Source organism: Saccostrea echinata, unplaced genomic scaffold (assembly GCF_033153115.1).
Source record: "Saccostrea echinata isolate AGI-Se365-2 ecotype Australia unplaced genomic scaffold, CSIRO_AGI_Sech_v1 ptg000045l, whole genome shotgun sequence".
NCBI lineage: Eukaryota > Metazoa > Mollusca > Bivalvia > Ostreida > Ostreidae > Saccostrea > Saccostrea echinata.
In genome coordinates this window covers 4,444,254-4,516,342 of record NW_026889794.1, presented here as the reverse complement: position 1 = coordinate 4,516,342, position 72,089 = coordinate 4,444,254, and the positions used below count along the sequence as shown (strand labels likewise).

The 72,089-nt window shown below is 31.6% G+C and overlaps 3 protein-coding genes across 3 annotated transcripts in view; all 3 read left to right on the top strand.

Moving 5' to 3' along the window:
* Positions 1–20,786: 20,786 nt before the first annotated feature.
* LOC133201767 (uncharacterized) lies at positions 20,787–32,378 on the top strand. The gene is made up of 6 exons (XM_061337566.1): positions 20,787–20,868; positions 23,855–23,996; positions 24,295–24,422; positions 24,705–24,846; positions 25,058–25,191; positions 32,265–32,378. Exons 1-6 carry the CDS (start codon positions 20,829–20,831, stop codon positions 32,354–32,356), a joined length of 678 nt encoding a protein of 225 aa, XP_061193550.1. The 5' UTR covers positions 20,787–20,828; the 3' UTR covers positions 32,357–32,378.
* Positions 32,379–59,158: 26,780 nt separating this feature from the next.
* Positions 59,159–64,485, top strand: LOC133201857 (uncharacterized). Its single transcript, XM_061337656.1, has 4 exons — positions 59,159–59,228; positions 59,526–59,667; positions 62,464–62,597; positions 64,341–64,485. The coding sequence occupies exons 1-4, from the start codon at positions 59,183–59,185 to the stop codon at positions 64,424–64,426; spliced, it is 408 nt and encodes a 135-aa protein (XP_061193640.1). The 5' UTR covers positions 59,159–59,182; the 3' UTR covers positions 64,427–64,485.
* Positions 64,486–67,893: 3,408 nt separating this feature from the next.
* LOC133201811 (uncharacterized) overlaps positions 67,894–72,089 on the top strand; it is a 5,991-nt gene continuing 1,795 nt past the window's right edge. Inside the window, exons 1-5 of the mRNA XM_061337613.1 lie at positions 67,894–67,920; positions 68,060–68,204; positions 68,586–68,713; positions 69,010–69,151; positions 71,899–72,032. Coding sequence (XP_061193597.1) covers positions 68,620–68,713; positions 69,010–69,151; positions 71,899–72,032 — 370 coding nt within the window. The 5' untranslated portion in view covers positions 67,894–67,920; positions 68,060–68,204; positions 68,586–68,619. The remainder of the gene's footprint in view (positions 67,921–68,059; positions 68,205–68,585; positions 68,714–69,009; positions 69,152–71,898; positions 72,033–72,089) is intronic.

Here is a 72,089-nt window from a genome sequence, read left to right as displayed (position 1 = left end):
CCCTAGAAATGTTAACGAAGTTAGAAGCTTCTTAGATCTTTGTTCACACTATAGAAAATTTATATACAAGTTCTCAGATATGGCCAGACCATTACATAATCTTTACAGAAGCAAACAGGAAGTTTATATGGGATAATGATTGCCACGTAGCATTTGACAAGCTAAGACGAGTATTAACTAGTTCTCTCTTTCTTTCATATCCTAATGAAGAAGGCTTATTTATTTTAGATACAGATGCCTCTAACATAGGTTTGGGAGCCGTTTGATAGAAAGGTCAAATAGAACAATTGAAAATATGCTTTCAGCATTTATTAGCAAAAATCAAAAAGATTGGGACGACCTGATACCCTTACTCATGTTGGCATATCGATCATCTTGTCATGAGGCCACGGAGATAAGCCCATGTGAAGTGGTGTTTGGGTGATCGGTCACACTCCCAGTAGATTTAGTGCTTGATAGGGTTGATCCTGAAAAATATGAATCAAAATTAAGTTCTGAATATGCCGAAAATCTATCAGAAAAATTCAATAAAATAGATGAATTTGCCCGAAATAAACTAAGCATATCTTTTGATGCTATGTTACGGGATTACAATGCAAAAATTCACCAAAATCAATATAACCCAGGAGATGCTGTATGGGTCTTTTTTCCTAATCAAAATATGGGACTCCACAAAAAGTTATCCCTTAAATCGAAGGGACTATTCATTGTTTTACAAAGAATAAATGATGTTCTTTACAAAAAAGGGAAAAATGCGAAACATACGGGGGATATTATCCACCACAATAGATTAAAACCATATCTGGGAGTAAATAAGCCCACGTGGTTCAAATCTCATGCATAGACTCCCATTTTCAAATAATTTATGGGATATTTATACGATACAAATAGATAATTCCCATGCTAAAAAATTCTTACGGATAAAGCCATGATCCTTAGATGAATCTGGACTGTATACCATACAAGAAGAAAAGCCAAAAGCTGATGTACAAGGCCTCCTATGTATAGATTGTTCCAATAGTCTGGAATAGACATTGCCGAAAAGTTTGTGAATTGAAGGAAGTGATATTACATACATGTATGATGAGGACATACTTATGTACATATCTAAATACTTGTTTTAATCTGTGGATATATTTATTGTAAATCTTGTTAATGATTTTGTATATTGATAATTTATCTGTTTGATCATATATGTGGTTAATTGTTGAATGTTAGGGATGATGTACATATACTTATCAATTAATTGTCAATTATAGTATGCACTTTTAATATAAGTCGTTTTTGAGCCAACAACTAAGGGATAAATAGACAACTTGTACCCACCTTTTAATTCCCTGAACTGAAGTATAAAACCATTCGAGGACGAATGTTCTTCACATGGGAGGGGGGCGTGTTACGGTTCCCTATTTTATTCCCTTTACTTTGGGAAACACTTTCTGTGGAAATATACAGTACAAGTTAAATAGCACTCCATGTAGCATACTGGACTATAAAATGACAATTAGTATGTTTTATTAATCGTGTATTTTATTTAATCAATCAGCATATTTGCCATATTTAGTATTGGGACGAGGTCGGTAATTAGTGTTATCCCGAAATTCCTCGACATCTCACATTCCCAAGTCACGCTTTAACTGTTTACGATTATTTTTGTCTATCCTTACATGTACGAAGTTTATTAGCAATAAGTCCCAAACGTGTCCATCAGTAATTTTACGCGCCTTAGGATGCGTGAATCCTTTCGTCGGTCCGATCGGCATGGCAGCATATCAAAGCTTCTTTACTATGACAAAGATGGCGGGTATTTTCACTTTGTCGTGACGTCACGACAATCGAGCCCGATGCCAATATAAGCCAGCGCAGATCGATCGACTAGTCAGTTTTGTCAGTTGACTTTTACAACTCATATCGCTAGAATGTCTGGGAGTGAAAGTCGTTGGGTAATTACCATTGAAATTTAATTAATTTATGGGAGATGATGAATTTAACTTTTATTTTTAATAATTATAGTGAATTGTTTTGTGGGAGAAAGTTAGTGGGAGATGAAATAACACTCCCATAACTATAGTTGACTTTGATATGATATTGCAAGGAACTCCCAGTATTTTGGGAAATACTTTTATATTTTTGTAAATTTATTTATAATTCCCTTAAACTTAATACTCCTATTTGAAAATATTTTATTCCCATTTCTAATTGGGAGAGAAATAATATTTCTACGGAGCATGAAATAGGGATAATTATTCAAAGAGATTGTGCAAATTAAATACAACAAGCAATAATAATTTTTATTCATTTTAATCCTGACTTAGAGTTCTTTTGTCCAATATACAGAATTGGGACACCCACAGGTTATTCAAGGGAGAAAACCCTTGAACGGCAACATATCTTTGAAAATAATTGGATGTTATAGGAGATTTCAATGACCTTATATAAAGTCAGCATTTCGTATATTCTATGGTCATATTTTGACTGACATATTTCATACATGTGTATGTATCAATTGTTTTTAAACTTAATTTGAATATACCTTAATTGCGTATTATAAGATAGGGCTCACGGTGGGTGTGATCGGTCGACAGGGGGTGCTTTCTCCGCGAAGGCACCAGATACCTCTTCAGGAATTTCCAGGAATCCTTTTTTAATGCCCCGTTTATAGATTTTTAAACTTTGTAAAGTTTTTTTTCGGATAGATCACCGTTTTCGTTTCTCATAGATAAGTAGAACACAACAATTTGAATAATTATACAAGGCTAAGTCCTCCAATAAATTCTGATATTCTTTACCCCTGATTAACGATTCGGACTCTTTTGAGGCTGAGTTGATTTTATGTTGGAAGAACATAGCATCTTTGTTTTGAAGAACTGCATTACTCCTTTCCATGTAGTGGGGAACTATTTTTCATAATTGTGCAGGTATCCCTCACCAAAATAATAAAATATATTTTTCCATTCCTATGACCCAGGATTTGGTAATTTGGACATAAATTGGAATTAATTTTTCAGTTTCAACCTTTTAATCCTGACCCTGAAATACACAATACATAAACTTGAAAACTGATAATATTATAAACCTCTTATCAAACTAATTTCTTGTCACATAAAAATCAGATATCCAATTCAGCTGGGGCTTATGTGATCAAATTTTGTGAAACTCATAATACAATCATGTATTCATGTCTTCGTTAAGTCCCATGTTCCTCTTGACACAATTACAATGAGACAAGTTATAAATGAAACAATTTTATATGTAGAATATTCCATTTTAGCCTGATGTTGACGTCGACGAAAAATATCTTTTACTTTGTCATACATGCAAGGATTTAAGGGTTATCTAAAGGAAGTCACATTCAATGACTGAATTACATCTAACTGTGTTTACAGCAAGTTTATGTAACAATACCATTTTATTTGAAATTATAATCTATGATATCATTGTTTTATTTGATTGTTATTAATTTAAAGATGGCTGAAGCAAAGTATTGGACATAGGCTGGAGAATACTATAGGTTTGATATTTAAGAGAAATATGAAGAAAACAGATAGTAATCAAGCTCAAAAAAAGCATTGAAACAATACAAATTTGGAGACAGTAATCACGGACCTCTGAAAACGTCAGAGGTGGGATAAGGTGCCAAAGAGGAGTAAGCATCTCATGTCGACTGGTCACTCCCGCCATGTACTCCTTGTCATGATCGGCCAAACGGAAATATCCTAAGACGATTCAGTGAAAATAATGGCGTGATAATTTGTATGAAAAACGTCAGTCAAAATTCGTTTTAATGATGCATTATATTTGTGTATCATACATAATTGATGTGCTTTCACTGAAAGAAGAAAGAATATGGATTTGCTTTTTGAATGTATTTCCTCTCAGTTAATATCTTACAACAGATGTGACAGATGGAAAGAGGAAGAGATCATTGATTCTATAGGAGTGGTTGAAGTGTTGAGGAAGTAATGTTTTTTTACGAATATTTGGACATATTCCAAAGATCATTTGGACTCTATTAATTGATATATTTACCTTGAATGCTCTGTTTATAATTGTTTTAATTGTTAATTGCTATATTCTTTTCGCTGTTTGTCGTTTATCAAAAGACCCACTTGTTGCAATAAGAGCAAACATTTCATCTACTTATTACTAGTATATTATATTTCTTTTTACTGAACTATTTTGCTAGGGCTACAAGGACATACAATAATAGCCATTAATTATTTTTTTTTTTTTAAACAGTGTCCTTGCACTTCTTCGTAGAAATTTAGGCCACTGTCCTTCTAATGTCTCGATAAAAGGCAAATTTAAGTCCTTGCACGTTCTCCTTCAAAGCAAAGTTTTGCTTCGACATTTTGAATTTAACAATCATTGCTTCTTAAGCCTTCCAATTTCCGGTGCTGAGGTGAAGCTGTCCTGAATCTCATATGCCATTTATAAAATTATATCTATATTAACATTGCAGCTTGTTACGTCATTTCTTTATTTTATTCTTGTCACTAATCTTGATGGTGAGGTATTACAATACAATATTATATAACATCCTGATGCTCCGGGGACACGTTAGACGAGGTCATTTGCAGAAATATCGATTCAAAGTATGCTTTGAAAATTGCGTCACCACCCCCTCTCTCTCAGATGCCATTTACGTGTAAATTTGATATATTATGCTTGTTTGTTTTATAATCTAATTGATATAAATTGAATTTGATGTTTTATATATTTTCAGAGAAACTTATGCAATTGCAATAGTAAAATACGTAAATTATCCTGGATTGTGAGCGTGCTCCGACAGAGCATAGCGGCTTTCTTATGATATTATTACTCTGAAAGTTTATTTTTTATTTAAGAATTCACTATTTTCAGGAATAATAGTCATACAAAATTTGGTTAGTATTGGTTGAGTGTTTACATAAGGTATAAACCTTGTATACGACTTTTTGGGACAACCCTCGTATTTATTTATCTTCATTTGTGAAAAAAAAATTTTAAAAAGACCTAAACTCTCTTTTTAAATCGTCACATCCACTCAAACACGTAGGTGGGGAGGAGTAATAACAACTTGAAAATTTTTTTTTTCTTTTCAGAGAAAGGGATACTCAATAAAGAATGATCAGGTAACAGCAGTAATATTTTTCATCAACCATGTCGACAACACTTCCAGAAAAAAAGCATTAGATAGATAAAAAAAATGTGTATTTCTTGCTTTTTCTTTCCATCTTTGAAATTAAAGAATGTCTGACACTACAGTTCACATTCGTTTAGAATAATTTGGACAGAAGGCCTCCTTGTCACCTTGAATTAGACATGTTCTTGTTTAATTCATATTTCCTTTTATATGTAAATCTTTTATAGTGGTCTAAATGCAAGCTTATTATCAATCTACGTTGTTTTATATTTTTGTAATGATTGATATTGCACATGGTGTTAATTTTTCCCCATTGATTTCAGAAGCAAAGGCACATTCTGTTCATGATCAATTTTTAAACCGAAGTATGCTATTGACAAAGAAGTTGATGTAACAAGGGCATCAACAATTTCTTTTATAATCAACACTTTGCAAATTCTTTTGTCGAAACAATGACAGTGTTTCCAAATACAACCTGTCATTATGTCGATTGTTGACTAATTTTTAAAACTTGAATACATACATGTAATTTTCATACTGCTTTTTAATATATATGGATTAATCCGTTTACCCAGCAAAGACAAAGGACCCATGTAAGGTGTGACCAGTCAACAAATGATGTTCATTCCCCCCAAGATACTTGATCCTAACTATGATTTTTTTCAGGGTTCTGTGTTTGTTCTTCTCACTGTAATATTGAAAGTGAAATGCTCCTCTGATAAGAACGATAACTTTCCAAGGAAATTATTTCAAGCAATTAAATGAGTCATACCAGAGTTTGATAACGAGAACCTTCATATAGTCAATTCAATCAAATCTGAATTACATGTATGTTGCAAATATTGATTACTATTTTCTTTAGCCAATATGTTTTATAGTTACTTATAATAGTTTACCAAAAACATTTGCACTTATTTCTTTTAAACTGTTGAAATTGTAATATTTTCTATCTCTCAAAAAACTTTTTTTTAATTGTTACAGGAATTTATCATGTATCAAATGCAGAATTTTCATAATGAATTAATTTTTTTTCCTTTAAAAATATTTTGAAGAAAGATAACTCCTGTAGATGGAAAGATAACTTTTGTAGATGGATGCATCTTTACAAGCACAGAAAACAATGTGATATTCTGATTTAAAGGGGCCTGGACACAGTTGCAAGGTTTACTATTTAAATTTCTATACTTATTCAAAAATAAAACCAGTTAAATAAATTAATTTTACAATCAACTTACATGAATATTCTAAGAATTCAATGTCAATGGCATACTTTTTAACAGAACGTCAAACATTTGTTTTTGTAAAAATGGCACGAGCTCTGTTATTGTTAATGTTACGTTTCACCGGGTTTGTTCAATTTGTTAAACTCTGAACACACATCACTGTGCACGGACTGACAATATACAAGTGAGTTGTTTGTGCATTCTCGCATTTCTATTCTTGGTTTTCTATATTAAAGTATTAATAGACAACAAAGTTTCTACTTTTCTGAAGTATTAAGGATCAAGTTTACATCGTGAAAGTGCTAGTATAATCAAACGCGTCACGAAATTCGCAGTTTAAATTATTTCCAGATAAAAGAAGTTTCTTCACACGCTTTTATTATATTTTTGTGTGAAATGCTATAGCAACATATAAGCGATGATATTATACAGAAAAATTGAGAAAATATTAACTTCAAATCTGTGTCCCAGCCCCTTTAAAAAGCAACGTTTGATTATGTTTACTAATAGAGATTGTTCTTTTTGACGTATCCGTATAAGTATCCGTATCCGCATACGTATCGAGGTGAGAGAGGCATCTCCATCCCGATGTCTAAGCTATTTACTATAATTTCCATCGTTATTTGTTTGGTTTTAAAGCAACCCCATTTACTTAATAATAGCATATGGTATTTTTTCTAATAAAAAATGTATTAACCTTCTTTAAACGTCTATCATTTCGCTGGAAAAAATTTAAAAAATAGATAATGAAATTAAATAAATTTGTATTTATTTTCATTATATTGTTTAAAACTTTGATTGCAATTTTGTTTAAAAACATTTATCGGGATCCCCCTCTCTCCCTCTTAACACCAGGACATTTTATTGATTGATTCTGTAATTAACATTAGATGATAAAAAAAGTTACCCCCCCCCCCTCCACTCACACACACACACACACTAAAATGCAAAAGACGTTGATATCCACACAATCAACAAAACCTTGTAGCCGTTTTCTAAAGAGAATTTGCTTCCAGACCCTTACTAGTATATGCTTAAAAATGCCAGTTCACCCCCCCCCCCCCCGCCCCCCCCCCCCCCCCCCGGGAACACACACAAATTTTCATAGCGTCTGTTGACTTTCTTCATTCTTTTTTCAATGAACTATTTGACAAATACCTGTATGTCTTCCCTTCCCCTCCCCAGTTGAAATTGCTACTTTCGTGCCTATTCTCATACGGCTTGGTTTTGCTTTATATTTTGTCCTTTCGGCAGTATTAAGTTGAAAAGACTTCATGGCGACAAAAAATACATTAATGAAATGAAAATCAATTGTTAAATTTGATTTTTCCTTTTAGTTCTCTTGTTGTCGTACATGCGTATTATATATAATTCATGGTTTGATATAGAAACTGTTTCATAATATGGTATTCATTATCTTAACTCTCTTTTTATAAGAAAGAAAGGACATTAGGCTAAAAAATTCCAAAACAATAGATTTATCTATTTCTTCTATGCTACCTTGTCCATCCAGCTGGTTTTTATTTATTTATTTATTTTTTAATTTTATTTATTTATTTATGCATTTTGGCCCAGATCGGGACAAGTGTGAGTGAATTCAACACGCACTTTATGGAATTGAAGAGAAGAGGCTGCTTCAACGTAGCAGAGAAATAAAAAACACAGAATAAAGGATAAAATTTATACAAAACATTTCATTGATAAAATATCAGCATTTTTAAAGAGTTTTGATCCCGCTTGTACACAAAGAATTACAGTAGTCTTAATTTCAATAAATAAATCATTAAGTAAACTTTAGGCAACATGTATATAAAGTAATGTATAAGACATAAATAAAAAATTTTCTCCGTTTATCTCTCCTTTTATCGACAATTGTTAATTCATCCCCGATAAAAACTTCGTGTAATTGCATCACTTTCGGAAATGGCAGTCCTTTCTCAAGCTCTCTGGAATATTGGATACGGTTATCACCTAACAATTTAGGGAATTTAGAGTCTTCAAACCATCCCAATTGCCAGCTTTCCAAAGCTTTTCTGGAGAACTATGTCCATCATATATAATCAAATGATATACAGAATGTTAATAATGATAAAAAAGAAAATGAGGATGGAAATTTTCAGTGACCCACACACACACACACAAACATTCACACAGAGTATGCAGTATGGTCAAATTAATCTTTCACAGTTAATGTATCCGTAATTATTTTTGTGGAAAAGAGGAACTCAAAACTTAATATCCATATCCATATCCAATCCTTTAGAGTCTTCAAACCATCCCAATTGCCAGCTTTCCAAAGCTTTTCTGGAGAACTATGTCCATCATATATAATCAAATGATATACAGAATGTTAATAATGATAAAAAAAGAAAATGAGGATGGAAATTTTCAGTGACCCACACACACACACACAAACATTCACACAGAGTATGCAGTATGGTCAAATTAATCTTTCACAGTTAATGTATCCGTAATTATTTTTGTGGAAAAGAGGAACTCAAAACTTAATATCCATACCCCACCCCCACCCCCACAAACATACATACTCAGTAATAGGTTTTTTAAGAGTTTGATTAATTTCTACACATTTTTATTGTCAAAGTTTTGCTAAGGTGACTTGTCATTTTTTGGTTTCTCCCTGCCTCGGCCCAGCTTCCCCCTTCTCCACTTTGTTAATCAATTTTAAGTGTCTGCTTGATGTATACAAACTTATACTCATCTAGAATGTTTGACCTCTGACACCTCGTACAGTTAAACTTTGTTAACTCAAATCCTTGAATATCGAAGTTTTAATTGGTCCAATCAAGTTGCATGAGATAACGAGCGTTGACTGTATGCATTATGGGGAATATGTCTTGTACTGGTAAAGGTTACTTCGAGAATGAAACGATAATATATCCTGATATTGTGTGTGTGTGTGTGTGTGTGTGTGTGTGTGTGTGTGTGTATGAGAGAGAGAGAGAGAGAAGGGGGAAGTCCCTTTTTTAACTTTTTTTTAATTTTTAAAAAAATTAATAAAAATATACATACTTTTTTTACTAATTTTATTTTTTTTTAAATCCCTCCAAAAATGATAGGCTTGAACAGCAACTTGATACATTTTATTAGAAATATTACTATATATCTTATTTTCCAATGAATGAGGTTAAAATCAAACAAGAAACGATGGAAATGGTACCCACGGTTAAATCATCGGGATCGAGATGCCTCTCATACCTCGATACGTATACGGATACGGATACGTATACGGATACGTCAGAAAGAACAATCTCTAATATGAACTAAATATGTATAACAATAAACATTATTTTCATATATACCTCATATTGATAATTTTATGTTGAGATAAAAAAAACAATTATTGTTTTTTTCTATCCACTGTCTCAAAATTTCTTCATATCATGATTAGACATAATATTCATTTCTGAAACAGTAAGCAAAGTTCTATAATTCAAACTATTTTCCATTTGAATCTAATGCTATTGTTGTTAATGAAAATCGACGTTGGGAATTTTTTTTAAAAAATGTGAAATTTAGAGCAGAGGGATTTTTCGCCTAAATTGGATTTTCGAGCATTTTTGATGTAGGTTATCAAAATAACATACACCTACATATTCATAGAAATGAAAGTATTCACTTCTCATTCAGTTATATACTTTTATATAATTAGGGTTTCCGTATGTTCTGTAAACCCCTAATATGTTTCCCTTTCTATCCCCCTATAAATTGAGCTAAAGAAAATGATAACACATTTATCTGAATATATGTATTATATTAGAACAGCAGATTAATAAAAATATTTATTGGTTTAGGAAAATGAGTTTTCTGTTGTTTTGTTTTTATTATAAGTAGAACCAGTTTATCCAAAAAGTGTTAAGAATTCGGGTTATTTTGTAAGTATTTTCGCTATTTGCTTGTGTGTTTAGAGCCAAATACATTGAGTCCCTTGATTGATTTGCCCGTTTCTTATGCACAAAAAAGATGTCTTGCTCTTGCGAGTGTCCTTTACTCATTGCCTGAATATGTGACCTTAACTCGTTGCCTGAATGTGTGACCTTAACTCATTTCCTAAATGCAGACCTTTTGGTAATGGTAATGTGTAATATTAATGCATTGTAATCTTTACATTTTTCAAAGTAAAGTGGATGTAATGTGTAATGGATCCATTTTTCAATTACAAGTAATTGTAATGTAATGCATTACTTTAAAAAATGTCAGTAATGACCATTACTTTTCAATAACATTTCAATTACATTTTGTTTTTTAATCTCCTTTTATTATTGAATTGGAAACAAATCAAGGCCACTGAGAGGATATTTTTTTATTTATAATGTCACAGTCTTAAAATTTAAATCTTATATCTTACATTTTTCTAAAAATGCTTATTCAATGGTGATTGATAGACACACTAAAGAAATGTTTCTAAAAACTTCTTGACAAGACAGTTATAAAATCAATTGAAGAGAAACCAAAAAAATTTAAAAGAAATCATTAGGTTTCAAAGATAGCCACAAAACAATTGACATTAATACATGGTGCTGTGACTCCCAATTAATAAACAAACCTGATTTTTTTTCTTCACGATGTTCATTCTGGTAAAATGGAATTGGTAAGCAAGATATGAAGTCAGTATGATCTACTTGAAGACACAAAGGGGAACTAAGGCCAAATATAAATACTGATATTGTCCATCATTAATTTTTGGTAGCTTGAGAGTCACCTCTAACTTTAAACCCTATATCTAGATACCGGTAATTATCACCTTTAATTGTGTTAAATTTATATTTTGATTGATCATGCCTGCTAAGCTAATTACAAGTGCTAATTCATTAAATTATAAATACATACTCGTTTCACATTTATGGCATTATCAGTTAATTAAATATCACTTTACATAAACTTATGATGAACTATGAAATGTTTATCATTTGTATGAAAAAAAAAATAAAACAAAGGAACGAACATCAAAGACTGAACAAAACTGTAGACTGGTAAACTACATGAACACAATAATTTTTAAATACCACTCTGACTTATAGCTATAGACTTGAGGGAAAGTATATTGACAAAGCACAAAGTACATGTATGAGAAAGATAATTTATAGATAAATTATGTGGTCATAAAATTTGTGTTTTTCTCTTTAAAAAATGCATTGAAATTCATTACTTTAACAAAGTAATTGTAATTTAATTAAATACATTTCTGTATGAGAGTAATGGTAATGGTAAATGTAATGGTATAAATTCCAAAGTAATTGCAATTTAATGCATTACATTTCAAAGTAACTTACCCCAGGTCTGCCTGAGTGTGACCTTAACTCATTGTCTGAATGTGTGACATTAACTCATTGCCTGAATGTGGGAATTTACTCATTGCCTGAATGTATGGACGAAAAAGATTAGCGATATTGTGATCAATTTTCAATCAAGTAACGTACTTACAACTCTTGATGCTCAATACGGCGTACACGAAAATTGCAAGTAAGTTCATAATATAATTCTACTTCTCAATGCTAGTAACAAAAGAATGAATTAAATTTAAGATAAAATTGTCAAACTTATTAAAGGAACAAAATCCACAAGAAAATGAAGATCAACATTGTAGGTAAGTGCAGATCTTTTTTTATTTATTGATTTTACTTCACAAATGTGCACATTTAAAATAATTGATATCCTTTTGAAAATGTTATTGCAGAAATTGAAGTATGCAAAATACTCTTGTGAAATCTTTTTTAGTTAGCTAATGCTCCAACAAAGTTTCTCAGGAAAAGCACTCCTATATTTAAATTGATTTATTTTTGTGAAGTTTGGGATAAACAAACAGGTGCGTCATTGAAATATTTATCATAGAGATGCCCCTGAAACTGACGTTTTTCTTTTTACTTGTCATGGAAAAGGTTCCAGGGGAAACCAATGCCATGTCTTCAGGATTTCAAAAAGATCATGTGTATCTACAAACAGCCTTTCATTAACCTTGGACATGTTGATTTCTGTTGTGAAATACCTGTGTACAGAAGGAAAGCGGGGTACTTAGATTCATGCAAAGTGCGATTCTTCATAACATTTAAACAGAAACCATTCAAATTAGTGTTACTATTACTTGTATGTTCAAATATAATTAAAAAAGTTATAGATGAATATATCGCAAAACATTTTTACTACACATCTTAACGTTATGATATATACCTTAATCTTTTCAAAACATTACTTATAGATATCTAATTTTACCTTTATCACTCAAGTAATAAAAATCAGAGATAGAAGAAATAAATATTACAGATAAAAGGTTAAAAATGATGAAATATTCATCTTTGTTCAACAGGATTCATTGAAAACTTTCATTGTATGATGAACAAGTTTGTGGTGGATCAAACCAATCTTCTGTCTTATAAGAAATTCTTTCCATAACTTATCGAAATAGAAAACTACAAAACTAGTTCTGATGTTTCTAGTGAAAAATGGAGGTAATTTTTATTCTAATATAAAATCATCAGGATCTTTAAAGAAAAACATGATCTGCTGCATTAATATTCATGTATAGCTTTCTGTGACACAATATATTGAAATAGATGTATTATCTTACCTGAAATGAGTAAAATAGAAGCAGAGTACATCTTTTTAAATAAGAAAACCATTTTAAAAAATATATGTTGGGGCCCAATGACACCCAATTCATATTATATACGTTGTTTTCTTGAAAATGATCAGATTTGGATTCTTAAAACTTATATACTTTATTAAGTTTAAAATGATTTTTATGGCAGGGGATGCTCACTCTTCCATGGCACCTGGTCGCACCTCTGATGTTTTGGAGGTCCGTGTTTGCTCTGCTCCTATTTTGTATTGTTAAATGGACTTTTCAGCTTGAATACTATTTGTTATTTACACAATGAATTGTCGACGGATTTTTCCGTTATTTCTCGATCATGACAAGGAGCACACGGCGGGTGTGACCTCTCGGCAAGGGATGCTCACTCCTCCATCGCACCTGATCCCACCTCTGATGTTTTGGAGGTCCGTGTTTGCTCTGCTCCTATTTTGTATTGTTTAATGGACTTTTGAGCTTGAATACTGTTCGTTATCTCCATATATTTCATTTTATAAAATTCACAGAGTATTAGAGATCATTATGACCTGTATTGATGACAAAGTCCAAAATCTGTGTGGTGCCAAAGCAGCAACGTATATCCATTCTTACATGTATATGAAAGCCTCGATCAAACCACTGACGAAGGGCGTAACATGTGACAAAAGTATCTATCTTTGCCTTACGAATTATTTTAAGTTGATGCCTGAATTTTAATTTTAAAAAAAAATTAGAAATGAACTCGTTGCATTGAGGTTAATTCCGGTTTCCTTCTTCTCTGAATGGATAAATAATACAAATTTTTGTCTTTCAAAATTCAAATATCTTTGTTTTTAACATGTGCTTTTCCCATGAAAAAAAGTTATATCTGCTAGGATAAACCGCTTAAGTTTATGTTTGACCAAGATGAAAATACGAATTTTACGCATCTAAACATGTTTTTTTATTTTCTATTAAGGGTTAAACAGACCGGTTGTTGAACTTATCAAAAAGAGATTCCGTAAGCAAAAAGGCATTTAGAGCTGAAAATACCTCATCATTAAGAGTTATTAAAATCAACTTTCCAGATGACTTTATATCATAAAATTCGTATTTCATTGTAATATTTATCTTTTAAGATCTAAATCTTACATGTTATTACAATCAATTTTTTTACTTTGTCCCAAAATGAGTAACATTTGAAATGTTCAAAATTTTAGGTTATTCTCCAAGAAAATATCTCAAAAAAGTTAATACTTACCAGAATGGTGAAAGTTCAGGGTACCATGACCACTTCTAATCTGGGAAACATTTGCATTTTCATACTCTACCAAACTTTCATATGGGCATTTTTAACTTATTTATTACAATTGATATTTCATTAGAGTAAATTTAATATTAAAAAGATCAAAATTATTTGCTTGAATTGTTTTGTTTTTATCAGTAAAGATGGTCATGAAGACCATGAATTCAAGTAAGTATAAGTTTTACGTGAAAAAAAAATGATAACGAACAGTAATCGATCTCAAAAAATCTACAATCAATACAAATCTATAAAAAAAAAAAAAAAGGTATAAAATACGACCCCAGGAAATTCCAGAGATGAGATCAGGTGCCTCGGAGGAGTACGTCTCCCCTGTTGACCGGTAACACCCACCGAGAGAGGTAAACAGAATATTCCGCAAGTCAAATTTAGTTTTTAAAAAAGACCTAACAATTGGTATGACAAACGTCAGTCAAAATACGACCCAATGATAGGCTATATTTGTTAACAAGTTCATTATAAATAGACCATAATATTTACGAAATGCTGACTTTAATGAGGAGGGTGAAGATAACGAATAGTGATCAATCTCAAGAAAAATCTACAAACAATGAAAATCTTTGAAAGGGCATAAAAACCGACACCCCCACCCCACCCCACCCCACCCCCATCCCCCCACCCCGGAATTTCAAGAGGTAGGTGCCTAAGACGAGTCAGCATCCCATTTTGACCGGTCACGTCCGCCTGAGCTCTATGTATTGGCCAGATAAACAGAACATTCCATAGTCAAATTAAGTCGAATTTACAAAAAATTTACTGTAAACGAAGATGTTGAAATCCCTGTAATATTACTTATCTGTCAGTAGCCTACCTAGTTCAAAATTTCATCCTACTCGGAGCATGCTCTTGGGTATCGAATAAGTTGAGAGATGTAAATAACATATTTAGGTTCGGATTATTCCTACATAAATAAGGAAAGTTGGAAAAGCTGAAGTCTTCTCGTTTGTCTTACAGTTTAGTCGTCAGCTGGCCATTATCGTCTATAGTCAGTAAAACATCAAAATATGAAACAGATGTGAAAGACCCTGTAGTGTCTTTTATATCAGGTTCATTTGGATATATCGAGTCGACAAATGAATGGAAGTAATTATTGTTTATTGGTAAAACGTCGTCGAAATATCCGAATGTCCATTGAAGATCATTGAAGTCCACAGCTAGTGTTTTCTTCTTCTCTTGCAGAAGTTTTTGAATAAATTCTGTTTCATAGCAATATAAAAAAAGGTCGGATAAAAGAGCACAATTATTGCCAATGATATCGAAATTTCGACAGTTTGTTGGAAAACCTGGTCTACGAAGACTAAATAAATTTGTCAATTTGAAATAATTCGCAATTTTTTTCCTAGGAGGCACTTTTGATTCAAATGCACAATAATTACTATTTAGTAAATTAAGAATATTGTATCAAAATATGCACCATTGCCTGTTTGTCAGTTGTATGTGTCCTTATCATAGCCTAGTCAGAAAGTATGCTAGAATCACATCTTAAACGTTAAGATTACTGTAGGCTTTGACTCGGAAATGAGCAAAAAATATCTCTGTTTAAAGTTGCAATGTACTGTAAAATGATTTTTATTCTAACTGACAAAACGCGAATAAAAGGTGTTGCGAATAATTGTTTTACACTATTGAAAAAAAAAACATAAATAATGATAAATATCTTATGTCAATGGTCAAATGGAAAACATTTATTTTACATCCAGGAGTCAGAAATGAATATATAGATCTTAAACTGAAGGGAAAAAACTTCGAATAACAAAATATGCGATAATATTAAATTAGCTTATCGAGAATCTATGCATTGAGACGTTACGTTATTTACCCCAATTCCCAATTGAAAAAATACAGGACCCGTACCATAATAAGTCAATTAAGCCCTGTTTGATTAATTTATCTTGAACAAGCACCCACCCCAGTCCCTCTAAGCAGTTTTATATAATCTATTCTGGAGAGAGGGGAGTCAAAGATGGGTAATAAACAACGAGGGTTTATCACTAGATTAAAGGTTGAATTTATGTAAAATAAATGAAGGCAAGAATAGATAATTTTTTTAAGCGAACAAATGCCTGGGAAACTCATTTCTTTGAAATGCATAGTACACTACCCTGTGTCATTTATAAATACCCAGTTAGTTTTGTTTTGTTTTTGTTTTTTGTTTTGTTTTTTTTTATTTCGGCTGATTTGCACTGCTGGGTATTGTTTCACTTTCTGTAAATCAGAACCAAATTAGTGTATAGAAAAGCTAATGATTTGAGAAAAGTTTCAACGATATCATAACCTTAATAAATCGTAATATAGATAAGAAAGAAGATTAAGCTAAGTGCGAAATTGTTCTGATAATGATTAATTATACAAATATATGTAAAGTATAAGATAAAAGGGTGTTATTCCTTCAATTACATTCATGTGAGTTTTGTTTAAGGGAGCCGACTGGGGTTTTATTGTGTGAAAACTATTATAGAGAAACTCCTTAATTTTATACCATATGTACCTTACATTGACTCCAGTATATATGCCAAGTTTAGTGAAAATCTACCGTCTGCTTATTTTTTAGGGACCTTCTCAAAATACAGGTACATTAACTATAGGATTATATAGGAAAATACCATTTTTTCGCACTTCAGAACAAATTATACAAATGCTACTATAGACTTTTTGCTCAAATTATACTATTTGATGAGTAATACTACATTGTACATTTTATGCAAGAAACACATAATTCTACAGTCTGGCTGAGGGGGCATCTCAAAATGTCAATATTCATGATATGTCATTCATTGTCATTGCTTTAAAAGAATAAATACGCTTTATTTTACTATGCTGCGCGAAGTATTCCGCAATGAAAATCTCAGTCGGCCCCCTTAAGTGTTCCAACACGGTTCTAAATTCAATTTTCTGAGATTTATTATAAATATACAAGTTTATTTCGCGTGTAAGTCGAATCTTTCCAATATATATATATATATATATATATATATATATATATATATATATATATATATATATAAATCCAAAATTAACTAATATCTTAAGAAAACAGAATTTGTGAATTGAAACCTTTAAATTTGGATCATCTAATAAAATTTTCTGGCATTATTAAGACGCACCTGTCTCTTTAGTCTTTGAGGATTTCAGAGATAAGAGTCGATTGTATTGTAGTTGACTAAGCCCAAATCCTGAACTGCTAAGAATTTCTTAGCATGATGCAACCCTCGATGAGAAGGCCTTTTCGTTCTTGGCAAACCAAGAAATAGATGGGAGGGACTAAAACTTCGCGAACTTTCTTAGAAAGACGTGGAAACAGCTAGCAATGTCAGTTTCACTCGGAGAGCATAGTCGAATAACCGAGGGCTTTAGTTGAGCGATAGTCGAGTACTCACTAATATATTTTTTTCTAATGTCAGTTTTACCTTGTCCTGTTCAGACTGTTTGTGCTTCTGTCATTCTTCAGTACAAGTATTTACTTTAAAAATGCCTTTTCAAAATGTATCTGAATTTAAAAAAAAATTACTGCATATTTATTTTAAATACACTTTCAGATACTTTGGCTGTCATTTCTTGTAATTGATATAGATCACTCGAGGCCATTTAGACGTTTCTCCATCTCAATTGTCAGCCCATGCCTAATAGAGTTAATTAAAACATAAAAAGCGTGCGATGTCTTAATTATGCAATTTTGTTCAGAGAAGAAATCGAATTGCGAAATTAATTTTTAGACATCAAAAGAATTGTCAAATTATACACACCTACTTCCACAATTACAATAATGCTTAAGCATGTAATCATTCTTGTTTAAATCATTGATCCACAAAATTAGAGGAGTGTCTTAGCTTTAACATCAATAGACAAGCTGAAAAAATTTCACAATTTATTAACTTGAAGTTAAAATTAACATTAAAAAGGAAAATTTTAAAGAGTAACCGAGTAAAAAATATTTAGTCGATAGTCAGTATGACCGAGCGATGGTCGAGTACTAAAATACTCGTCGTCATCCTAAGAAACAGCTGCAGAGATTAATAGCAATAAAAAGAATTAAAAAAAAACTATGGGACGTGAAGGTGAAATAGTTAATTAAATATTTAATGATAACTTATGATTATTTATTTTATTTTTATAATTGAAAGAGGAACTCAATATCAAAAGAACTGCAACAAAAAGATTTCTTTGTCTCTTTCAATTTTTCCCGATCCCTTTTTGGAGTCGCTTAGTATATTACTTTAATGGATTTACTTACTCATGATCTTTTCTCCACCAAACAAATCGCGGGCTGAAAAGAGAGAGAGGGGGAGGGGGGTTCCTACATTAAATAACAATTTAGACCTGCCATACACGTACTGATAACACAGCTTGGTGTAATATCGTTGTAAATTGCAAAAGTCTTTCATTTATTTAACAAGAATCTGTTTAAGTTGTCTTCCTTGATCATTAAATGTAAGGTATGGCATATTTCAATCTGTCTTCATCAGACTTGGGAGTTTGTGCCATGTATTAAATTGACTCGACACCTAAGTGTATTAATGGCGAATGGATAGATTTGCACGGGGGTCTATGTGTATTTTTATTCGGTTTCACATTCATCAAATTAATCGTAATGCACGTGTGATAAAAAAAATAAATAATTACGTTACGATTTTCATGAACTCCAAATTGTATTCTGATTTTAATAGTGCAAGTTGATTGATCAATTAATTCGGACAAAGTAGCCATCATACAAATTCTGTAACAAATGATCATTTATTTGCATCATTAAATGATGATATATTACAGTGTTATAATTCTTGACAGAGGTAAATTCTTGAAGAATTTAATTTCAGTACTTCTTGAAAACGACTGTGGACATTTTAAAAGTATGAAATTAGAATTCAAAATGGAAACAAAGAATGTCTGTAAAAATATATAATAATCAGGATATGAAATGTATAAAACTGTGTTGGCTGATTGAACAGTAGAGAAGGGCGTCTTCTCTCAATAATTCGATTAATGATGGGCCAATTACTAGTGTATCATATAGATGCAAAAAATGAACAACACAAAAAATAATTCTAGAATGATAACAATTCGTGTGTATGCACGCATTTATTATTCTCCCCTGGACAAGAAGTGAAATGCGTCCTCTGTCCTCTGATTCCTAAAATTAGGACCGTCGCTGTAGCTCATTCGGTAGAGTGTTCGCTCCGTGATCGGAAGGTCGTGGGTTCGAGCCCCGGTCGCGACAGACCTAAGTCGATAGAAAAAAAGATAGGAACTGTTCCTTCGCCAAGCGCTTTGAAGTGAAAGTCGCGGGTCCTTCGGATGAGACCTTAAAAACCGAGGCCCCATTTCACGGAAGGCGTTGGCACGATAAAGATCCCTCCCTGCTCAATGGCCCTTAGTGTCGAGTAAAGGTGTAAATTTGAAGCCCTTCATCGGTTTATGGTGACGTCTCTATATGAGTGAAAAATTCTCGAATGAGACGTAAAACAACATATAATCAATCTGTCAATCCTAGATCCAGGTCAAGTTTGATTTACTTAATTTTTTACTTAATTTTTGGTAGGCAAAAATTAGGCAGTATTTCAGAGATCCTATTGAAATCAGTAAGCATGAAATATGTTTTCTGCTTATATTCTTGGCAATTCTGTCGAGTAAACATCACAATTTTTATGTTTATCAATATTATTCAGTTGTAAACTTTTGCTCGTCCATTTATTGTAAGAAGTATAGTTTCAATATGCGGACTCACACAGAGTGCACAATTGTTTGGACTACGTGCTCGTCAGTGTAATGAATCAGCATCCAATTTTACAAATGGCAAAAGATCTGTGCTTAGTTCATTTTTTAAAAAAATGAAGAAAAAAAAATAAGGCAAACTTGACAAAGATTTGGAAACACTGACCGATTTCAATGATTCAAAGTATCATGGTATAAATTGTCCAGAACATATGAATACATAACGTTTCTTTTTCTTCCCTGGTTTCATTGTCCTTTAATATACATGTAAAGCCTTTTACTGAAAAATTCAACGGCAACAATATGAAAATGATAACAATAATTATTCAAAATGTCAGAAATGCATTAAAAGGTTATGAATATTTTAGGGATTGCTTTAAAAAGAGTCGAGAAAATATTGTACACATTTTTATGTTATTTCAAAATTTTTAACTCCCGTTAATCTAGTTAATCCATAAAAAGTATATTTCGGTTCAACATTTTTTTTTTTTTTGCATGAGGCGAACTAGGGTACTGATTTACAAAAGAACTTATAAGTTCAAAATTTTTATTTTGTTCAAAACCCTTGCCAACTTAACAATTTTGCAAGATTATACTTATATAAATTAAATTTCGTCCCAGACATATATGTGCTAAATAATCAACATGTCTCAAGAAACTTGAAGAATTTGAATGTATAGCTCTAACGGAAAATATTTGTAGTAACACCAAACCTAAAACCAAACGATTTGCATAGTAGATGAGACAATTCATTAGGTTTTATAACGCAACCATGCATATCTGTCTGAAAACACTTACGTAATGGTTTTTCCATTTTTCATTTTGCAATAAGCAATAGGTATAAAATAAAGTATACAGTACTTGGATTATTGTAATTCAAAAAACATGGACTATTTTATGCTTTTATCTCTGGCCATTATATCAGGTAGGTGTGGTAACTATTATAATCATCTAACTTGCAAAGCAATTGATGACCAAATATTCTAGTATTTTACTAAGCATACTTAAATAGTAACAGTAGTGTATATTTATTATAGAGACATGTGTTAAACAAAATGAACAATCATGCATAAAAGTCATTAAAATACAAACACCTGGTCCGTTAGGCCTATACGTCACCTTAAAAGAATTATTATTACATGTATCTAGCTCTAATATACTTCCTGAGATCTAAATTTATTGAATTGCCCTTTTTTTTTTTTATCCGGGTGGAGGGTTTTTAAAATTTTAAATTCATTACAGTAGTCCATAATAAATATAATTTTAATTGAGATTTCTGCAATAAATACAGTCAATGATATGTCATTGTTGATTTGAGAAAGTACCGTGGATATCATAACAGCCCAGTAGATTATCAGAATCTGAACCATGGCGCAAATGAAAATCTCCAACAGTAAATAAATCAGCATGATCACTACTCACACAAGTCCAACTCTGTACATAAGAAACTCTGAGAATCTTTTCCATATGTATGCTTCATTAACTCCTTGGCCAGTTTGTTGGGTTAGGCTACAGTATGTTATGCATCCACACGGCAGGGGATACTCACTCCTCCATGGCACCTGTCCCGCCTCTGATGCCTTAGAGGTCCGTGTTTACTCTGCTCCTATTTTGTAATGTTTATCATCTCCACATATTCCATCCACCCTGAGTGATTCGATTGTGGCAGATAATGGAGTATTGCACGTGCATTGTTTTCAATAAGACGTTCAGCTTTATATAAATACATTCAGAACTACTGTCCCTTAAAGCAGAAATCAGACTTTCTGCCTTTAGCACAAGGTCTTCATTTTCATTGAAAGTTATACCACTGGTTACTATTATAATGTCATGGTTTTCTAACGGATTTGCATGGTCATTGGGAGAATTTACTGTCGTTGGTAATGTGTGATGGCTTTGTTCCTTTAGACTCTTTAAAAGGCTCTGTATTGAATGAATAGTGTTCAAAATTTCGTCAGTGCGACTGGTTTATTTAGAAATGTCAAAAATAATTCCTCTCCAAAGCCCTAATTTATTCAAACATTTGTTTCATGCTATCCTGGCTATTTTTTTAAATCAAACACCACACTCATTAACTTATCTACTTTGTCCGATATTGAAGCTCTTGTCATGAATTATTTTAGAGTCTGTAGCCGTTATTAGCCAAACTTAAAGAGAGAAATTTTTTGGTTTATTTATTCATGATCTTTTAAATTCGAAATTGATTTTTTGCAGAGATAAATGTATCGGCGGTTTGTATTATTTGTATTATTTATTATAATAAACATAATTTTGCTGCCATATACATGTAATAAAACCATTTCATGTCTTTGGATGCACACAAGCAAATATAATGTTTAGTTCTACTTTGGTTCTATTATCGACCATAAAAATACATCTTTTATCTTGAGATTTCACCCATGACCGATAAGGTTAGTTGGGATTCATTTCTCATATTAGAGCTGTGAATTTTGGGGTATGGGGAAATTAAAAATACTGATGTAAATCCTTTATTTTTTATTACAAAAAGTCTCGCCTGTTAATGAATTGGCAAATGAAACAAGTCTTAAGACAAAAATAAAGTGCAACAATAGGTTATTTTCTCTTTTTCTGTAACGCGCAAAAATTAATATAAAAACTGTAAAAAAATTTAACCATGTTACAAGAATAAAAAAAAAGCATAAATTAATACATATACCGATTATTTCGCTTTTTAAAAAATATTGTACAAAAATTATTGTCAGTGTTCATGATTTTATGAAACATGTTCTTTTTTTCCAAGTTTAGCATAAAATTACTATTTTGCAACAATAATGATTGCATGCGCACTTTGAAAAAAATTCTACTTCAATCTAAAACAGGTAAAATCAAATCAATCTCAAAAACTTAATGTCTTATTTGTTTCTTTAGTCTTGGCAATTAAAATTACATAATAACGCTTTAAAATTCGAATACTTGCTACAATCTATCTAAAACTGATAATTTAGAAATTAGGGAATTATTCACTTCTAACGATTTAATTTTATATTGTGAAAATCAGTGAGAGGTATAATCATACAATCGTATATAGGCCTATAAGACCCAGGCACCAGTGCGTTAGGTTTAAAACCTAATAACATTGGGCCTTTACTCAGTATTTCAGATGGAAACACTTTTAACTGTTCCCTGTAAGCCCTAATTAGTCGACTTTCAGGAGCTTAGGGGCTTTGTGGGCCCCCAACCGGACACCGACCCAATGGGGACCCCGGCGATACGCAGACCCCTTGCCATGTAATGCCCCATCCCCATCCTCACCCCTAACGCAAATCTTTGAATCGTGCCTATATGTGGCCACTCTTGTGGTTTGATATCCTTTAGTGACGAAATCCTTCGATCTGTATCATGTTTACATCGATTTTTGACTCAAATTCTATGCAAAAACGAAAGACCTACAAGAATTTCATAAAAGTATATTACGCTTTGCTAGTGCGCTGATATATTACAATGTTGACATGTAACTGAAATAGTTGCTGCAGAGTTTGTTTATGCAGCGCCACGGATGTTATGGCGGCTACTCTCTGCTACACCTATCGGAATAAAATTTTACTAAGGGGCAAAACTGAAAAATTCATAAATCTCGTTTTATGTCACTGAAAACTAAGAGGTAATGCCAATCATCTGATCAGAATTAAACACACATGCATGTTGATCATGTCATGGGATCTTTCTAATTCTTTGCGCTTCTGATTTATTGAAGAGAGAGGTATAAATAAATCTCATATTGCCTCTCAACTATATTATGTGAGATTTAAACATGCTCCTTGCTCTTTTAATCGATCTTGACAAAGTGCATAGGTCTTTTTCTTCAACTTTTATGTATCTCCCGGATGTAGAAAATATTAATACTTTTGTCTGTTTTACACAAATCATCTCTTTTTTTAAATTTCATTTAGGGACCCTTGGTCAAATTTGCAACTATTCCGGATTTACTGATTGTGTGTTGCAGCCATCTATACTAAATTATACGCAAAAGATAAGTTCGCCAAACTTTTTTAAAACACTAAATCCCCAAGACGCTGTAGATAAACATTGTAGGTAAGTGCATACAATTTTTTTTTTTTATTTATTGATTTTACTTGACAAAACTGCACACGTAAAATAATTGAAATCCTTTTGAAATGCTATTACTTCATTTGAAGTATGTGTATGTAAAATTCTCTTTTTTAATCTTTTTTCCGTTAATGCTCCAACAAAGTTTCTCAGGAAAAGCGTTCTATATCATAATCGATTTCTTTTTGCGAAGTTTTCAACGAAACAACCAAGTGCGTCATTCAATATTCATCATAGGGATGACCCTAACAATGTGTTTTTTCTTTTTGTTTGTAATGAACAGTTTCCAATGGAAGCTAGTGTCGTGTCTTCAGGATATGAAAAGATCATGTGTTTCAACAAACAGCCTCTCATTACCCTTTGACATGCTGATTTCTGCTGTGAAGTACCTGTGTACAGTAGGGAAACAAGGTACTGAGGTTCATGCATAGTGTTATTCTACATAATTTATAAACAGATTCCATTATACATAAATACTACTGCTATATTCAAATATAATCAAAAGTTAAAGAGGAAGATATCGCAAAACATTTTATAGCACATCCTAATGTTATGAGATACACCATAATCCTTCAAATCATCGACTATAGGTATTGATTTTTACCTTGCTCATGATCACTCAAGTAATGAAAAACAGAGATAGAAAAAAATAAAATGTTTTAATTGATGGAATAAATATCTTTTCTTCAACAGGATTCATTGATAACTTTCAATGTCTGATGAACAACTTTGTAGTGGATCGAACCAGTCTTCAGTCTTGTAAGAAATTCTTTCCAGAACTTATGGAAATAAAAAACCGCAAAACTGGTTCTGATGTTTCCAGTGAAAAATGCAGGTAATTTTTATACGAATATAGCAGAAAAAGCCCGTTTTTAAATAAAACATAAACAGGAAAAAACATATTAAGGCCCAAACATTCAATTCATTTAAAGGTTATTTGATAAAAAAAAATTATTGAAAATGAGTAAAGAATTTGATTTTTGAAATTTTTGAAACTTACATTCATTAAAATTAGGTTTAAAATGATATTTATATGAAATTCACAGAGTATTAGAGAAACTTTTGACCTGCATTGATAACAAGGCCAAAAATTTGTGTGGTGGCAAAGCAGCAACTTATATCCGTTCATATCTGGAAGCCTCGTTCAAACCACTGACTGAGGGCGTTACATGTAACAATAGTATGTATCTTTGCAAATCAAATAACGATAAGAAATGGTTTTCCTTAAAGTTATATACGTATGGCTTCTTCTCTTAAAGTGAAAGAGAATTTCACTCCCAAATACGACAGGCAATCTAGCGATGTTTGATATATTTGACAGCATATATTATTTGATAAAAATAAAGTTTGAATTTTCGTGAATGTTTCAGGATAATCTCTGAAGTACAGAAATATTGCTTTGAAATATAAAAGATAAAAAAGATTAAATTAAAAAAAAAACATTTCAAACATTTCGAGACCGAGGAGATTATTCTGCATCATTTACGAAAACTAAAGATTTATTTCTATTCTACTAACAACTCTAAAATAAGGTTGATCGCATTCTATATGAAAAAACGAATTGGGGCATCATGTTGCGATTAGGCTTTACCATTAATAATCAAGGGGTCAACTTGTTTGTTAACTTTATATCGATTGCAATGGAATGGAGACAAATTGAGCTTTCTTAGAATAAAATATTTTTAGTCGTTCATAAATTTGTTGTAAAACACATTTATTCATTTTTATGAAGGTAAAATAGCAAAATTAGTTGTCTTATGTTGTTCTATCAGTAAAATCATGTAAGGGTAAATGTGAGAATCGAGGTCTGTTTAACAATCCCTTTTAGCTCTATCATATGGTTTACCCAATAAACACTGTTTAGACTGCAGGGCGCTATACATCGATATTGTCTAATGAAATATGTGGAGATAACGAACAGTATTCCACGGCAACAGCTCAAAAGTCCATTAAACATAACAAAATAAGAACAGAGCAAACACGGACCTCTAAGACATCAGAGGTGGGATTTGGTGCCAGGAGAAGTGAGCATCTCCCTGCCGACAGGTCACACTCGCCGTGTACTCCTTGTCATGATTGGTAAATAACGGATAAAACCATCGACAATTCAGTGTGCATATCATGGCCTAAAATTAGTATGAAAAAAGTCAGTCAGCATTTAAATTAATGATAGATTGTATTTGCTGGTAAGGTCATTGTATCGACCATAGAATTATGAAATGATGACTTAAAACGAGACTGCTGATATTCTTTTTTCATCAACTTGTTAGTAAATAACTTACCTCGTTCTAGAAATTGTTCATCCTTAGAGCAAACTCTGGCGTATCTAATCAACTGAGAGATGTAAACCCCGTATGCAGGTGATAAGGGTATATTGCAGCATAAGTAATAAGGGAAGTTGACGATTGAATAGTTAAAGTCATCACGTTTATCATAAAGCTTTGTTGTTAGATTACCATTAACGTCTTTTTCAAGTAAAATATCCAAATATGAAACAGATGTGTCAGACTCTGTGGTATCTTTAATCTCAAACTCACAGGGATATATCGTGTCGACACTAAAATGGAAATAACTATTGTTAATTGACAATATGTCGTCAATATATCTAAATGTCGAGTTGAAGGCCACGGCAAGTATTTTCTTCTTTTCACGTAAAAGATTTTGAACAAATTCTGCTTCATATGAATATAAAAATAGGTCTGCTAATAACGGGGCGAAATTGGTACCCAATGGGAATTCCAATAGATTGTTGGAAGATTTTATCACCAAAAATTACATAAATATTGTCCATCAGAAACTCAAGCATCTTTTTAATGTCAACTTCAGAGTACTTATGTTTACAATCAGACTACCTATGTTTTACCTATGTGTTGATGACGAATGCAAATTAAATCAGGATCTCCCGATTAACCGAACCCCCTTCTACTAGTTAGGCTACCGTGACCGGTTTTTAGTTTATGAGATGCTAAATGAACTATTGTTATGACATTAACTATTGTTATTAAAATATTTTGACCAAAATAACCCTAGATTCAATTTATTTGAACAAATCAAATATATTTATGTTCCCTTGTTTGTATAATCTTGCCAAGAAGACTGAGCTGGTATATTGCTCAATAATTTCATTTAATATTTTCAGTAAAAATTAGTCTATATATTCTTTTTTTAGAGAAAAAGTCAGCATAATTGATATTAGTTCCTCCTAAAAAAATATATAAGGTCCTTTACTATTGACCGGCAAAGAGAATTTATTCCACACTTTTTAGTGATTTGATTCTGATAAGTAGTTTGATTTATTGTGATACCGTTGCGACTTCAGAAAAAACATGACGTCACAATAAAATAACAGGTTACACAACAATGGCCAGATTTGCTATCATTACAATGAAATTTCAAACAAAATTATTATTTTTTTTTGTTGTTGAAAATTTCTCTTGATAAATGCTTTCCTACTTAAAAATGTTTGGAGTATTTTATATCAAAGTAAAACATAATGATAGATTGATTGATTGTTTGTGTGTTGTTTATCGTCCCATTCGAGATTTTTCACTAATAATAGAGACATCTACTGTATTTTGGGAAGTGCTTAAATTTTTTACCTGTGCATAGCTCCTAGGAATCTCTATTGTGGCAACGCCTATTGTGACACGAGACCTCGATTTTTAAGCTCTCAACTGAAAGTCGTGTGAAACTTTCACTTACAATGCCGGGTGCTTTGCGAATGAACAGTCACTACGTTTGTAAACGTGGACCTCCTGATCATGAAGCGAACTCACAACCACTAGACTACCAGGACCGGTTATATAATGATAGAAAAACATGTCATATTAAGGGTGGCATACATTAACATTACATAAGCAAAATGTCATCAAAAACTTTTACGGGACTTTTTTTCTATAATTGTACTATCACTACTGGACAAAAAAAGTGCTGAGAATAAATTTTACTGATAATGTTTGATAATTACTGATACTGTGCTGTTCTTGCTGATAAATACTGATATTTACTGATAATTTTACTGTTGTTACTGATAATTTTAGTTGTTTCTGATAAATATTGGTAATTACTGTCGTCTTTACTGTTGAGTCTGATAAATACTGATAAATACTGTTGATGTGCTGTCGATGCTGAGATTTACTGATAATTACTGTGATCATTGCTCTTGAGCTGAGAAGGTGCTGAAATAGAGCTTAGGGTTGTAAAAACCTTCTTCAATCATTACTTTCTTTTTATCTAATTTTCACAACATGTTCATGTTTCTTTATATTTACTGATTGTGACAAAAAATATGACACTGATCTCGATTACAATACGGTTGTGAAAATCTTCAGAATAATATTAAAGTTAACTATTAAATAAAATCGTCAGCGTAAAGGCAAATGTTTTCCAAGAATCTATGAAAATAGTACATGTATGTCTGTAAGCAGAATAAATGGAATTTTACTTTTGCATGCAGATTTCATTTTAACATAAGTCACTAATTCTAAAACATTAAGGCTTTAAAAAAAGGATTGATAGCTCAAGAATTTTGGGTAAGGAGGTTGGTAAATTTTTTCATTAAAAAAACACTGAAGTGGAAAAACAAATTAATGGGTGGGGAAAATTCGGAATTAAAAAAATCCAGCAGAATAGAAAAATTTTGATTCAGACCTTTTTTTCACTCGGTCAAGATAGGACAAACAATGATTTTCTTTTTAAAGATGGCCTTACATGATAGCAATTTTTTTTATTCTTTCCCAAAGATATGCATAGTGGGTTTTTTTTTTTAATGCTCGGTCTTTCTGATCTTTTTCACCCTGAAAATCTACCCGAAACTGATAAATTTTATGGGTTTTTTTTAATATAAATTGAGTGATGAAAACAGAGGTGATCAAAAATTATTTGTCAGAATTATAGTGTAAGTGCAATGGTATACACGTGTACATGTAATTTTGATGTTGGTCTCTTACAATTTCACAAGTCACCACATAAAACATTTTTATTCAGTAAGTTTTAAAAATCTCATTCACTTAATTTAATTTTATGGAATGGAAAATAAGAAATGGGACCTACTACATGTAAATAATGGATGACTAAGTTGATCGATTTTAATATTGTAAGGTCGCAGATCTGAATGGAATACACGTTTAAATTGATGTGTATTGATCAGAAATCGAAGATTAACCCGTGATTTGGCTTTATTGTGTACATGTCTTAGGCACTGGGGCAAAACGGAGTACAACATGTATATTCCATGTAAGTTGTAGTGGTCAGTGTAGCAATGGGCACTAATCACCTATTGTTCTGCGTCTGCGGCCACCAGTGTTGACAATAAACAAATGAACCTACACTGTACATGTACTTGCTACTTGGAACAGGAACAATCTTTATGGACGCACAAAAAAATTAATATTTTTTATCGATTTTGTTGACAAATTAAATTGATAGAAAAATGTTTAGCAAAATAGGACACAGTACAAAATAAAAAAAAAAGAAAAGAAAAGAAATGAAGTTATATACATTGTACAAACTTATTAATTAAATGAAGTAACTTAAACATGTTAAAATAAAATAAATTTATTTTAATTCACGTAGATTTTTGCTCAGTATTTAATTTCATTTGCTAGTTTTACGTACATTTCTTCAGATAAAGTTTAAAGAATATCCGGGGGAGGGTGCTACGTGTAAATTCATTTGAATCTCTGTTAACAGTGTTTAGGGGCCTGTAAAACGGAGACGAGAAATTGATAAGGAAGATTTCGACTTTATCTAATAAATAATTATGCAAAATTTATACGAAATTTTTAAAAAAAAAAAAAAAAAGAGATGGTTTAGTGATTTAGCAATTTGTGTAATATTATTAGCATCAACTTTTCACAATTCAGAAACACAACTCCACATCGCTGAATTCGAGAAAAAAATCTGTTATGAATTATGAATGTCAGTAACATGCTGATCACACTCATGAATAAATGTTATTATAATAGTTGAAATTTGTATTATTCCTTGATTCTCTAAAATAATTTATTCATGTATATTATAGATATTAAGTAATTATTACATGTATAACTTATGGAACTTAGAACTAATTAAAAGAATCAACCTTGCGCCTATCAGCTTAGTTAACAGTTCTTTCATCCCCCCTTTTTTTCTGCTACAGTCTGAATAACTAATTGAATCATGTCACGTGTACTTTGAGTACATTGGTCTCGCACAACGAGAAATGGAATGGACAACAAATATTATACACTCTGTACAAGGTTATTTCTATTTTTACTAATTTTACTGAATGCATATCGTAAGAAATACAAAAGTACTTATATTTGACCCGATTCTCAAAACGAAAGTAGAAACTTCTGGTGAACATGTGAATATTTTACACAATGTTTTAGAACAACCGAGTAATATCAAGTTTTGTTTAATTTTGTTTTTTTTAACTGACTGACCGCGTTTAAGCAGGTTATTAATTTTTTTTAAATTGATCTAGCTGTTACCAGTAATTACGTACATCGTACTTACGAAGAAAGAAAGATGCGTATTTCATTGAATGAAAATCACACTGTATAAGATTTCTAGTTCCTGATGGCTTAGAAAAAAAACTCAACAACAACGAAAGATAGATAGCTTGATACCACAAAATGATATTTAAAAAAATGCGAGGAGGACATAAATTATAGAACTAGAACGCACTAGCCGCTAAAAGTGATAATTCAACAAATTTAAGATCATGATTAAATCTTATTATTTGAACCTGTCACATTCTTCATTAAAGGGCATAGTATACATGTATGTTATATGAAAAGATTTTTTGTGAGAAATATTCAATACTGCCTTGTTAAAAGGAGAATGGTTCGTAAAGGGGGGGGGGGGGGAGGTGGGAGGTATCAACTAACAGAGCAGACGGAACCCATGTTACTTGTCAAATATTCAGGTTCTCTACATGAAAATATAAATTTAATTCCATTGACTGTATTAAAGATGTGTCCTACAATTTTTAACGACAGTATAAATACACGCAGAAAGAATATGAGATGGGATTTTTAAAAAAAAACTTTGTGAATAAAAAATGTCTTATAAAGCACCTGCATGGGTAGAGTAACCACTGCATGAACACCTCCTCCCTTCAGATATTGACAACAAAGGAGAAATGTAAAGATAAAGAAAAAACATACACATTTATGATCTAATTTTAACATTAAGATGTAAAAAAAAAAAATAAAATAAAAATGAATAATGAAATGTGAAAACAAATAATTCATGTGACTTTTTCATTTAGAATTTAACTAGTAAGTAGATTGTAATGAATTTTGTTGATAAAATACTGTCTTTAAAATAATTCAATTAATCATCACTCAAGCTTTTTTAGCACCTTCTCAGCTCAAGAACAGTGACCACAGTAATTATCAGTAAATCTCAGCATCGACAGCACATCAACAGTATTTATCAGACTCAACAGTAAAGACGACAGTAATTATCAGTATTTATCAGAAACAACTAAAATTATCAGTAACAACAGTAAGAATAACAGTAAATATCAGTATTTATCAGCAAGAACAGCACAGTATCAGTAATTATCAAACATTATCAGAAAAATTTGGGATTCTCAGCACTTTTTTCTTACAGTAGTGAATTTTATATACCTGCAAATTATTTAAATGCAGTACAGTTTTAAGATTTTTTTTTAGAATGTGTAAAGAGAAAGTCTGACAAAAAGACATTTTATTTGAAAAAACTTGAATGTACTTAATTTTGAAATTTGGTATGGGTAACGAACAAACTGTACACATGAAGCATTGAAAAATAATATCATATTCTTGATAATCTAAGACACGCCAAACATAGGGTTTTTAAAATAACATTTTAAAGCTTTATAGATGCTTTAAAATGTGTGTGAAATGAGTCGAAACAATACATGTCTACATAGACAATCACATCAGCATTTTAAATGTATAAAAAGACATCATTGTCGTATGTATATATGGATGTAAAATCTCGTTCAATCCATTCAGGTCTTAGACATTATTACCGAATTTTGGAAAGATTGAAGAGGGATAAAAAATGTGTGTAGACATCAGTCTGATAATTTTCATATACATTCTTAGAGCATTCAATCGTTCACTCCTTTTAAGGTTTGATTATAACCATAATCTTTAATCTTCACACTACCGGATATGTATGTTTCAACATAAAGTTCTAAATGCATCATTTTAATGCTACAGACATTGCCAGGCTTTTACAGAGATAGTTTGTAATGAACAGTTTCTGTATTTACAGGTCAGACGACAACCACACATTGGTGGACATTCGTCATGATGTTTGTTACTTTTTCAATTTGTCTCTTTAACGTTCTGTATGATTTCTTATGAAAATAAATAATTTATCACTTTATTTTCTTCACATGAATTCATTTTCTTCAATGCCTATTTGTTTTGAAAGCTTTATAAATTCTTATAAGGAAATAAAACGAATAAAACAAGTTTGTATACGTCTAAAGTGTCATCCTTAAAATAAGGGTTGAAGTGCATGTGTCATCTCAGAGAATAATGTTATAACAGCAATATCATATAACAATATACAACAACAACAAAATCCTCAAGCTGTTCTTCAAGGAAATGAAACTTTCCTACTTTTCCATTCTGAGATTGTATCGTGTAAATTTATGAGTGTATTTTAATAATTGTATCCCATGTTGCAAAAGCTTCAGACAGATCAGTATATTTTCAAGAATATGGTCTATAACACAAACTCAGTGTACATTTGATGAGAGAATGTCAATATAATCAAAAAACTATTCCATAAACGTCATCTGGATTTCTTAGATAATCAATGTTCACATTTACGTCTTTTTTATAAAGATCTCCAAAAAGTCCCATTTTCCATCCATGTGTTATTTATATCTCCTTAAACAAAATGTCTTATAGGCTATTAAGTGAGATTTTTTTTTCTCTTAAGAGTGAAACATCGCCAATATTTATTTTTCAGGGGAGGGGATGATAAATTCCTTTAAGATTTTAAGATTAAAATTTATGCATGTAATTTAATTTTATTTGTCAAAATGAATTATACTGCTGAAAAGAAGGATAAAATGTGATGATAACAAACAGTTAACATTCTCAACAATACAATCAAACCAAACGAATTGGGAACAGAGGAAACGAACACCTCTGAACACATCAGAGGTGGGATTAAAATGTACTTGTCATGAAAGAGGAAGCATTCTTTATGACCGGTAAACTATTTCCATTTTTATAAGTAGTTAACCCTTAACCATGCCTATGATTATAACGAGTCTAAACTTTTTACCAAACCTTAAAATTTATATTCCCTCCGTCCAGCTCTCTGCCTCCTGGGTTGGGAGTTGATTATATAATAAAAATATTTTATATCTTTGATAATAATTGGATTACAGGAGATTTCAATGACCTTAAATAAAGTCAGCATTTCCTATATTCTATGGTCTTATTTTGACTGCCATATTTCATACATGTACCATCTGTTTTTAAACTTAATTTCAATATACCTTATTATAAGATAGGGTTTGATAGTGGGTTTGATAGGTCGACAGGGGGTGCTTTTTCCACGAAGGCACCAGATACCTACTCAGGAATTTCCAGGAATCCTTATTTTTATGCCCTCTTAATAGATTTGTATACTTTGCAATGGTTTTTTGGATATATCAACGTTTTCGTTACTCATAGACAACTAGAAAACAGCTATTTAAATAATTATACAAGGCTGAGCCCTCCAATAAAATTCTGATATTTTTTACCCCAAATTAAGGAATCGGACGCTTTTGAGACTGAGTTGATTTTACGTTGAAAGAACATAGCATCTTTGTTTTGAAGAACTTCATTACTCCTGTCCATGTAGTGGGGAATTTTTTTTCACAAATGTAATGAGCAGGTAGCCCTCACAAAATAATAAGTTATATTTTCCATTCCTATGGCCCATGATTTGGTAATTTAGACATAAATTGGAATTTATTTTACAGTGTCAATGTTTTAATCCTGACCCTGAACTACACAATACATGAACTCTAAACGTGAAAACTGATAATATTATAAACCTCTCATCAAACTAATTTTTGTCACATAAAAATCAGATATCAAATTCAGCTGGGGCTTATCTGATCAAAGTTTGTAAAACTCATAATACAATCATGTATTCAGGTCTTCGTTAAGTCCCATGTTCCTCTTGACATAATTACAATGAGACAAATTATAAATGAAACAATTTTATATGTAGAATATTCCATTTTAGCCTGATGTTGGCGTCGACGAAAAATATCTTATACTTTGTTAAACGTGCAAGGATTTAAGGGTTTTCTAAAAGTAGTCACATCCAATGACTGAATAACATCTAATTCTGTTTACAACGTGTTAATGTAATAAGATCGTTTTTATTGATATGAAATATATGAAGATAACGAACAGTATTCAAGCTGAGAGGTCCATTAATCAATACAAAATAGGAGCAGGGCAAACACGGACCTCCAAACATCAGAGGTGGGATCAGGTGCCATGGAGGAGTGAGCATCCCCTGCCGACCGGTCACACCCGCCGTGTGCTCCTTGTCATGATCCGGAAATAACAGAAAAATTTGTCGACAATTCAGTGTGTAAATAATGGCCTAACAATTAGTATGAAAAACGTCAGTCAGCATTTGACTCAATGATAGATTGTATTTGCTGACAAGGTCATTGTATCGACCATAGAACTAACGCAATGATGACTTTAAACGAGACAGCAGATATTCTTGTTTCATCAACTTATATGTCAATAATTTACCTCGTTTTAGAAATTGTACATACGTAGAGCATGCTCTTGTGTATCGAATCAACTGAGAGATATATACCCCGTATGCAGGTGATGAAGGTATATTGCTGCATAAGTAAGGGAAGTTGACGATTGAAAAGTTAAAGTCATCACGTTTATCATAAAGCTTTGTTGTTAGATTACCATTAACGTCTTTTTCAAGTAAAATATCCAAATATGAAACAGATCTGTCAGACTCTGTGGTATCTTTTATCTCAAGTTCACCAGGATATATCGTATCGACATAAGAATGGAAATAACCATTGTTAATTAACAATACGTCGTCGATATATCTAAATGTCGAGTTGAAGGCCACAGCAAGTGTTTTCTTCTTTTCACGTACAAGATTTTGGACAAATTCTGCTTCATATGAATACAAAAAAAGGTCTGCTAATAACGGGGCGCAATTAGTACCCATGGGAATTCCAATAGATTGTTGGAAGACCTGGTCTCCAAAATCCACATAGATATTGTCAATCAGAAACTCAAGCACCTTTTTAATGTCAACTTCAGAGTACTTGTGTATACAATCAGAATGTTTTTTAACAAAATAATTTTGCAAATGACCAATGACAACATAAGTATATTAACGAGTTCCATTTTTATTGAAAAAGCAGCTGTCAATGATATCAAAAAGCCTGGACTTTAGTTTATCGTGGGGAATGGTTGTGTATAAAGTTGAAAAGTCGTAAGTTTTTCAGCTGTTGATTTTGGTAAAATCTTGTGATTTCAAATTTTCCAAAAGTTCCTTGGAATTTTTTAGTATCCACATCTGATTTACACCACTTCTCGAATATATTGTTGCACAGTCCTCTTGAAATTTCTCCCTCACCACTGTTAATATCTTAGTGAGGAGTAAAGAAAGAGGCTTGGTTGAACATTTACTGGAACCCGCTATGTATCTTTGTTTGTAAGGATTTTTATGAAGTTTCGGAATCCAATATAAATATGGTAATTCAAATTCATTTTGGTTGTTTGGAATATTAAAAATATTCAAAACTGACATATGATTTTGAAGAATATTATGATTTATGTTTTACTGTTTTATTTGACTGTTATTAATTCAAAGATGGCAGAAGCAAATATTGGACAGAGGCTGGAGAATACTATAACTTTGATATTTCATTGAAATATGATGATAACGGATAGTAATCAACCTCAAAAGTTCATTGAAACAATACAGACTTGGAGACAGTAAACACGGACCTCTAAAAACATCAGAGGTTGGATCAGGTGCCATGCAGGAGTAAGCATCTCATGTCGACTGGTCACTCCCACCGTGTACTCCTTGTCATTATCGGCCAAACAGAAAAATCTGTAGACAATTCAGTGAAAATAATGGCCTGACAATTTGTGTGAAAAACGTCAGTCAAAATTCGTTTTAATGATGTATTGTATTTGATGTATCATGCATAATTGATGTGTTTTCGTTGAAAGAAGGGAGCATATGGATTTGCTTTTTGAAAGGTCAAAGATCAAAGTATTTCCTCTCAGTTAAAAACTTACGACAGATGTGACGGATGGAAAGAGGAAGAGATCGTTGATTCTATTGGAGTGGTTGAAGTGTTGAGGAAGTAATGTTTTGGGGGTTTTTAAACAAATGTTTGGATAAATTTCAAGATCATTTGGACTCTATTAATTGATATATTTACCTTGGATGTGCTGTATATGATTGTTATAATTATTTATTTTTATATTCTTTTTGCTGTCTGTCGTTCATCAAATGACCCACTTATTCCAATAATATCAAATATTTTATATTCTTATTACTCATATTTTGTCTTTCTTTTTTTCTGAACTATTTTGCTTGAGCGATTTCATAAAAAGACAAAAGATCACAATACATAGGCTTGAAAACTGATAATATTATAAACCTCTCATCAAACTAATTTTTTGTCACATAAAATCAGATATCCAATTCAGCTGGGGCTTACCTGATCAAAATTTATGAAACTCATAACAGGTCTTCACTAAGTTCCATGTTCCTCTAAACACAACTACAATGAGACAATTTATAAATGAAACAATTTCATAAGTAGAATATCCCATTTTAGCCTGATGTTAGCGTGGATGAAAATATCTTATGCTTTGTCATACGTGCAAAAACTTCAGGGTTTTCTAAAGGAAGTCACATTCAATGACTTAATTAAATTTAATTGTGTTTACACCGAGTTTATGAAATAATACCGTTTTTATTGAATTTTTAATTTATGATATCATTGTTTTATTGATTGTTATTGATTTGAAGAAGGCTTAAGCAGAGTATTGGACGGAGACTGGAAAATACAATAACTTTGATATTTCAGTGAAATATGAAAAAAATGGATAATTACCAAGCTCAAAAGTTCATAAAAACAAACGCAATTTGTAAACACGGACCTTTAAAAACATCAAACATGGGATCAGGTGCCATAAGGAGTGAGCATTTCATGTCGACTTCGACTGGTCACTCCAACCATGTACTCCATCATGATCAGCCAAATGGAAAGATGAAGAGATCGTTGATTCTATAGGGATCAGGGTTCAAGAGTGGAGGAATTAAAGTTTTTTTTTTTGTTTTCCCCCCCCCCCTTTTTTTTTTTTTTTTTTTTTTTTTTTTTTTTTTTTTTACAAATAATTGGACAAATTTCAAAGATCTTCTGAACTCTATTAATTGATGTACAGTCAAACTTGTTTTAAGAGGCCACGTTAGGGAAGTTCGGAAAGTGGCCACTTAAGACGGGTGGCCTCTTATTCCGTTTTCGCCTCCAAATAGTCAATCAATCAATAACTGAACAACATTTACACTATAATTAAATTAATTAATACTCAGAGAATTAAACAGATCAATTTCACTGGAGGTTTTAATATTTATGCATATTAATTCAGGTACATTTAAAAGAAAACATTTTTTAAAGAATTCCAGAAAGGTTTTCCGTTTGTTTCTGTTCATACATGTCATTTGAAAAAATTTCTATAAATTCATCAGAGAGAAAAGCTGGTTTACATTGAAATTGAACAAACTCTTTTAATTGTCACTTGAAGATATATATATATATATATATATATATATATATATATATATATATATATATATATATATATATATATATATATATATATATATATATAATACCTCTACTCTTATTACTCTTTATAAAATTTATACCATAAATCTGTCTAATTCAACGAGAAAATACTATTTCCCCCATCTGAGAACTACTCCCTGAAAAATCAGAGCTACTTCCTTGGACTTCTCCCTCATGAATATTTATTATTAATTTTAACCAATTAAAATGAACAGTGGGCGGAGCGTTCAAGGAATCTCGAGTCCGTGATGTAATGTTATTAGCAATGTAACTATGACGTCAAAACATTTCGACATGCGATGTCAAAATCATACTGAAATTTCTAAGCAAAATGAGGACTTGTAACGATAATGTTAGTGAAATTATTTTTTTTTTTTTAATAATTTTATTTTTTCCGTATTGATGCATTACATATTTAACAAAATTGGAATCATGCGCATTTTTAATTATTTACATAAATGCTTCTATATTGTTTTAAAAATGTCTAAGTCTCTAGTTAATAAATCTCCTTTGTTTGTTTCGGTATAATAAAACAGTTATGGAATGGGTACTCGGGAAATAGCAAATACCTCGGCAGGAAACTATTTCCCTCGGCGGCTTCGCCGCCTCGGGAAATAGTTTCTTCCCTCGGGGAACCATAAATTTGCTATTTCCCTCATATCCATATATATATATATATATATATATATATATATATATATATATATATATATATATATATATATATATATATATATATATATTTACATTTACAAATGTTTTCCCTTATATAACACTATTGAAAGCAACGCGTATCTATATCCGTATAAACACGGGTTCCTCGCGTCATAAACGTTCGACGTAATTTTTCAGTGACGTCATAAAGGGTCGACGCGCAAACAATGGATCAAATACGTGCCGTTGAGTTTGAAAAATAAAACATTTCACGCGTTAAAGATTATAATCAGGAAAATATAAAATATGAATAAGTCATAAATGTAAATAAAAGTAATAATGTATCATTTTTAAACATCTATCGGATATAAATACGGGTTGGTACGAGATCAAATTTACCATAAAGCCCTTCGGGCTTTATGGAATTTGATCTCGTGACCAACCCGTATTTATATCCCGATAGATGTTTAAAAATGATACATTATTTCTTAAATATATATATATATATATATATATATATATATATATATATATATATATATATATATATATATATATATATATATATATATATATATATATATATATATATATATATATATATATATATATATATATATATATATATATATATATATATATATATATATATTATATATATATATATGCCTTACTCTAAATTTTTAGGTTCTAAAAGGACAAATATTTCAGCAAAAAATTGTTATAACCCCCCCCCTTTAAATCCCATTAAAAAGTTCTTTCATTTGTTCAAGTACTGATCAGCACATAGTAATGTATCTCCCCTTCCAAGTCAATAGTCTTGTTTAATCAGCATTTTACTTACTTACTGAAGTTATTAAACTCAGGGAAAATTTTTATAAAGCTGTCAGAATTTTTGCTTAAGTAATAAACAAACACAAATATAGTTGACTAGAGAGGTGTTTTAAGCAATTTGAAATCATTTCACAGGTGTCATGTGCAATAGAGCGTAACTAATCTCTATCAATCGTCTCCTGGTGTTAAAATTCAGGAGAAAATCAAGCCAAAGCCAAAATGTGCATTGTATATACATATGTACAAGAGTAGCAATAAGGGTTTCTACAAAATTTAAATGGTGTGAAAATATCAACTATCCTGGATTCTGAGCGTGCGCCGACAGAGCATAATAGCTTTCTTATAAATCGTCATAATATTATTACAATGAAAGATTTTCATTTAAAAATTCACAATTTTAAGGAACATTTGATAAATGATAGTCATATAAAAGCTCTTTGGTTAGTATTGGTTTATTGTTTACAAAGCAATAAACTTTGTCTACGACTTTTTGTAAAAACCCTCGTATTTATTTATCTTAATTTGAGAAAAATAAGAAACAAACATTTTTTTTTAAAATCAGTACTTCCAGTCAGACACGAAGAGGGAGAGGGGCGGGGATAAATACATGTAACAATTTGATTTTTTTTTAATTTTTTTTTTTTAAAGAAAGGGATATCCAATAAAGAGACGGTAGTAACATATTGCATCATGCATGTTGACAACTATTCCAGAAAAAGGCATCAAATAGGTGAAAAATGTGTAATTCTTGCTTCTCTTTCCATCTTTGAAACTAAAGTATGTATGACGCTACAGTTCAGATTCCATTTTAATAATTTGGTAAGAAGGCTTCCTCTTGACCTTGAATTAGATCTGTTCTTGTTTAATTCATATTTTCGTTTACATGTGAATCTTTTATAATGATCTAAATGCAGGTTTATTATCGATATTTTCTGTTTAGTATTTTTGTAATGATTGACATTGCACATGGTGTGAATGTCTCCGAATTCATTTGAGAAACAAAAGCATATACTGTGCATAATCAATTTTTAAACTGAGGTAAGCTATTGATAAAGGAGTTGATGTAACAAGGGCATCAACAATTTCTTTTATAGTCAACATTTCTCAATTCTTTTGTCGATACAATAATGATGTGTAAAAATACAACCCGTCGTTAAGGAGGGATTCTTCTCATATTTCTTGTATTTAAAAATTAATGAAATTTTCGTAGATTCAAGAAGACATTATCATTAAGTGATGATTTCAACTAGATTCAATTTGACCGTTTTGTTTTAAAAGCAAGGTCAGGTCAAGGTCATTATCTTTTTCCTTGAGCTTAAGAATAAAAAAAATACCGTTGCCAATTATGCGATGCCTACTTCTATTTCAAAAGATTAAATGTTTTTTTCTTTTTGAATAAAAAGATATTACCATATAGGGTCTATCAGATGATAATGCCAAATTGACATAGATAATTTAATTAAAATGGATATTGGCTAATCTGAATTTCTTCTATTTTTCTTAGATTTTTGGGATATATTATTTACTTTTATATGCTTCGTATATTTATTTTTTTCTTATTTTCACATATGGTAAAGTAATCATATAAAGAAACAAATTGATACAAAAACAAAAAACTTTGACCGTTTACTAAGCTAGAAACAACACTTTTTACGGATTTTTTGCTCAAATCTGTATTTAGATTGGAAGCTTTTAAACGTTAACAAAATTGTAATTTGTTCAGAAAATCATATTTATTTGATAACTTTTAAAACTTCAGTCCATTATTAATTTCACTTACATTTGAAATTTTCTTTTAGTCTTTGATTGTGTGTGTGTTTAAAAATTTTAACTAAATTCATTGTTCTATAATAATTTTGAGAAGCAGAAAAGGAGATATTTTCATACGCCGCCATTCCGCAAAAAATATAGTCCCTGCTAGATTTCAAACTCAGTTTACATTTCTATTAAAAGTTGTACAATTATGATGAGAAAAGAAAAATATGATCTTCTAAATCGCTTACATCTAAATATATAAGTCATATAAGCAAATATACTTTTGATATTTCATCTAGTTAGAAACCAGACAAGAATACCTCCTTAAGTCGACTGTTGACTAATTTTTAAAACACGAATAGATACGTGTAATTTTCAAATATCTATCTATCTATCTATCTATCTATCTATCTATCTATATATATATCTATATATATCTATATATATATATATATATATATATATATATATATATATATATATATATATATATATATATATATATATATATATATATATATATATATATATATATATATATATATATATATATATATATATAGAATATTGCAACTAAGTTGATAAGTATTCTTAGTTCTCAATACTAGAAAGGAAGGAATGAAAGTAAATTCAGAATTAAATTGCCAAACTTTTTAAAGAAACTGAATCAACAAGAAAATGTAGATGAACACGTTTTTTTTATTATTATTCTAATTTGATTTTACTTTACAAATGTGCACATTTAAAATAATTGATATCCTTTTGAAAATGCTATTGCAGAAATTGAAGTATGCAAAATACTCTTGTTAAATCTTTCTTAGTTAGCTAATGCTCCAACATACTTTCTCAGGAAAAGCAGTTCGATATTGAAATTGATTTATTTTTGTGAAATTTACCACAGAACAATCAGACGAGTCACTGATATATTTATCATAGAGATGCCCCTGACACTGGCTTTCTGGCTTTTGTTTATCATGGAATAGGTTCCAGGGGATGCTAGTGTCGTGTCTTCAGGATATGAAAAGATCATGAGTATCTATAACCAGCATCTCATCAACTTTGGACATGACGATTTCTGCTGTGAAATACCTGTGCACAGAAGGAAAGCAGGGTACTAAGATTTATGCATAGTGCGATTCTACATACATGTAACATATCAACAGAAACTATTATACATCTGTATTACTTTCAATTCAAATATCATCGAAACGTTACAGATGAAGATACCGAGAAATATTTTATAACGCATTTTCACGTTAGGAGACATATCTTAATCTTTTCAAAACATTAGCTATAAGTATTCATTTTTACCCTTTTCACTCAAATTATAAAAATCAGAGATAGAAGAAATAAAAAAAAAATAAAATAAAGTGTTAAAAGTGATGAAATAATTATATTTCTTTAATAGGATTCATAGAAAACTTTCAGTGTGTGATAAACAAGTTTTTGATGGATCAAACCAGTCCTTGTACAGAATTCATTTCAGAACTTACCGAAATGGAAAACCGCAAAACTGGCTCTGATGTTTCTAGTAAAGAATGCAGGTAATTTAAATTTTAAAATAAAACCATTACAATGTTTTAAGAAAATTTGCAGCGTTTATATATATATATATATATGTATGTATGTATGTATGTATGTATGTATGTATGTATGTATGTATGTATGTATGTATATAAAAGGAATCACTGTCTAGTTAGTAGAGTATGCCAGGGCATCAACGATCAACGATAGTTGGAGACGTGGGATAATTTGCATTCGCTTCGCCCGTTATGCATAAATTATCCCACGTTTCCAACTATCGTTGATGTCCCTGGCATACTCTACTAACTAGACAGTGATTCCTTATATTTCCATTTCATTGTGAAATAAAATTGTAAATTTAGATTTGAAAAATGTAGACTAATAGTTTAAATTATACGAGGCCTCACATGTCAATTTCAATAGTCCCCGCCCACTGACGTCAAACACAAAGACAGCCGCATGAGATTTACATGCATATTAGGCCTTCTTAGCTCCTGACCTTTCCCTTGACGAAACTTACATTCCGGTAGAATGATCAAGAAATCAACTCAACGATATATATATATATATATATATATATATATATATATATATATATATATATATATATATATATATATATATATATATATATATATATAAGCTTAAATACATTATAATTACTTTTAAAATGATTTTTATATGATATATATGAAATTCGCGGGTTATTAGACAAAACTTTGACCTGTACTGATTACGAAGCCAAACATCTGTGTGGTGGCAAAGCAACACCTTTTATCCGTTCTTATGCGAAAGCCTTGATCAAACCACTGACGGAGGGCATAACATGTAACAATAGTAAGAATCTTTGCAAAACAAATTATTTTAAGATCATGCCTGATTTGGGAATTCTTAAAAAGAAAAACCCTTCCTTAAAGTTATGTCCGTATGATAAAGTACAACAGGCTATCCAACGATGTGTGATATATTTGACGGGATATTTTATTTTTTAATTCATAAAAAAGTTTGCGTTTTTTTTTTTTTTTTTTTTTTTTTTTTTTTTTTTTTTTTTTTTTTTTATACATGTTGCAAGATAATCTACCAAAGTCGAGAATATTAATGTAAAAAGAAAAGTTATATATATATATATATATATATATATATATATATATATATATATATATATATATATATATATATATATATATATATATATATATATATATATATATATATATAAAGCACTAAAAAAACCAACAACACTGTATATCCTAAGTGTCGGATCTACTAAGTAGATACAAGGTCACGGATGGAAGTTTATATAAAGCACTAAAAATGACCAACGACACGAACAATAAAAATTGTCAAATTTTCGGGACGACCTGTCCCTTTCTCAGGACAAAGAAAAAAGTTAAGAAGTCATGAAAACAAAGGAAACAGAGAAACAAAAACAACTAGCACTACTACTAAACTACCAAACACTAAATATTTACAGTGTTACATTTTTAATTTGAAGTTTATAAACAGTTTTGAAGAAAGAATTCCGGAGCGCTATGAATTGCGTCCGGTCTATCGGGTGAACTCTGGTGAAGTGAGATTTACACAATTGAACGAATTAATTATCGCTAATTAATTACGACCAAGTAGTAAGTCGTACACTGTCTTATTCTCTCAATATAGCGTAACTATACATGATAAAAAGAAACTAAAGAAAAGTAATATGGAAGGGCAATTTTAAAATATGAATTTGGATATATTATAAATTTGGAATCGGATAAAAGCAATATACAAAAATGTAAGCTATAAATATTTGCGTAGTTTGTTCCAGAATTGCTAATGCGAATTAACGGTAAAGTTTACACTATATTGAGAGAATGAATTAATTTGTTACAATCCGGGATTGGGTCTAGTTCACGTTCATCCTGGTGAAGTCATTTAGTTTGTTAATACCATTAGGGTGGAATGACTTCAGTCTGTGCATCCAGAACTTTTCTTTGCCTTTTCTCTGAGCGTCTGTCCATCTTTGATTATGGTCAATAACCACTACTGTCATGTCTTCCCATTTGTGACCTTCAAGGTTGAAATGTTCCCCAACGGATTCATTAAGTTTTTTGGTCCTAATGGTAGAACGGTGATTATTGACTTTCCTGCGGAGATCTCCTGTTTCACCAACATACTGTTTGGAGCAAACTTTGCAACTAATGAGATAAATGCAGTTGACTGTTTGACAGGACAAATTCCCTAATATTTTGTAGCTGCGGCCTGTAACGGGACTGTTAATGCTGTCTGTGTCAGAGCTGTGCTTATAGAGAAGACATCTTCTGTCAGAGCAAGTTTTAAAGCCCCCGTTAGGTAATGCATTGTCCAATCTGGTTCTTACTACCATGTCCTTTAGGTTCCCGGGCGTCTGTATGCAGCCATTGGAGGCTCTTAAAGACCTCTGCCTTTCCTTTTTTTGAAAGGAGAATTGGCAGGTTCTTTTGAAGGATACCGCTGAGGTTCTAAAGGACGGGATGGTATGTGGTTACCAGAGGGACCCTGCCGCTATTGTCTCTCTCCTTGTAGCATAATAGGTTTTGCCATCTCATCAATAGCAGTTTGTACGGTGCGGGCATTGTAGATTCTCTTGCATAAGTGGGACTTGAGGAGACAGCTTTGTTCCTGATATAAGGCAGGGGATGAACAAATGCGCCGAATTCTGGTGGCTAGACCCTTAGGCAAAACCTTAAATGTGTGTGGGGGATGACAGCTAGTTGGCATAAGATACAGATGGGAATCTGTGGGTTTCGTGTGGAGACTGAACTCGATTTCACCATCAGTCAGGGTAGATGTAGTATCTAGGAATATGTTTTTCGAATTAGATAATTATTAAATTAATTAAATTTGATATACTGATGAAAGGTGCTGGCAAACGAAATTAATGCCTCGAGGCTCTCGCGACATTCCACCCACTTCATCTCCATATCGTCAATGAAACGCAACCAGCTAAGGGGCCTAAATGGTGCTTGAAGTAATAAGTTGCGTTCAAGTCTGCCCCTGAAAATATTGGCATGAGATGGTGCCATTTTCGTACCCATAGCAGTACCATTAACCTGCAGGTAATGTTCTCCATTAAACATGAAGTTGTTATACTTGAGAACATGTTCAAGGAGCTTGGCAAGGGACTCAGTAGAAGGAATTTGTATTGATCTACTATCCAAGACTTCTTTACAAGCTTCGATACCCTCATCGTGCGGAATATTGGTGTACAAAGATGTAACGTCCATAGTAACGATATGGGTATGATCTGGAAGGCCAGTAGAGGGCGTCTTGTTAATGTAGTCCGTGGTGTCCTTGAGATAGGATGGCAAAATCTCTACGTGTGGACGGAGATGTAAATCAATGTATTCAGAGATTTTCTCCGTGGGGTGTCCAATTGCGCTAACTATAGGGCGACCTGGCATGCCTTCTTTGTGTATCTTAGAAAGCAGATAAAATTGTCCTGGTCTACAGTCAATAGGATTGAGTGTCTCATAGACGTTGATACCAATCTCGTTTTTCTCAAACATTTCGTCAAGAGTTTTGGTGATGGCGGTGGAGAATTCCTTAGTAAGGTCAGAGTCCAGTTTCTTATAGAAACGTTCGTCTGAGAGTTGTCTATGGGCTTCCGCCATGTATGTCTCTTTATCAAGTACTACTACTGTAGAGCCTTTGTCTGCTTTCTTGATTACAATGTCATCCCGATTCTTTAATGATTGCAAGGCGGATCTCTCTTCCTTACTCAAATGAGCCTTGTCTGGCATTGAAATGAGTTTCTCTATGTCTGAATCAACGGCGTCAATATACGACTCAAGGGCTCCGCATTTGCCCGGTGCAGGGTCCCAGTCACTTTTGGGCCGACAGAGTTTGTGTTTCTCTAGGTCGTGCAATTGTGGCTGAGAAGAGTAATATGAATCAACATCGGAGTCTTTTCTAGAGAAGTGCTCCTTCAACCGAATTCTCCAAAAGAATGCTCGGGTGTCCTCTCTGGCTTGTTCTTCGTCGACCTCATGTGGTGTGGGGCAGAAATTCAGCCCCTTGGAAAGAAATGAGGTCTCCGATTCGGAGAGAGGAACACTAGATTTATTGAGCACTGGACAGACGTCAGGAGTTTGTAAGGGTCCGTCCCTCGCGATTGTCTTTATGCGCTTGAAGCGTCTCGAGCGGGGTTTACGTGTTTTGTTAACTCGGACCTCTGACCGGTTGTTCCTGGTCTGTGGAACACTGTCTCGGAGAAATTTCTTTCTTTGAGTCTTGTTGAGTTCATTTGTTAGGGCCGTATTATAGGTGTCAATAATATCATGGGCTTCATCAAGATCAGTGGACAAGAGACAATCAGAAATACCGGGAAAAAAAACACCAGAAAGGAAACTTGTTCAGCTTAACTTACACAATGTTCCAGAATCAGTAAGATCAGTAGTGTCCGATAAAGCGTGCACCAAAAAACAGAAGCGAACAAACAGTTCAGACATGGATTCCCCCTTGGGTACTCCCACAGGTGTGCCAGGAATTTCAAGTGATCTAAAGATAATTCAGGAAAACTTGACCCAAATTCGAGAGAACATGGTTAAAAAAACAGAAATGAAAGAAATGATATCTTCAATACTGGAAGATCTGAAGAAGGAAATTAAACAAGAAATTTTGGCAGACGTAAAATCCACAATTTTAACAGAGTTTAGAGAAAACATTACTAAAGAAATTAAAAATGCAGTTAAAGAAGAATTCGAACATAAGATTGAAGAGAAAACAACGGAGTACAAAACCAACGTCAAAGAAATTTCAGATGGTTTCAACCTTGACTTTGAGACTTTACGGGAAAAAATTAGTGGCCAAGCACGGGAGTTAAGAGTCATGAGAGAAAGTTTAAAACAAAGTCAGTGTATGGCAGAGAGTGCTTTAACTCTAGCGAATCAGAATCAACAATACTCTCAGAAAAACAACATAAAATTTATGAAATGGGAAGAGAAAGCAGAACGAAAATCTTCGAGATGATTTATGCAAAATACTCAAAGAAACTGTAAATATTGAGTTGGCACCAACGGATATTTTGGCGATACATAGAGTTCCAAGTGGAGTTCGGGAGGGCCCTAGACCAGTAATCGCTAAATTCCGCGACACGGAGACAAAACTCAGGGTAATCAAGAACCGGTGACAGGAAGACCCGAAGAAACGATTTATTATGTACGACCATATAACAGCGATGAACTCAAAGTTAATACGCGACCTGAATGAAGATCCAAGGATATATTCGGCATGGTATTTTAACGGCAAAGTTTTCGCCCTTGATAATGACAGCAATAGACATAAATTTGATATTTTGGACAATGTGAGTGCAAAACTTAGACATCGGTAATAAAGTTGAAATGCGGAGCAAACAGTCTTTTATTGTGCTCGTGCTATTGGCATCGGGATCGGGACTCACGGTTCGGGATCAATGTTGTGCGTGACTTTGTTTACATGTGGTGTGGAAGGTGCGTGGGAGGGAGTGAGAGTCTTTTCAGTTGTCAGTAAATTTATTAATGGGTCCAGGATGTATTTCCTGCTGGTAAGTGGTGGCTTACAATGTAATTTATTGTCTAAACAGCTTCTTCTGACAGATATACTTATTTTTACTTTTGAAAATGGCTGATTCTATAAAAATTGTATCTGTAAATTGTCAGGGTTTAGCGACGCTATCAAAACGCCAAGATGTTTTAAATTTTTATCGGTCAAAAAGATATTCTATTATATGTTTTCAGGATACCCATTTTATTCCTGATTCAGAACCATTTGTTGAAGCCATGTGGGGGTATAAATGTTTTTTTTTTTAATTCCTTTAAATCCAATGCAAGAGGAGTATCTATATTTTTTTAATAATAACTTTGAATTCAAAGTGCACCAAGAAAGGAGAGACAATGAGGGAAATATAATTGCTTTAAATTTAGATATAGAAGATAATAGGGTTACTCTCATAAATATATATGGTCCAAACACTGATAGTCCTGGGTTTTATGAATATGTTCGTGATATGTTTTTGGAACTTGATAATGAATATTATATACTCGTAGGAGACTTCAATCTTGCTTTGAATCCTGAACTAGACACAAAAAATTATAACTCAGGTAATAATCCTAAAGCTAGGGAAAAATTGTTGGAAATCATGGATGATCTTCATTTATTAGACTACTTTAGAATTATGAATCCAGATAGAAGTGTTTATACATGGCATAAAAAGACGCCCCTAAAACAAGGTCGTTTAGTATATATTTTGATTTCTGAAAGTTTGTCCAACTCCGTGGAAACTTACTGGATTAAACCTGGTTACAGATCAGACCGCTCAATTGTTATTTTAGAATTAAAATTTAATTCTTTTAAAAGGGGACGCGGACTTTGGAAATTCAATAATAGTCTACTTTCTGACAGTGAATATGTATAAATGGTAAGAAACTATTAATAAAACTTGTAAACAGTATGCAAAAGGGGACACCGATAACACTAGAATTCAAGATAATGTTGATGATAGCTTATTTCTGGAAGTTTTACTCATGGAGATTAGGGGTGTTACTATTTCATATTCTTCTTATAAGAAAAAAGAAAGAGAAAAACAAGAAAAGTTTCTTTTAGAAGAGATAGGTAAATAAGAGTATGAAGAAAAAATTGATTTGCACCTTATAGAACAAAAAAGATTGATATTAGAAAACATTAGAAAAGAAAAAATGGAAGGCCATGTTGTAAGATCATGAGCTAGATGGGTCGAGGAAGGGAAGAAACCCACAAGGTATTTTTGCAACTTGGAAAAGCGTAATTATTTAAATAAAACTATTAAAAACTGGAACTTGAGGAAAACTGTAATATATATGATCAAGCAAGAATACTTAATGAAGTAAAAATTTTCTACCAAATCCTTTATGTAAATAAGGACTCTGAACTCCTAGACTTAGATCTTGAAAATATTATTTAAAAACATGGCATTCCAAAATTAGATAAACACACTTCAGAATCAATAGAAAAAAAATATCTGAAGATGAAATCTTTGAAGTTTTAAAAAATATGAAAAACAATAAATCCCCAAGAAGTGATGGTTATGCAGTTGAATTTTTTGAATTTTTTTTTTTTTTTGGAGAGATCTTAAACAAATTATATGTCAGTCAATAAATTGTATCATCGTCAAAAAGGAGCGCCCTATTTCTCAGCGATTGGGAATTATTTCATGTTTGCCAAAGGGAGACAAACCTAGACAATTTTTAAGAAACTGGCGACCCATTACACTATTGAATGTTGTTTACAAATTAATCTCAGGTTGTCTAAGTATTAGAATCAAATCCACATTAGACTATCTTATTTCAGACACTCAGTCAGGATTTTTAAAAGGAAGATACATTGGAGAAAATACAAGATTCATTTATGATTTAATGGAATATACTGACCGTAAAAATATACCTGGATTACTAGTGTTAATTGATTTTGAAAAGGCATTTGACTCAATTTCTTGGACCTTTATTTATAAAGTATTAAAAATTTTTGGCTTTGGTGAATATATAATTGAATGGATTAAGATTCTAAACACAAAATTTAAGGCCTCAGTGTTACAAAGTGGGTTTTTATCTGATCAGATTGACATTGAGAGAGAATGTAGACAAGGGGACCCTGTCGCACCATATTTGTTTCTTCTTTGTGCAGCTCTAAAACAAAAATAATATGGATAGGCTCAAAAAAGTTTTCAAATCAGGTCTTTCATCATTCTAGATGGAAACTCGACTGGGGGGTCCACAACTTTTAACTTATTAGGTGTTAACTTTTCAGTTGACCTACAAAAAATTACAAATTTAAATGGCATACAGATTCCATAATAAAAAAGCATGCTACAACATTGGAAAAGAAGAATTCTAACACCAATTGGTCGATTTACTGTGGTAAAATCTTTAATTATTCCAAAAAATAATCATTTGTTCATATCACACCCTACTCCAGAAGGGGAGATAATCTTATCATTATGCAAAGATATTTTTGAATTTATTTGGAACGCAAAATGTGATAAAATTAAACGTACAGTTTTAATTCAAGATTAACAGCATGGGGGATTACAAATGGTGGAAATTAGCAATTTTATTACGTCTTTGATATGTTCTTGGCTGAAAAGGCTAATAGTAGGTAATAAACCTTAGGTAGATATTTTTGAAGCTATAAATGGAACAGATTTTGTTTATAAATTACTTGATTTTGGTGATACATTTATCTCTGAATGTGTAATTCCCCAAAACAAATGTTTTTGGCAAGATGTTTTTAAGTCTATGCTTCATGTTATTAAATCTTTTGATAGTAAATTCTACATGGAAAATTTTCCTAACATCCCAGTGTGGTACAATACAAATATTAAAGTTGGTACAAAAACACTGTTTATAAAAAGTTGGTATGAAAAGGGTGTGAAACTTATTGATGATTTTTAGATGAGGAAGGAAATTTTCTTCCACCTGTCATTTTTCAACAAAAATTTGGTATTCAAGTATCCATCATGCAATATAACAGTGTAATGAGTGCAATATCAAAATATATGAAATCTTTTGTAAACAGAGGTTTATTTAAAAGATCTTCTACTCCATATATTCCATTGTATTATAAATCTTTTCTTTTGCAAAATAGATGTACTAAAACTATATACAAACAGTTAAATGCAAATACTATTATTCCTACTTCTGTACGGAAATGGAATTTAGAGCTCAGCCATTATGGTGTAGAGGTTTGTGTTCAGGATGTTTTTAATGTTTGTTTTAAGACTACCAAAGACTCTTCAATCCAATGGTTGCAATATAGAATTCTCCATAGAATTTTACCTATTAATTACTACTTGAAAAAAATCAATGCTGTATCATCTGATAGCTGTTCTTTTTGTAAACATCAAGTTGAGACAATTCAACATATTTTTATTAATTGTGAAAAGGTATCCCCACTATGGAGTGATCTTAGCATGCATATTTATCAAATAACTTCAAAAAGAATTGGTTTTAATGTAATTAACATTTTATTAGGAGAACTTCCGTTGTCTAAAGATAATAGAGTTGTAAATTTTCTGATCATGTATACAAAACAATATATTTTTTCTTGTCTAAAAAAAGGCAAACTACCAAACTTCCTGGAACTTCTCTTTCACTTATACAATAAATATAGGGTTGAAAAATGTATTGCAAGCGTTGGAAATGCAAAAGTTTAATAATACCTGGCAAAATTGGAAATGTTTATTTGACGATGATAATAAGTTATAATCTGTTACAATATGTAAGACTTTTTAATTTTTTTTTTGTATCCTTAAATTGATCTGTTGATGTATTTTTTTCCCTTTCATACTGTTAGATATAAGAACAAGTATGCTTCCACACACCAAAATGAATATGTGTGAGTGAGAAAGTGAGAGCGAATGGTGTGTAAAAAAGAAAAAGAATTAAATAATGCAGTATGTTTTGTATTAAGATGAAAAAAATAAAAATTAAAAAAAGAAAAAATAATAATAATTTGTTCAATTGCGTAAATCCCACTTCACCAGAGTACACCCGACAGACCGGACGCAATTCATAGCGCTCCGGAGTTCTTTCTTCACAACTGTTTATAAACTTCAAATTAAAAATGTAACACAATAAGTATTTAGTGTTTGGTAGTTTAGTAGTAGTGCTAGTTGTTTTTGTTTCTCTGTATCCTTTGTTTTCATGACTTCTTAACTTTTTTCTTTGTCCTGAGAAAGGGACAGGTCGTCCCGAAAATTTGACAATTTTAATTGTTCGTGTCGTTGGTCAATTTTTAGTGCTTTATATAAATTTCCATCCGTGACCTTGTATCCACTTAGGATATACGGTGTTGTTGGTTTTTTAGTGCTCTATATATATATATATATATATATATATATATATATATATATATATATATATATATATATATATATATATATATATATATATATATAAAATCATAAAAGAAAAAGAAATGCACAGTTTCCAAATTTCATTCAACGCAAGCGCTTTCTAGATTTCATAATCCGTACATAAAATTTAAACTGTTTTGTTTGGATTGGTAAGTTAACCAGCGATAACAGAGCGAACACATGTATAAGAATGAAGAATATCATTCATTCAGTAAATGACAAAAAAAATATATACAAGACAGGGGTCATTCATAACCATTCATAACCATAAAGGAAAATATTTTGAACAATTAAATATATATTTTTAAATACTCAATATATTTAGAAGTAATTTATATTTACAATTATCAGTATGTAAGGAATGAGTGAGCCTTTTGTTTATGACTTTTACCTCTTCTTGGCGAGTTATCTCCCTTTTCATCAATAACAATCAGTTTAAAATATCTTTCTAGTTTTAATATCCTTTTCAACTGAAATAGACCTGAATTGAATCTTTGATGACTAATTACTGATAAGATAATTACATTTTTTGAAAATTTCTCTCAGTAAATGCGTTCCTGCTTTAAAATGACAGGAGTATTTTATGTCAGATTAAAATATAGGAATAGATTGCTTTATAGTATCTATGATGTTTATCGTCCCATTTGAGAATTTATCACTCATAAAAGAGACATTTACTGTATTAGGGGAAGTTCCAGAAATTTTTACCTATGTATGGTGCTCAGGAATCCCTATTGTGATAACGCCTATCGTGATACGAAACACCAATTTTTAAGATCTCATCTGAAAAACTCGTGACTTTTATTTCTTGTCCCGGACGCTTAGCGAAGGAACAGTCACTACTTTTGTTAAACGTCTTCGGTTTGACGCGGGCGACAGGAAGGATAATCGAACTCGTGACCTCCTGATCATGAAGCAAACTCCCTATCACTAGGCTGAAATATGTCATAATAAGGAGAGATTATATTAAGATGATAATATCAAAATGTCATCAAAAACTTTGACGGGATTTTTTTAATACTTGTACTATTTTGCATGCCATCAAAGAATTTAAATGCGGTACAATTCTAAGACTTTCTGTTAAAATGTGTATTGGAAAAGTTTGACGAAAAGAAATTTCATCTGAAAAAAAGTGAACATGCTTAATTCTGAAATCTCTCATGAGTTTCGAAGAAACTGGACACGAGGAGCAGCAATAACGGAATCCCATATTCTTGACAAACTAGGACATGCAAAACATAAAGTTTTTTAAATTAAATTTTAAAGCTTTATGGACGCTTCTAAACGAGCTTGAAATGTGTCAAAACAATACGTGTTTCCATAGATATTTTGCAATTCAAATGTGGCTTTTTTTCGAATGTATATTATGGACACACTCTCTAGACCCCATTCAGGTCTGAGACATTATAAAATGAATTAAGGAAAGACAACTTCTTGCCGAGGGATGAAAGGTCTGGGGAGACATAAGTCTGATAATTTTCATATTCAGTCTAAGAGCATTCAATCATTTACTACTTTTACGTTTTCATTATAATCACAATCTTTAATCTTTAAACTATGCATATATCAACATAAAATTCTTTATACCTCGTTTTGATGCTACGAACGTCCTAAGGCTATTACACAGATAGTTTGTAATGAACAGTTTCTGTATTTACAGGTCAGACGATAATCACACATTGGTGGACTTTCCTCATGATGTTTGTTACTTCAATTTGTCTCTTTAACGTTCTGTATGATTTCTGATGAAAATAAATAATTTATCACTTTATTGTCTTTTTTCAAAAAACTTTCTTCATATGAATTTATTTTTCTTCGATGCCTATTTTGTTTTGAGAGCTTAATAAATTTTTATAAGGAAATAAAACGAATAAAACAGATTTGTTTAAAAGTGCCATCCTTGAAAATAAGGTTTGAAATGCATTCTTCATCTCAGAGAACAATACCATAAAAATATATATAATATCATAAAAACAAGCTGTTCTTCAAGGAAAAGCAATTTTCCCACTTTTCCATTGTGAGATTGTATCATGTGTAAATTAATGAATGTATTTTAATAATTGTCTCCCATGATTCAAAAGTTTCAGACCAATCATGTATTTTCAAGAATATATGGTCTATAACACAAACTCAGTGTACATTTGATGAGAGAATGTCAATTTCCCAATATAATCAAAAAACTATATCATAAATGTCATCGGATTTTCTAAGATATGAAAATAGCGTGCACATTAACATTTTTTTATAAAGTCCTCCAAAAAAGTCCCATTTTTCCATTCATCTGTTGTTAATATCTCTTTGCACAAGATGTCTTAAAGGTTATTAAATAACATTTTTTTCTCTTCAAAGTAAAACATCGCTAACATTTCTTTTTCAGGAAAGGGGATGATAAATTCCTTTAAGATTTCTACACTTTGCACAGTTGTAATGAGAAAGTAGCTTTCATCCAAATGATAAAATATATTTTTCCATTCCTATGCCTCAGGATGTGGTAATTTGGACATAAATTTGAATTTATTTTACATTGTCTATAAATTATCTGTTTTAATCCTGACCCTAGCCTGACCTAGACAACACATAAACTTGAAAACTGATAATATTTTAAACCTCTCATCAAATTAATTTTTTGTCACATAAAAATCAGATATCAAATTCAGCTGGGACTTATCTGATCAAAGTTTGTAAAACTCATAATACAATCATGTATTCAGGTCTTCATTGAGTCCCATGTTCCTCTTGACACAATTACAAGTTATAAATGAAAAAGATTTGATATGGCGAATATTCCATTTAAGCCTGATGTTGGCGTGGACGAAAAATATCTTTTACTTTGTCATACGTGCAAGGATTTAAGGGTTATCTAAAGGAAGTCACATACAATGACAGAATAACCTCTAATTGTGTTTACACAAGTTTATGTAATAAGACCGTTTTTATTGACATTATAATTTATGATATCATTGTTTTATTTCATTGTAATCAATTTAAAGATGGCAGAAGCATAATATAGGACAGAGGCTGGAGAATACGATAACTTTGATATTTCAGTGAAATATGATGATAACGGATAGTAATCAAGCTCAAAAGTTCATTGAAACAATACAAATTTGGAGACAGTAAACAAGGACCTCTTAAAACATCACAGTTGAAATCAGAAGCCATGGAGGAGTAAACATCTCATGTCGACTGGTCACACCAGCCGTGTACTTCTTGTAATGATCGACTAAACGGAAAAATCCGTAGACAATTCAGTAAAAATAATGTCTGACATTTTGTATGAAAAACGTCAGTCAAAATTCGACTTACTGATACATTGTATTTGATGTATCATACTTAATTGATGTGCTTTCATTGAAAGAAGGAAGGATATGGATGTGTTGTTTTTTTTTAAATCAAAGTATTTCCTCTCAGTTAAAAACTTACGACAGATGTGACAGATGGAAAGAGGAGGAGATCGTTGATTCTATAGGAGTGGTTGAAGTGTTGAGGAAGTAATTTTTTTATACAAATATTTAGTCAAATTTCAAAGATTATACTCTATTAATTGATATGTTTACCTTGGATGCGCTGTATTTAATTGTTATAACTGTTAATTGTTATATTCTTTTTGCTGTTTGTCATTTATCAAAAGACCCACTTGTTGCAATAAGTACAAACATTTCATCAACGTATTACTAGTATTTGTTTTTCTTTTTTCCTAAACTATTTTGCTTCATTGATTTCTCAAAAAGATGAAAGATTTCATAAAACTGTTAGGGATACAAGGACATGCAATAATAGCCATTAATTTATATATATAAAAAAAAAACAAGTTCACCTCTCCACATCCTAGAATTTTAGGCCACTGTCTTTCTAATATCTCGATAAATGTCAAATTTAAGTCCTTGCACGTTCTCCTTCAAAGGCGAAGAATACACAAAGTTTTGCTTCGACATTTTGAATTTAACAATCGTTGTTTCTTAGACCGTCCTATTTCCAGGACTGTGGTGAAGATGTTTTGAATCCCATATACCATTTATAAACAATATCTATATTAACGTTGTAGTTTGTTATGTCACTTTTTTATTCTTGTCACTAAGGGTGAGATGTCACAATACAATATTATATAACATCCCAGTGCTACAGGGACGTGTTTGACGACGTCATTTACAGCAAACTCGATTCAAAGTACGCCTGGAAAATTGCATCACCACACCCCATTTCTCTCTCCGATGCCATTTACGTGAAAATTTTATATATCATGCCGGCTTGTTTTCTGATCTAATCGATACATAAACTGAATTTGATGTTTTACATATTTTCAGAAAAAACATATGCAATTGCAAAAGAAACATGCATGAATTATCCTGGATTGTAAGCGTGCAACGACAGAGAATAACGGCTTTCTCAAAATATTATTACAATGAAAGATTTTCATTTAAGAATTCAATATTTTAAGGACCATTTGATAAATAATAGTCATGCAAAACTTGTTTGATATTGGTTGAGTGTTAACATAAGATATAAACCTTGTCTATGACTTTTTGGGACAACCCTCGTATTTATTTATCTTAATTTATGAAGAATTAACAAAACTAAACTTTTTTTTTTTTTTTTTTTTTTTTTTTTTTTTGAAGAAAGGGATACCAAATAAAGAATGAAGAAGTCACAAAAGTAACATATTGCACCAACCATATTGACAACACTTCCAGAAATAAAAGCATTAAATAGATGAAAAATGTGTAATTTTTGCTTCTCTTTCCATCTTTGAAACTAAAGGATGTCTGAAGCTACAGTTCAGATTTGTTTTTTTTATAATTTGGGCGGAATGCCTCCTCGTTACCATGAATTAGATCTCTTATTGTTAAATTCATATTTTCGTTTACATGTAAATCTTTTATAATGATCTAAATGCAGTTTTATTATCGTTTTTTTTTTCTTAAACTAAGTGCCGTCACGATAGTTCAGTCGGTAGAGCGCTCGCTTCGTGGTTGGAAGGTCGTGTATTCGAATCACGGTCGTGACTGACCTAAGTCGATAAAAAGTAGGTAGCATCTGTTCCTTTGCCAAGCGCCCTGCACCTTGAAGTGAAAGTTGCAGGTCCTTTGAATGAGACCTTAAAAACCGAGGCCCCGTGTCACGGTAGGCGTTCGCACGATGAAGAACCTTCACTACTCAATGGCACTGAGTGCCGAGTAAAGGTCTAAATTTGAAGCCCTTCATCGGTATATGGTGACGTCTCTATATGAGTGAAAAATTCTCAAACGGGACATAAAACAACAAATAATTAATCAATCAATATAAAACTATTGTTTTATATTTTTGTAATGATTGATTGATTGCATATGGTGTTATTGTATCCTAACTGATTTGAGAAGCAAAAGCATATTCTGAGCAAAATCAATTTTTAATCCGAGGTATGCTATTAACAAAGGAGTTGATGTAACAAGGGCATCAAGAATTTCCTTCATGGTCAACACCTCGCAGAATTTGTTCTTCGATACAATGACAGTGTTTCCAAATACAACCTGTCGTTAAGTCTATTGTTGACTTATTTTATAAAATACGAATAGATACATGTAATATTCATACTGCTTTTTACATATATGAATTAATCCGTTTACCTAGCAAATACAAAGGAATCATGTCAGTTGTGACCTGTCAACAAGTGATGTTTATTCCTCCAAGATACTTGATCCCACCTGTAATTTTTTTCAAGATTCTGTGTTTGTTCTGTTCATAGTAATATTTAATTGGATTTTCGATCTCGATTGCTGTAAGTTATCGAAATACATGCACCTACATCTGCATAGCCATGAAAGTATTCGCTTCTCTCTACGTTATATGCTTTAATTTAATTGATATTTCCGTGCGTTTTGTAAACCCCTAATATGTTTCCGTTCCCATCCCTCTATAAATTGAGAAAGAAAAAATAATACATTTATCTGAATATATGTATTACACTAGAACAGCAGATTGAAAAAAATATTTGTTGGTGAAAGAAAATGAGTTTCCTGCTGTTTTGTATTTTATCAGGTAAGTTGATCCAAATTATCCTAAAAAGTTTAGGAATTTGTGCTATTTTGTAAACATTCTTGCTATTTGCGTGTGTGTTTAGATCCAAATACAATGAGTCTCTAGATTAATATTTTTGCTAAATTTTATGCACAAAAAGGATGTCTGGCCCATGCGTGTGACCTTAACTCATTGCCTCAATGCGTGGACGAAAAAGGTTCCTTCACAGAGCTTTTGATCAATTTTCAATCAAGAAAAATTTTTACAACTGTTGATGCCCAAAATGGCATAAACGGATATTGCAAGTAAGTTGATATTTTTGTTTTAAATTTGATTTTACTTCACAAATATGCACATGCAAAATAAATGATATCCTTTTGAAAATGCTATTGCTGAAATTAATTAGGGTATGCAAAATACTCTTGTTAAATCTTTTACCGTCAATGCTCCAACAAAGTTTCTCAGGAAAAGCAATTCTATATTAAAATTGATTTATTTTTGTGAAGTTTGCCACAAAACAATCAGGTGCGTCACTGAAATATTTATCATAGAGCCTTTCTGCCTTTTGTTTATCTGGAATAGGTTCCAGGGGAAGCTAGTGTCGTGTCTTCGGGATATGAAAAGGTCATGTGTATCTCCAAACAGCCTCTCGTTAAGCTGGACATGATGATTTCTGCTGTGAAATACCTGTGCACAGAAGGAAAGCAGGGTACTAAGATTTATGCATAGTGCAATTCTACATAACATATCAACAGAAACTATTATACATTTGTATTACTTTCAATTCAAATATCATCAAAACCTTACAGATAAAGATACCGAAAAACATTATATAACGCATCTTCACGTTAGGAGACATATCTTGATCTTTTCAAAACATTAGCTATAGGTATTCATTTTTACCCTTTTCCTCATCAAATTATAAAAAAAATCAAAAGATAGAAGAAATAAAAAAAAATAAAAATAAAATGTTAAAAGTGATGAAATAATTATCTTTCTTTAATAGGGTTCATAGAAAACTTTCAGTGCGTGATGAACAAGTTTGTGGTGAATCAAACCAGTCTTCTGTCTTGTGCGAAATTATTTAGAGAACTTATGGAAATAGAAAACCGCAAAACTGTCTCTGATGTTTCTAGTAAAGAATGCAGGTAATTTAAATTCTACAATACAACCATCACGATGTTTATATATACCGTAAATCTGGAAATTTTTGCTGTAGATAAATTTTTAGCAAATTTGCGCGTGCATTGCATTCGCAAAAATATATTTCTTAAAAATAAATCAACGACAAAAAAAATGACAACAAAAATGTTTGCTATTTTTTAATAAGTTTAACAGGTGTTCGTAAGCAGTGGTTATTTTAAGAAATCTGTTTATACTACAAGCTTATAATTACCCGTGACAATCCGTGCGTAGGACTGCCTTGTAGAGTTCACTACATTCAACATCGTTCGATGGTTTTACAGGCGGTATGTCTCTTTTAAATTATTTCTCTAAGAAAGAGAGACCAGTTGTTTTATTTAAGAACAAATGTTTTTACCTGAAGGTTAGTTAAAGCTGAAATCGTTTTATATATATTTTTTTTTACATGCGTGATTTATTTAAATGTTATGAAAACGTTAAATAGTTTATATGTTTTATCTCTTAAATTCTAATATTTTTATCTGATTATTGAACATTGGAATTGTTTAGCATTGTATGTACAAATGTAATTTATTGTAAGTACATGCGTAATTTATAATCCGATTATTAAATGTTGGCATCGTTTAATATTGTATGTACATGCGTAATTAATTGTATGTACTACATGCGTAACGTATAAACTGCTATGAAAATTTTAAGCGCTTTTTAATTTTAGCACCAATATCAATTCGCAAAATTTTGATACGTAAAAATTAATCAACAGCTTTTTGAACCAGATTCGCAAAAATAAATCGACGTAAAAATTTCCAGATTTACGGTATATATATATATATATATATATATATATATATATATATATATATATATATATATATATATATATATATATATATATATATATATATATATATATATATATATATATATATTAGGGATGTCAACGAATAGTCGACTATTCGACTATCAGTCGAATGGACCGACGATCGAAGAATAACAAAACGACATTAGAATAAATAAATTCAATAAAAGAGTGATAAAGAGATGGAATTCTCATCCTAACATTAAGAAAACGTCTTTCCTAAGACGCAGTCGAGAAGATAATTTTCCTCATTAAAAATGATGACTTTACATGTAGAGAGTATAGTAATTAGAAATGCTTCACTTCCGCGAGGATTATTTGTCAATTAATGTGTTGATTTTGTAATAAAATTATCGCGCTTTCTTTGTAAAATTATTAATTGGACTTGATCTCATACCATGTACCCATTATTGCCGTGGACATTACGATAATTATTTTAAAATTAATATTCTTTTACCTATTTTAAAGACATTTTGATAGTTGGTACAAAAAGTATATTCAAATGTTTAACATTATCCCAGATACCGTGTGTCCCACCTCCCCCATCATTTTGATAAGCTTTAAAAAATATGTATTACTGTCATTTTTTTGAGCTTCCTAAAAAACCGATTTTACAGACCGATTTATGAACATGAATGACGAGGAAATCATACATTTTGGAGAAATAAGAGGTCTATATTTAGTAAATATAAACACGCTATCCACATTTTAGGTCAATGTGAACATCTGTATGTAACATTTGATGTCACTTTTTAATAAAATTAAGAAAAGGGGATTCGGGGTTAAATATGTCATGTACCAGTGAAGTTTGAAATAAAATTTTAGATTCCGAAAAAGTTTCGAATTTATTCGACTATCGTTCGGATAATGCAATCGAATATTCGACTAAAGAAAATAAATATTTTGACATCCCTAATATATATATATATATATATATATATATATATATATATATATATATATATATATATATATATATATATATATATATATATATATATATATATATATATATATATATATATATATATGGATTAGTCCGTTTACCCACCAAAGACAAAGGACTCATGTTAGGTGTGAATGGTCAAGAAGTGATGTTTATTCCTTATATGTTCTGTGTTTGACTCCAAAGTACGATGGTCTCACAAAATTCCGATGGTTTGTTTCCTATGAGACGTGCTGCGCTTAAGTGTGATGGTTTGGCACGCCAAAGTTTAAAAATAAAAGGTTTAAACTGATGAAATAATTAACTTTGTTCAAAAGGATTCCTCCGATAGTGCGCAGAAACAATCAATGTTTATGACGTCACAATCATCCGACGTCTATCCTTCACGCCGTTGTCCTTAATTGAAAAGCCAGTAATTTAACTTTTAGTTATTGCTTGAATAAACCTGAGATATTAGGGTTAGTCTCGACTGATAAGGATAGCCCATGCACACTTTTGGACTGATTCTTGGAAAGCTTCGCACCCAACAGAGAAATTATGGGTTAGTCCTCGAACACTGTGCGATTGAATAGGGTAAGTCTTGTACCCACAAGGAGATTTAAGGTAGGTCCTTGTACACTATTCGACTGATTAGGGTTAATCTCTCTCCCACCATTGATATCTAGGTTACTTGTTGCTCCCTTTTCCAGCGATTACGGTTATTCCTGCATCCATTCCAGTGGTTAGGTAAGCCGTGCACGGGAAATTATGGCTAGTAGTTCTATATCATTTTAGCGTATTCGAGTGAACCAATTTACTTGGAACCGCGATAAAATATTGAATATTCATTTGCATTTATTTAGAATCGTCGAACCTTTTATGGCACGGCATCCCAATTTGGCGCAGTAGTTACTATGACATCATAAACGTGAACTGTTTTTTGTTATCATATATATACTTAAATACATTAAAAAGAGTTTTTAAATGATTTTTATCTGAATTTTATGAAATTCACAGGTTATTAGGCAAAACTTTGACCTGTATTGATGACAAGGCCCAAAATTTGTGTGGTGGCAAAGCAACAACTTATATCCATTCTTATATGAAAGCCTCGTTCAAACCACTGACGGAGGGCATAACATGTAACAATAGTAAGTATCTTTGCAAAACAAATTATTTTCAGATCATGCCTGATTTTGGCGATGCTTGATATATCTGACGGGACGCGATGTTTGATATATCTGACGGGAAATAATAAAAAATAAATTTCGCGTTTTCCTAAATATTGCAGGATAATCTACCGAGTCGAAAAATATAAAAGTTAAAAAGCCCCGTTGAACAACCCCTTTTAGCTTTACAGTTCGACACTTATCAACTGATTTAGGCATTGAATACACAGTGCAAGGCTCTACACATCAATATTGTCTATACAAGTATTACATTCTAAAGTGATATATTCAATTCACCTGTTCAAGTTTCATATGTCTTTCTGATCTGATAATCTTTTGATAACGTTCATGATTTACTGAAAAATATTACCAGCTGCGTTTCTTCGATCTCGTCAAGATAACTGTATAAGAATACATTTTTTGCATTATAATTTAGGACATACATTAATGTAATAGATGATTGATTGATCAATAATTTTCACTCATATAGAGACGTCAACATATACCGGTGAAACTTCAAATTTAGCCTATACTCGCTACTAAGGCTCATTGTGCAGTGAGGGTTCTTTATTGAATCAACTCCTACCGTGACAAGGGATCTCCTTTTAATGTCTCTTCTGAAAGACCCGGGACTTTCATTTCTAGTGCCGGGCGCTTGGCGAAAGGACAGCCACTAATAATTACCTATGTCTACGTCTGGCGCTTTGACGACGAATGAGAATCAAAACCGAGCATCCCAATTACGAACCGAGCGAACACTTGGATAAGAATGAATAATGTCATTTATTTGGTAAATGACCAAAAATATATACAAGACATGGGTCATTCATAACCATAAAGGAAATATTTTGTGACTTTCACTTCTTGTGCCGGGCGCTTAGCGAAGGAACAGTCACTACCTTTGTTAAACGTCTTCGGCTTGACGCGGGCGACAGGTAGGATACTCGAACACGGGACCTCCTGATCATGAAATAGTCTCCCTATCACTAGGCTGAAACAAGTCATAATACGGATAGATTACATTAAGTTGACAATATCAAAATGCCATCAAAAAAATTTAACTGGAATTTTTTTCAATACTTGTACTATTTTGTATGCCATCCAATTATTTAAATGCGGTACAATTTTAATACTCTCGGTTAAAACATGTATTGAAAAAGTTTGACAAAAAGAAATTTCATTTTAAAAAAAAAAACGTGAACATACTTAATTCTGAAATCTGTCATGGGTTTCGAACAAACTGGACACAAGGAGCATAAATTACGGAATCTCATATTTTTGACAAACTAAGACATGCCAAACATAGAGTTTTTTTAAATTAAATTTTAAAGCTTTATAAACGCTTTTAAACCAGCTTGAAATGTGTCAAAACAATACATGTTTACGGAGATATTTTGCACTTCAAATCTGCCTTTTTTTCGAATGTATATGTTTGGACACAATCTCTAGATTCCATTTAGGTCTGAGACATTATTAATGAATTTAGGAAAGACATCTTCTTGCCGAGGGATGAAAGGACTGTGGAGACATCAGTCTGATAATTTTCATATTCAGTCTAAGAGCATTCAATCATTTACTCCTTTTACGTTTTGATCATAATCACAATCTTTAATCTTTAAACTATGTATATATCAACATAAAATTCTTTATACATCGTTTTGATGCTACGAACGTCTTAAGGCTTTTACACAGTTAGTTTATAATGAACAGTTTCTGTATTTACAGGTCAGACGATAATCACACATTGGTGGACTTTCCTCATGATGTTTGTTACTTCAATTTGTCTCTTTAACGTTCTGTATGATTTCTGATGAAAATAAATAATTTATCACTTTATTGTCTTTTTTCAAAAACTTTCTTCATATGAATTTATTTTTCTTCGATGCCTATTTTGTTTTGAGAGCTTAAAGGTGCTTGGACACAGATTTGAAGTTAATATTTTCTCAAATTTTCTGCATAGTTTCATGACTTATATGTTCCTGTAGCATTTCATACTAAAATATAATAAAAATCTTATTTCATCTCGAAGTTATTAACACTTCAAATTTCTGGACGCGTTGGATTGACACATCCTTGCGCTTTCACATATTTTAATTTTATTCTTAATACTTAAGAAAAGTGGCAATTTTGTTGTGTATTAATAAAAAATATTAAAACTATAACCCAGAAAATTCAGAGTAGAAATGTTCGAAAGCAAAACCCACTCACAGTATTGTAAGTCCGTGCTCAGTGGTGTGTGCAGAGTTTAACAATTGAACACACCTGGTGAATCGTAAACATTAACAATAACAGATCTAGAGCTCATGCCCTGTTTACAAAAACAGTTTACGTTTCACGGGTGTGTTCAATTTGTTAAACTGTGTACACATCACAGAGCACGGACTGACAATACTGGTGAGCTGGTTTTGCTTTCAAACATTTCTACTCTAAATTTACTGGATTATAGATGTAATATTTTTCATTAATACATAACAAAATCGCTTCTTTTCTTTAATATTAAGGATAAAGTTAAAATTTGTGTAAGTGCAAAGATGTGTTAATCAAACGCGTCCCGGAATTCGTAGTTCCAATAATTTCCCGATAAAATAAGTTTTTAATATATTTTCGTGTCAAATGCTATTGCAATATATAAGTCGTGATATTATACAGAAAATTTGAGAAAATATTTAGTTCATATCTGTGTCTAAGCACCTTTAATGAATTTTTATAAGGAAATAAAACAGATTTGTTTAAAAGTGCCATCCTTGAAAATAAGGGTTGAAATGCATTCTTCATCTCAGAGAACAATACCATAAAAATATATATAATATCATAAAAACAATATCCTTCAAGCTGTTCTTCAAGGAAAAGCAATTTTCCCACTTTTCCATTGTGAGATTGTATCATGTGTAAATTAATGAATGTATTTTAATAATTGTCTCCCATGATTCAAAAGTTTCAGACCAATCATGTATTTTCAAGAATATGGTCTATAACACAAACTCAGTGTACATTTGATGAGAGAATGTCAATTTCCCAATATAATCAAAAAACTATTTCATAAATGTCATCGGATTTTCTAAGATATGAAAATAGCGTGCACATTAACGTTTTTTTTTAAAGTCCTCCAAAAAAGTCCCATTTTTCCATTCATCTGTCGTTAATATCTCTTTGCACAAGATGTCTTAAAGGTTATTAAATAACATTTTTTTCTCTTAAAAGTAAAACATCGCTAACATTTCTTTTTCAGGAAAGGGGATGATAAATTCCTTTAAGATTTCTACACTTTGCACAATTGTAATGAGAAGGTAGCTTTCATCCAAATGATAAAATATATTTTTCCATTCCTATGCCTCAGGATGTGGTAATTTATGTCCAAATTATTTTACATTGTCTATAAATTATCTTTTTTAATCCTGACCCTAGCCTGACCTAGACAATACATAAACTTGAAAACTAATAATATTATAAACCTCTCATCAAATAATTTTTTGTCACATAAAAATCAGATATCAAATTCAGCTGGGACTTATCTGATCAAAGTTTGTAAAACTCATAATACAATCATGTATTCAGGTCTTCATTGAGTCCCATGTTCCTCTTGACACAATTACAAGTTATAAATGAAAAAGATTTAATATATCGAATATTCCATTTAAGCCTGATGTTGGCGTGGACAAAAAATATCTTTTACTTTGTCATACGTGCAAGGATTCAAAGGTTATCTAAAGGAAGTCACATACAATGACTGAATAACCTCTAATTGTGTTTACACCAAGTTTATGCAATTAGACCGTTTTTATTGAGATTATAATTTATGATATCTTTGTTTTATTTGATTGTAATCAATTTAAAGATGACAGAAGTATAATATAGGACAGAGGCTGGAGAATACGATAACTTTGATATTTCAGTGAAATATGATGATAACGGATAGTAATCAAGCTCAAAAGTTCATTGAAACAATACAAATTCGGAGACAGTAAACAAGGACCTCTAAAAACATCACAGTTGAAATCAGAAGCCATGGAGGAGTAAACGTGTCATGTCGACTGGTCACTCCCGCCGTGTACTTCTTGTAATGATTGACCAAACGGAAAAATCCGCAGACAATTCAGTAAAAATAATGTCTGACAATTTGTATGAAAAACGTCAGTCAAAATTCGCTTTACTGATACATTGTATTTGATGCATCATACTTAAACGATGTGCTTTCATTGAAAGAAGGAAGGATATCGATTTGAAAGTCCAAAAATCAAAGTATTTCCTCTCATTTAATAAGTTAAGAGAGATGTGACAGATGGAAAGAGGAAGAGATCGTTGATTCTATAGGAGTGGTTCAAGTGTTGAGGAAATAATGTTTGTTTTTTTACAAATATTATGTCAAATTTCAAACATTGGGCTCTAGAAATTGACCTTGGATGCGGTGTATTTCATTGTTGTAACTGTTAATTGTTATATTCTTTTTGCTGTTTGTCGTTTATCAAAAGACCCACTTGTTGCAATAAAATCAAACATTTTATCAACGTATTACTAGTATTTGTTTTTCTTTTGTCCCGAACTATTTTGCTTGTGTGATTTCTCAAAAAGACGAAAGATTTCATAAAACTGTTAGGGATACAAGGACATGCAATAATAGCTTTTAATTTATTTTTAAAAAACAAGTTCACCTCTCCACTTCCTAGAATTTTAAGCAACCGTCTTTCTAATATCTCGATAAAAGTCAAATTTAAAACCTTGCACGTTCTCCTAGATAATGTCGTCTTGAAACTATGAAAATTTCAACAATTTTTAGATACAAGAAATATGATAAGAATCCCTCCGTAAGTCGATTGTTGACTTATTTTATAAAATACGAGTAGATACATGTAATTTTCATACTGCTTTTTACATATATGAATTAATCCGTTTACCTAGCAAATACAAAGGAATCATGTCAGTTGTGACCTGTCAACAAGTGATGTTTATTCCTCCAAGATACTTGATCCCACCTATAATTTTTTTTTCAAGATTCTGTGTTTGTTCTGTTCACAGTAATATTTAATTGGATTTTTGATCTCGATTGCTGTAAGTTATCGAAATACATGCACCTACATCTGCATAGCCATGAAAGTATTCGCTTCTCTCTACGTTATATGCTTTAATTTAATTGATATTTCCGTGCATTTTGTAAACCCCTAATATGTTTCCGTTCCTATCCCCCTATAAATTGAGGAAGAAAACATAATACATTTATCTGAATATATGTATTACACTAGAGCAGCAGATTAAAACAATATTTATTGGTTAAAGAAAATGAGTTTCCTGCTGTTTTGTATCTTATCAGGTAAGTTGAACTAAATTATCCTAAAAGGTTTAAGAATTTGTGTTATTTTGTAAATATTCTTGCTATTTGCGTGTGTGTTTAGATCCAAATACGACGAGTCTCTAGATTAATATTTTTGCTGAATTTTTTGCACAAAAAGGATGCCTGGCCCATGCATGTGACCTTGACTCATTGCCTCAATGCGTGGACGCAAAAGGTTCTTTCAGCGAGCTTTTGATCAATTTTCAATCACGAAAAAATCTTACAACTGTTGATGCCCAAAACAGCGTAAACGAATATTGCAAGTAAGTTGATAATTAATTCTAGTTAACACTAGAAAGAAAAAAATGAAAGTAAATTCAAAATTAAATTGCCAAACTTTTTAAAGAAACTAAATCAACAAGAAGATGCAGATGAACACATTTTTTTTCATTAATTTTGTTTTAAATTTGATTTTACTTCACAAAAATGCACATGTGAAATAAATGATATCCTTTTGAAAATGCTATTGACGAAATTAGGGTATGTAAAATACTCTTGTTAAATCTTTTACCGTTAATGCTCTAACAAAGTTTCTCAGGAAAAGCAGTTCTATGTTAAAATTGATTTATTTTTGTGAAACAATCAGGCGCATCACTGAAATATTCATCATAGAGCCTTTCTGCCTTTTGTTTATCATGGAATAGGTTCCAGGGGAAGCTAGTGTCGTGTCTTCAGGATATGAAAAGATCATGTGTATCTCCAAACAGCCTCTCATTAACCTTGGACATGAGGATTTCTGCTGAGAAATACCTATGCACAGAAGGAAAGCAGGGTACTAAGATTTATGCATAATGCGATTCTACATAACATATCAACAGAAACTATTATACATTTGTATTACTTTCAATTCAAATATCATGAAAACGTTACAGATGAAGATACCGAAAAACATTATATAACGCATCTTCACGTTAGGAGACATATCTTAATCTTTTCAAAACATTAGCTATAGGTATTCATTTTTACCCTTTTCCTCATCAAATTATAAAAAAAAATCAATAGATAGAAGAAATAAAAAAAATAAAAATAAAATGTTAAACTGATGAAATATTTCTCTTTATTTAATAGGGTTCATAGAAAACTTTCAGTGCGCGATGGACAAGTTTGTGGTGAATCAAACCAGTCTTCTGTCTTGTGCGAAATTATTTACAGAACTTATCGAAATAGAAAACCGCAAAACTGTCTCTGATGTTTCTAGTAAAGAATGCAGGTAATTTAAATTCTACAATACAACCATCACGATGTTTATATATACAGTAAATCTGGAAATTTTTGCTGTAGATAAATTTTTAGCAAATTTGCGCGTGCATTGCATTCGCAAAAATATATTTCTTAAAAATAAATCAACGACAAAAAAAATGACAACAAAAATGTTTGCTATTTTTTAATAAGTTTAACAGGTGTTCGTAAGCAGCGGTCATTTTAAGAAATCTGTTTATACTACAAGCTTATAATTACCCGTGACAATCCGTGCGTAGGACTGCCTTGTAGAGTTCACTACATTCAACATCGTTCGATGGTTTTACAGGCGGTATGTCTCTTTTAAATTATTTCTCTAAGAAAGAGAGGCCAGTTGTTTTATTTAAGAACAAATGTTTTTACCTGAAGGTTAGTTAAATCTGACATCGTTTTATATATATTTTTTTTTACATGCGTGATTTATTAAAATGTTATGAAAACGTTAAATAGTTTATATGTTTTATCTCTTAAATTCTAATATTTTTATCTGATTATTGAACATTGGAATTGTTTAGCATTGTATGTACAAATGTAATTTATTGTAAGTACATGCGTAATTTATAATCCGATTATTAAATGTTGGCATCGTTTAATATTGTATGTACATGCGTAATTAATTGTATGTACTACATGCGTAACGTATAAACTGCTATGAAAATTTTAAGCGCTTTTTAATTTTAGCACCAATATCAATTCGCAAAATTTTGATACGTAAAAATTAATCAACAGCTTTTTGAACCAGATTCTCAAAAATAAATCGACGTAAAAATTTCCAGATTTACGGTATATATATATATATATATATATATATATATATATATATATATATATATATATATATATATATATATATATATATATATATATATTAGGGATGTCAACGAATAGTCGACTATTCGACTATCAGTCGAATGGACCGACGATCGAAGAATAACGAAACGACATTAGAATAAATAAATTCAATAAAAGAGTGATAAAGAGATGGAATTCTCATCCTAATATTAAGAAACCGTCTTTCCTAAGACGCAGTCGAGAAGATAATTTTCCTCATTAAAAATGATGACTTTACATGTAGAGAGTATAGTAATTAGAAATGCTTCACTTCCGCGAGGATTATTTGTCAATTAATGTGTTGATTTTGTAATAAAATTATCGCGCTTTCTTTTTAAAATTATTAATTGGACTTGATCTCATACCATGTACCCATTATTGCCGTGGACATTACGATAATTATTTTAAAATTAATATTCTTTTACCTATTTTAAAGACATTTTGATAGTTGGTACAAAAAGTATATTCAAATGTTTAACATTATCACAGATACCGTGTGTCCCACCTCCCCCATCATTTTGATAAGCTTTAAAAAATATGTATTACTGTCATTTTTTTGAGCTTCCTAAAAAACCGATTTTACAGACCGATTTATGAACATGAATGACGAGGAAATCATACATTTTGGAGAAATAAGAGGTCTATATTTAGTAAATATAAACACGCTATCCACATTTTAGGTCAATGTGAACATCTGTATGTAACATTTGATGTCACTCTTTAATAAAATTAAGAAAAGGGGATTCGGGGTTAAATATGTCATGTACCAGTGAAGTTTGAAATAAAATTTTAGATTCCGAAAAAGTTTCGAATATATTCGACTATCGTTCGGATAATGCAATCGAATATTCGACTAAAGAAAATAAATATTTTGACATCCCTAATATATATATATATATATATATATATATATATATATATATATATATATATATATATATATATATATATATATATATATATATATATATATATGGATTAGTCCGTTTACCCACCAAAGACAAAGGACTCATGTTAGGTGTGAATGGTCAAGAAGTGATGTTTATTCCTTATATGTTCTGTGTTTGACTCCAAAGTACGATGGTCTCACAAAATTCCGATGGTTTGTTTACTATGAGACGTGCTGCGCTTAAGTGTGATGGTTTGGCACGTCAAAGTTTAAAAATAAAAGGTTTAAACTGATGAAATAATTAACTTTGTTCAAAAGGATTCCTCCGATAGTGCGCAGAAACAATCAATGTTTATGACGTCACAATCATCCGACGTCTATCCTTCACGCCGTTGTCCTTAATTGAAAAGCCAGTAATTTAACTTTTAGTTATTGCTTGAATAAACCTGAGATATTAGGGTTAGTCTCGACCGATAAGGGTAGCCCATGCACACTTTTGGACTGATTCTTGGAAAGCTTCGGACCCAACAGAGAAATTATGGGTTAGTCCTCGAACACTGTGCGATTGAATAGGGTAAGTCTTGTACCCACCAAGGAGATTTAAGGTAGGTCCTTGTACACTATTCGACTGATTAGGGTTAATCTCTCTCCCACCATTGATATCTAGGTTACTTGTTGCTCCCTTTTCCAGCGATTACGGTTATTCCTGCATCCATTCCAGTGGTTAGGTAAGCCGTGCACGGGAAATTATGGCTAGTAGTTCTATATCATTTTAGCGTATTCGAGTGAACCAATTTACTTGGAACCGCAATAAAATATTGAATATTCATTTGCATTTATTTAGAATCGTCGAACCTTTTATGGCACGGCATCCCAATTTGGCGCAGTAGTTACTATGACGTCATAAACGTGAACTGTTTTTTGTTATCATATATATACTTAAATACATTAAAAAGAGTTTTTAAATGATTTTTATCTGAATTTTATGAAATTCACAGGTTATTAGGCAAAACTTTGACCTGTATTGATGACAAGGCCCAAAATTTGTGTGGTGGCAAAGCAACAACTTATATCCATTCTTATATGAAAGCCTCGTTCAAACCACTGACGGAGGGCATAACATGTAACAATAGTAAGTATCTTTGCAAAACAAATTATTTTCAGATCATGCCTGATTTTGGCGATGTTT

What these genes read in the sequence shown, in the direction of transcription:
- LOC133201767 (XM_061337566.1), top strand. Translation starts at nt 20,829, where the DNA reads ATGGACTATTTTATGCTTTTATCTCTGGCCATTATATCAG. An exon ending in GCTGTAGATAAACATTGTAG is followed by an intron (nt 23,997 to 24,294) that starts GTAAGTGCATAC and finishes TGTAATGAACAG; the next exon opens with TTTCCAATGGAAGCTAGTGT. An exon ending in GTTTCCAGTGAAAAATGCAG is followed by an intron (nt 24,847 to 25,057) that starts GTAATTTTTATA and finishes TGAAATTCACAG; the next exon opens with AGTATTAGAGAAACTTTTGA.
- LOC133201857 (XM_061337656.1), top strand. Translation starts at nt 59,183, where the DNA reads ATGATGATTTCTGCTGTGAAATACCTGTGCACAGAAGGAAAGCAGG. An exon ending in GTGCACAGAAGGAAAGCAGG is followed by an intron (nt 59,229 to 59,525) that starts GTACTAAGATTT and finishes TTTCTTTAATAG; the next exon opens with GGTTCATAGAAAACTTTCAG. An exon ending in GTTTCTAGTAAAGAATGCAG is followed by an intron (nt 59,668 to 62,463) that starts GTAATTTAAATT and finishes TGAAATTCACAG; the next exon opens with GTTATTAGGCAAAACTTTGA.